Raw genomic sequence first — 72,089 nt, 5'->3', positions numbered from 1 at the left:
TAGTGAATACCACAGGATACAGATTAATTTACAATAGTGAATACCACAGGATGCAGACTAACTTACAATAGTGAATACCACAGGATGCAGACTAACCTACAATAGAGAATACCACAGGATACAGATTAACTTACAATAGTGAATACCACAGGATGCGGACTAACTTACAATAGTGAATACCACAGGATGCAGACTAACCTACAATAGAGAGTACCACAGGATACAGATTAACTTATAATAGTGAATACCACAGGATGCAGACTAACTTACAATAGTGAATACCACAGGATGCAGACTAACCTACAATAGAGAATACCACAAGATACAGACTAACTTAAAATAGTGAATTCCACAGGATGCAGGCTAACTTACAATAGTGAATACCACAGGATGCAGACTAACTTACAATAGTGAATACCACAGGATGCAGACTAATTTACAATAGAGAATACCACAGGATGCAGACTAACTTACAATAGTGAATACCACAGGATGCAGACTAACTTACAATAGAGAATACTACAAGATGCAGACTAACCTACAATAGAGAATACCACAGGATGCAGACTAACTTACAATAGTGAATACAACAGGATGCAGACTAACTTGCAATAGAAATTACCACAGGCTGACATGAGTGCAGCATAACCCTGGTGCTCCACTGCAACAGCCGTTAATCCAGTTCTTCATCCGGGCCATCCTGCTCCCTAGAATGCTTAAACAAACAAAGGGAACACCCCTTCCTTTACCTCTGGGGCTTAAATCTGAAATTTTTTAGTGCCTTTAACAGCCCTGCCGTCCCAGCCATGTTTGACCGCAACAGACGCCTCGTTGGATCCACTGCACCAACCTACCAATCAAGCCACCTAAAAAGGGACAACATCACCCACATAAATCCCTCACTCTGTGAAGGGATCACTGCCTAGACACAAGCGACTCGCTCAGCAATTACCCCCCGGCTGTCCTGGATGTCGGTTGCTACTCCAGGCCGGGGATTGGGCCTAGCACGGACTGAAATGCTCAAAACGCACAACAAAGACCACAACCACCCCTAACTCCTTGCTAACCGAGGTCCATAAGCTCTCTAAAGGAGCATTGACCTCCACATCTACTCCCCAAACATAATGCTAGACCGTGGAATACAGACCAGGACTCAGAAGCTGGTAAGCAACCATTGTTTTTTATGAGGGAAAATATATATAAACTTGATATACCTTGCTATCTGCCACAGTGAGAATCCCACACAGCGCTGCTCCACTAACCAACACTGTGGGGATATACTAATAAACCTTGCTTCAAACCTCATCTCTGCTAGGACAGCGTATTAGAGCCTAAAACCTAGATTCAATACTCTATTCCTTTTTTTAGTCACATCTGTATACTTTCAACTCATCCCCAACTCTAAAATTGGGGTATAGGCCTCTCCACTGCTCCTGAGTACATGCAGCTAACAACCAGTTCTATGTTAAATGTTTGCATATATTATGTATTAATATTGTTTTTGTATTTTACTGTGCCCTATTGTATCAATGCAATGTTTTGTGGTCCCAGGACATACTTGAAAACGAGAGAAATCTCAATGTATCCTTCCTGGTAAAATATTTTATAAATAAAATAAATAAATAAATAAAATAACTTCTAGGCCTCACACAGCTAAGGAATAAATACCTGCAGCTTCTGATAATACTTTTCTGCAATAAATATTTTAGGAAAGCTTTACACCTCTACTTCTTAACCTTATGCAGCAAGCTCATCAGCTCCTTTTTGAAACCTCACTCCCATAAAAACTGACTTTCCTTAAACCCGGGAACTTTCTCTATCTAACCAAATACCCTTCACCACGTTACTATGACGTCCAGAAGGACCTTTATGCAATACAAATTGATAAAACCTTCAATAGGAAAATCCCTCACGATGTTCTCATTCCTACAATGTCCTGACATGGCAGACATCTCTCCTACTAACCATAAACAGAGGGACAAACCCTTAAAGGGACATTAAACCCAAACATTTTCTTTCATGATTCAGACGGAGAATACAATTTTAACAAATATTCCAATTTACTTCTTTTATCTGATTTGCTTCATTCTTTAGATATCCTTTGTTAAAGAAATAACAATGCACATGGGTGAGCCAATCACATGAAGCAAATATGTGTAGCCACCAACCAGAAGCTACAGGGCCTATCTAGATATGCTTTTCAGGAAGGAATATCAAGAAAATAAAGCAAATTAGATAACAGAAGTAAATTAGAAAGTTGTTTAAAATTGTATTCTCTATCTGAATCATGAAAGAAAAAAATTGAGTTTAATGTCCCTTTAACAACCCCCCTGCAGGATCAACAGCCAAGCAGATCCTAAACAGAAGATATTCAGCTCTCGACCACTATCTTACAGAACCTCCCCTCAAAACAGGATATAGCGGACATAATCAGTTCCTCTATTAGAGAAGAATTAGCCTAAATAAAACAAGATATCCACACATTGGGTTTTCAGGTTGAAACCCTGGAAACTAACCAAGATACCATCAAAGAGGATATTCAACAACTAACGGATCAGCTCACTTCCCAACAATAAACCATTCTATCACTCCAGGATATAGTTGAGGACCAAGAGAATCGCAGCAGGCGTAAAAACCTACGTATCAGAGGGGTACCTAAATTAGTGCTGCCTAAGGATTTTCCAGTATACCTCCAAAGTTTGTTTTAACACCTGAAAGACCCCTCATACCCAGAAGAAATACCCTGGGTCAGAGCACACCGGACCTTTAGGCCTAAACTGCCAGAGCCAGCCCCTCCAAGAGACATTGTAATTCGTTTAAAAAACTTTCAGGAGAAGGAAATGCTTTTAAACCAATCCAGAAAGAATCAGCCTGACAGATTTCATGGAAACATTTTACAGTTCTTTCAGGACTTATCTACTAAAACCCTACAGTGAAGGAATGAGTTCTTACCACCTTATTAAGGAATAAGAGAATACCCTACAGGTGGGGCCTCCCGACACACATTTGGATCATCAGAGAAAATACTTGCCTCATCTGCAAGTCACCAAAAGACATTCCTAACTTCTGCTCCACACTTGGACTTGACCCTCCCTCAGAAACCCCTCCAATTCCCCAAATTTCAAACTCTACCCCCAAAATATTTAGCATGCCATCAGAATCATGGCATGCAGTTGCAACAAAGAAGGCCAAACCAACGGATGCCTCACCAAAGTGACACACTACCCCTTCGTCTCACTCAACTTAGAAACATGACCAAATGCATCCCCCCAGAGACATTGTCACTATTTCTGACCTTTGGATGATGTCGGCCCGAGGACGGGCAAGTAAAAACAATGAACAATTCACTGTAAAGTTATTCTCTAGACTAATTGTTATTTGTTTATTCATTTGTAATTGTACTGTAACTGATTGTGTTATTCATGTTTAATATATTCCCTTTCCCCTAACGCCTTTCCCCTCTCCTACCCCTTCCCTTTGCCCTTACCATACATTTCCACTTATCCCCATCCCCCCTCCCTTCGGCCAGGATGTACTACTCAAGTTACTGCCATAATACTTAGATCTAGCCACAAAGGGGCTTACAGCGGTAATACCCTGTACCTACTCTCATCTATGCCCTATAATAGGAAGAGAGTTTTGTGTTTTGTTTTTTTCATTGATTGTTATGGTTACTCAATGTTCAATTGTTTACCTACAGTTATTAATTTAAATGCTCTATGTTAAGCATATTGTTCTTTTCTTCTTCTCTTTTTTTTTCTTGCCTTGCAGGTCTCCATACAACAACACCAATACAATCACTATCATGTAAATTCACACACATTATCAAATAACAATCCTACTAAAACAGAGCCACACACAATTTTAAGTATAGATGTCTGATCCCCCGAACGAAACAATACAAGCACTAACCCTACTATCCCAAAAGGCAAAAGGGCTAAATTCACCCCAGAAAAGATTAAAAGCCCTCCTAGACCTTACTAAGTGAAATTCTGATATAATAGTTTTACAAGAAACACACTTCAAATGCAATAGAGAACCTAAGTAGTATGTAAAACCTTCACCACTCACTATCATAGCTCTAACACCTCTAAGAAGGGAGGTGTGAGCATTCTATTACATAAATCACTCTCTTTTACACTTATCCAACAGACAAAAGACCCTGGTGCAAGGTTTCTAGGCCTAGTTGGTTTACTATATGGTAGACCTATCACCCTCATAAATGTGTCTGCCCCCAACTTCAATCAGACCCCTTTTTCAAAAGCATGTTTAATAGAATCGTGGACATTGCCAAAGGACCCATATTTGTTACGAGAGATTTCAATATCCCCTTCCAACTGTCCAAAGATAGCCCCAACCCAAATATTAATGTCCCCAAAAATCTCAACTTGTATGACACTTGGCGTTTTATTCACCAAGATAAAATAGACTATACTTTTTTCTCTCATCCCAATAAAACATACAGTAGAATAGACTCCTTTCCGACCAATCAGCCCTTGCCCTAGTTAAAAGATGCAACATTTCACCAAAGTCCTGGACCGATCATTTAGCCGTAAAAACTCAAACTACTCTGGTACAATACACCCTCAACACCATATCAATGGAAGCTCGATGACACTTTACTAAGCAACCCAAACACAGTATGAAACTCAACACCACAATCAAGGAATACTTTAGACTAAAATCACACATCCATAGACAACAAATATGCTATATGGGAGGTGCATAAGTGCATACTGAGAGGAGAGCTAATTAAAATCAGAGTTAATTGCCAAAAACTACATAGACAAACATATAAGGATTTATACGACACATTTGCCCACTTAGAATTAGCTCATAAACGATCCCCTATAGATCCTCAAATAACTGATAATCTACAGCGAGCCAAACTCACCTTAGTCAGTTTCCTGCAAATTGAATATCAGGCATTACGATTTAAAGCAAACAGTCGACTAGATTACGAGTTTTGCGTTATGAGTGAAAAAGCCTCATAACGCTGCTTTTTCACTACCGCTGCTATTACGAGTCTTGTAGGTACAGCTGTACCGCACACTTTTTTGGCCGTCATGCAACGTAACTACTGCACTTTTTAAAAAGTCCTTTTTCAATGGGACTTCCATAGCACTGGTATTACGAGTTTGCCTGTCCGGCCAAAAAGTAACCGGTACTGCCATAACTACAAGATCCGTACCGTAAACTGAAAGTCAGTAGTTATGAGTTTTACGCTACAAAGCTGTACCATAAAACTCATAACTAAAGTGTTACAAAGTACACTAACACCCATAAACTACCTATTAACCCCTAAACCGAGTCCCTCCTGCATCGCAAAAACTAAAATAAAATTATTAACCCCTAATCTGCTGCTCCGGACATCGCTGCCACTATAATAAACATATTAACCCCTAAACTGCCGTACACCTGCATCGCAAAGACTCATTAAATATTATTAACCCCTAATCTGCTGCCCCCAATGTCGCCGCCACTATACTAAAGTTATTAACCCCTAAACCTCTGGCCTCCCACATCACTAACACTAAATAAATATATTAACCCCTAACCCTAACACCCCTAACTTTAATATAGTTAAAATAAATCTAAATAAAACCTACTATTAATAACTAAATAATTCCTATTTAAGACTAAATACTTACCTGTAAAATAAACCCTAAGCTAGCTACAATATAACTAATAGTTACATTGTAGCTATCTTAGGTTTTATTTTTATTTTACAGGTAAGTTTGTATTTATTTTAACTAGGTAGAATAGTTAGTAAATAGTTATTAACTATTTACTTGCTACCTAGTTAAAATAAATACAAAGTTACCTGTAAAATAAAACCTAACCTGTCTTACACTAAAACCTAACATTACACTAAAATTAAATAAAATAAATTAACAAAATACATTTATCTAAATTACAGAAAATAATAAACACTAAATTACACAAAATAAAAAAGAAATGATCAAATATTTAAACTAATTACACCTAATCTAATAGCCCTATCAAAATAAAAAAGCCCCCCCAAAATAAAAAAAAACCTAGCCTACACTAAACTGCCAATAGCCCTTAAAAGGGCCTTTTTGCGGGGCATTGCCCCAAAGAAATCAGCTCTTTAACCTGTAATAAAAAAATACAAACAACCCCCCAACAGTAAAACCCACCACCCAAAAAAAGGGCATTTGGATGGGCATTGCCCTTAAAAGGGCATTTAGCTCTTTTACATTGCCCAAAGTCCCTAATCTAAAAATAAAACCCACCCAATAAACCCTTCAATAAACCTAACACTAACCCCCGAAGATCCACATACAGTTTTTGAAGACCGAACATCCATCCTCATCCAGCCTGGAGAAGTCTTCATCCAAGCGGCAAGAAGTCCTCAACGAATCCGGGAGAAGTCTTCATCCAAGCGGCAAGAAGCTGTCCTCCAGGCGGGCAGAAGTCTTCATCAAGACGGCATCTTCGATCTTCATCCTTCAGAAGTCTTCATCAATGATGTCATCCAACATGGCGTCCCTTGAATTCCGATTGGCTGATAAAAAATCAGCCAATAGTATTGAGCTAGCATTCTAATAACTGTTCCAATCAGCCAATAGAATGCAAGCTCAATCCTATTGACTGATTGCATCACCCAATAGGATTTTTTATCCTTTAATTCCGATTGGCTGATAGAATTCTATCAGCCAATCAGAATTCAAGGGACGCCATCTTGGATGATGTCATTTAAAGGAACCTTCATTCTTCAAGAGGAATCGAAAGAAAAGGATGCGCCGCGCTGGATGTCTTGAAGATGGAGCCGCTTCGCGTCGGAAGGATGAAGATAGAAGATGCCGTCTGGATGAAGACTTCTGCCCGCCTGGAGGATGACTTCTTGCTGCTTGGATGAAGACTTCTCCCGGCTTGATGAGGATGGATGTCGGATCTTCAAAAACTGTAAGTGGATCTTCGGGGGTTAGTGTTAGGTTTAATTAAGGGTTTATTGGTGGGGTTTATTTTTAGATTAGGGTTTGGGCACAGAAAAAGAGCTAAATGCTCTTTTAAGGGCAATGCCCATCCAAATGCCCTTTTCAGGGCAATGGGGAGCTTAGGTTTTTTAGATAGGATTTTTTTGGGGGGGTTTGGTTGTGTGGGTGGTGGGTTTACTGTTGGGGGGTGTTTGTATTTATTTTTATATGTAAAAGAGCCGCAAAAGGTCCTTTTAAGGGCTATTGGCAGTTTACTGTAGGATAGGGTTTTTTTTTATTTTGGGGGGGCTTTTTTATTTTGATAGGACTATTAGATTAGGTGTAATTAGTTTAAATATTTGATCATTTCTTTTTTATTTTGTGTAATTTAGTGTTTATTTTTTTTGTAATTTAGATAATTGTATTTACTTAATGTAATTTATTTAATTTTAGTGTAATGTTAGGTGTTAGTTTGAGGCAGGTTAGGTTTTATTTTACAGGTAAATTTGTATTTATTTTAACTAGGTAGTTAGTAAATAGCTAATAACTATTTACTAACTAGTCTACCTAGTTAAAAAAATACAAATTTAGCTGTGAAATAAAAATAAAACCTAAGCTAGATACAATATAACTATTAGTTATATTGTAGCTAGCTTAGGGTTTATTTTATAGGTAAGTATTTAGTCTTAAATAGGAAATATTTAGTTAATGATAGTAATTTTTATTTAGATTTATTTTAATTATATTAAAGTTAGGGGTGTTAGGGTTAGACTTAGGTTTAGGGGTTAATATATTTATTTAGTGTTAGTGATGTGGGAAGCCAGAGGTTTAGGGGTTAATAACTTTATTATATTGGCGGCGGCGACGTTGGGGGTTAATAAATTTATATAGGTGGCAGCGACGTTGGGGGCGGCAGATTAGGGGTTATTAAATTTATGTATGTGGCGGCAACATTGGGGGCGGCAGATTAGGGGTTAATAAGTGTAGGTAGGTGTCTGCGATGTTGGGTGCAGCAGATTAGGGGTTAATAAGTGAAATGTAGGTGTCTGCGATTTCGGGGCAGAAGATTAGGGGTGTTTAGACTTGGGGTTTATGTTAGGGTGTTAGGTGTAAACATCACTTTTCTTTCCCCATAGGAATCAATGGGGCTGTGTTACGGAGCTTTACGCTCCTTTATTGCAGGTGTTAGGCTTTTTTTTAGCCGGCTCTCCCCATTGATGTCTATGAAGAAATCGTGCACAAGCATGTAAAACCAGCTCAAAGCAGCGCTAGTATTTGTGTGCAGTATGGAGCTCAACGCTGCCATATTGCCTGCTAACACCGGGTTTTTGCAAACCTGTAATAGCAGCGCTATTAAAGGTGAGCGGTGGAAATACCAAGCCCCTCATAACGCAAAACTCGTAATCTAGCCGAGTATGTTCTACTATGAAAGCAACAGATCAGGCAAACTTTTAGCAAGAGCACTGAAAAAAAAAGACTAAAGTCACACATATATGAACTCCAACATCCCAATTCCGCATCAACCATTAAAACTAAAAAAGACATACTCCAATCCTTTCATGAATACTATTCAACACTATCCAACATTCAAACAGACACACCAATACATAAATCAATTTCGGACATGACATCCTATATCAACAATACCCAAATTACTAAATTAACACAGGACCAACTCCAAAATCTTAACAATCCATTACCCACCAAGAACTACTAACAGCTATTAAATTCCTGAAGAGTAGGAAAAGCCCACAGGAAAGTATTACCAAACATTTTCTGCACTGCTCTCACCTCACCTTTTAATGATAGAAATCCTTTTCCACAATCTTTGCTAGAAGCACATGTTGTAGTTATCCCTAAACCAGGCAGACCATCCACTACTCCAGCAAATTTTCGTCCAATATCTCTCCTGAAAACAGACATTAAATTGTTCGCAAAAACCTTAGCCAACCACATTAATTCAATTCTACCTACCATTATCCATCTCAACCAGGCAGGTTTTACCCCCATAGAGAAACAAGAGACAACACCATTAAAATCTTGCACCTGATGTAATATGCGAGTAACCGCAAAATCCCCTCCGTGTTCATCTCCATGGACACGGAGAAAGCCTTTGATAGGCTAGACTTTTTTTGAGGTCCATGCTTATAAGATTTGGCTTTGATCATACTTTTATAGGAAAAATTGTCTCCCTTTACAATGGGCCGCAAGCGAAAATTAAGATAAACAATACCCTCTCTAAACCCTTCAATATATCTAACGGCAAAAGACAAGGCTGTCCCCTCTCCCCTATATTATTTGTCCTTGCCATGGAAGTTCTAACCTCCCAGATTAGACACAATACGGCTATTTATGGCTTTAAAATCTCTCACTCCAAATATAAAACTACTCTATACACTAACAACCTCTTCCTTACACTTATGCAACCCATTTCACCAATCCCTCCCCTTATTCACACCTTACACACTTATGGTACCTTCTCTAACTTCAATATTAACATCACAAAGTCAGAACTATTGCCCATAGGACTTAATAATAGTGAACTGAAATTAATGCAAGCTCAAATCCATTTCCAGACACAATTACACTCCATTAAATACTTAGGAATACAAATACCATATATCTAGACATATTACTTGACTCAAATTTCAAAGCCAAATCTATAACTACACACACTCTCCTATGCTATTGAAGCTACAAACCCCTTTCTTGGCTAGGTAGGATCAACGCCATTAAAATGACCCTTCTCCCTAAGCTTTTATACCTCTTCCAAACCCGCCAAATTTCAATCCCACAATCACTAATCCATAATCTCCAAAAATCAATAATTTCATACATATGGCAACACAAACGACCTCACATTGCCACTGCCACATGCTACCACCCTAAAGACCTAGGTGGGTTGGGAATACCCAATCTTATACAATATAGATTAGCCACTTTTTTCACCAGAGTGATAAACTGGTGTAAACACTCAGCCCACAAAGAATGGGTCCTCTTGGAACACCAACTATCCAATACCTACCATCTTGGTAGTAAATGCCGGTTACCTCCCAATAAAAGAAACCTACCAAAACATATCCCGCTAATCATTGCTGAAACCTTCAAATTATGGGATATTCATATTAAGCATTAACACCACGTCACCACAATTCCCTCCCCATTGACTCCCCTTATGGAGAATATAGATTTCCCTCTCCAGCTAAGCACTCAAATGTCCCTATCTCCTCACGTGTCTAACTCAATCCCTTGACATATACTTTTACAAAATGGGAAACCCAAACCTCAAGCAGATATCATTATTGTCCTCGGCAACAAATCTGAAAGTTGGATCCGATATGGCCAGCTTTCAGACTTTCTCACTAAACATCCCAATAGAACCCAGCTTACACATAACCTAACCAATTTTTAACACACATGGTTTTACAATTTTCAGAACAAAAGCCTTCTTTCCCTCACATACCACATACTCCAACAATCTTATACTTCCTCGCTACCTTCATATGTTCAAAAATGGGAAAGGGAAACTGCCGCGAACCTAACTCATAAAGAGTGGTTGTCAATTTTTACCTCCATGACCAAATCCTCATCCTCTATTTACACAATGGAGATGAATACTAAATTTCTATACAGATGGTATTATATACTATCCTGCTTACATGCCATTCTTCCTGCTCTCTCATCAGAGTGCTGGAGAGGATGCTCAACTGAAGGTACCACTACCCACATATGGTGGGCCTGCCCAATCGCACAAACTTTCTGGATGGCTATCAACACTGAAATTGAAAAGGCCCTATCTATTTTGCTTGATCTTGACATTTCCACCTAGATTACGAGTTTTGTCGGTAAGGCTGTGTGGTGCTAATGCAGTTTTCCCTCACCGCTCACCACAGACAACGCTGGTATTACGGGTTTTTAGAAACCCGGCATTAGCCGCAAGAAAGTGAGCGTAGAGCAAAATTTAGCTCCACATCTCACCTCAATACCAGAGCTGCTTACGGTAGCGGTGAGCTGGCAAAACGTGATCCTGTACGATTTCCCCATAGGAATCAATGGGGAGAGCCGGCTGAAAAAAAAACCTAACACCTGCAAAAAAACAGCGTAAAGCTCCTAACACAGCCTCATTGATTCCTATGGGGAAAGAAAATTTATGTCTACACCTAACACCTTAACATGAACCCATAGTCTAAACACCCCTAATATTACACTTATTAACCCCTAATCTGCCCCGACATCGCCGACACCTGCATTATATTATGAACCCCTAATCTGCCGCTCCGGACACCCCCGTCACCTACATTATATGTATTAACCCGTAATCTGCTTCCCCCAATGTCGCAGCCACCTACATTATATATATTAACCCCTAATCTGCCACCCCCAATGTCGCCGCAACCTACCTACACTTATTAACCCCTAATCTGCCGCCCCCAACGTTGCCGCCACTATATTAAAGTTATTAACCCCTAAATCTAAGTCTAACCCTAACACTCCCCTAACTTAAATATAATTTAAATAAATCTAAATAAAAAACTACAATTAAATAAATTATTCCTATTTAAAACTAAATACTTACCTATAAAATAAACCCTAAGCTAGCTACAATATAACTCAAAGTTAAATTGTAGCTAGCTTAGGATTTATTTTTATTTTACAGGCAAGTTTGTATTTATTTTAACTAGGTACAATAGTTATTAAATAGTTATTAACTATTTAATAGCTACCTAGTTAAAATAAAGACAAATTTACCAGTAAAATAAAACCTAAACTATGTTACAATTACACCTAACACTACACTATAATTAAATTAATTCCCTAAACTAACTACAATTAAATACAATTAAATACAATTATCTAAAGTACGGAAAAAAATACTAAATTACAGAAAATAATAAAATAATTACAAGTTTTTTAAACTAATTACACGTAATCTAATCCCACTAATAAAATAAAAAAGCCCCCTAAAATAATAAAAAGCCCTACCCTATACTAAATTACAAATTTAGTATAGGGTATAGGGTATAGGGTTTTGCGGGGCATTGCCCCAAAGTAATCAGCTCTTTTACCTGAAAAAAAAAGTACAATGCCCCTCCAACATTAAAACCCACACACCCAACCCTACTCTAAAACAAAAAAACCCACCCAATACCCCCTTAATAAAACCTAACACTAACCCCTTGAAGATCACCCTACCTTGAGATGTCTTCACCCAGCCAGGCCGAAGTCCTCAACGAAGCCAGGCGAAGTGGTCCACCAGATGGGCAGAAGTCTTCATCCAAGCCAGCCAGAAGAGGTCCTCCAGACAGGCAGCAGTCTTCATCCAGGCGCCATCTTATATCTTCATCCATCCGGCGCGGAGCGGCTCCATCTTCAAGACATCCGACGTGGAGCATCCTCTTCCATCGACGTTCAAATGAAGAATGAAGGTTCCTTTAAATGATGTCATCCAAAATGGCATCCCTTGAATTCCGATTGGCTGATAGAATTCTATCAGCCAATCGGAATTGAGGTAGAAAAAATCCTATTGGCTGATGCAATCAGCCAATAGGATTGAAGTTCAATCCTATTGGCTGATGCAATCAGCCAATAGGATTGAGCTGGCATTCTATTGGCTGAATGGATCAGCCAATAGAATGCAAGCTCAATCCTATTGGCTGATTGCATCAGCCAATAGGATTTTTTTTACCTTAATTCCGATTGGAATTCAAGGGACGCCATCTTGGATGATGTCATTTAAAGGAACCTTCATTCTTCATTTGGACGTCAATGGAAGAGGATGCTCTGCATCAAGGGGTTAGTGTCAGGTTTTATTAAGGGGGTATTGGGTGGGTTTTAGAGTAGGGTTGGGTGTGTGGGTGGTGAGTTTTAATGTTGGGGGGTATTGTACTTTTTTTCAGGTAAAAGAGCTGATTACTTTGGGGCAATACCCACAAAAGGCCCTTTTAAGGGCTATTTGTAATTTAGTATAGGGTAGGGCTTTTTATTATTTTGGGGGGCTTTTTTATTTTATTAGTGGGATTAGATTAGGTGTAATTAGTTTAAAAAACTTGTAATTATGTTATTATTTTCTGTAATTTAGTGGGGGGAGGGGTTCCGTACCTTAGATAATTGTATTTAATGTTATTTAAATGTAGCTAGTTTAGGGAATTTATTTAAATATAGTGTAGTGTTAGGTGTAATTGTAACATAGGTTAGGTTTTTTTTTTTTTAAATAATTTTTTCTTTTTATTTAATTCCAGCAAAATATAACAAAAACCAAATCAACAGATGAAAACAGAAACATAAATTAAGACTTTCTCATATTACCTTTTGCACCACGCAGGGTCAAAACATTTTTTCCTTTTTCTTTTTTTTTTTTTTTTTTTTTTTGAGTCATACAATATTATATTAACAAAAATGACAGAATTCCAGACTAAATAATTTCCTCAAAAATCAATTTCGAAGCTGGATTTTAGATTCTTCCTTCCCCCAGAAAGGGGAAGACGACACAGGTACAAAAGAATAAAGAAACAAATACCATAGTAAAAGCAAGAGAAAGAAGAAGAGAAAAGTAGAAAAAAAGAAGAGGGGAGAGGAGAAAAGAAGAAAAAAAAAAAAAAGGGAACCCCAACCCCCCCATCCCCACCCCCTGACACCCAACCAGCACACCTTTCTCAAAGATCCTCAATCCATGAGTGAGGAAACACATTTAATATTGTCAATTCAGCAAAACTAATTGACTGCAAGTAAGGATAAAGAATCCGCTTTTGGAGTGGTCTTGAATAAGTCAAAATAACTGGGGCCCACTTCCATAAGAAATTCTTAATCCTAATTTCTGACGCATTCTTAAGATGATAAGATTCATAATCTATTTGTTCCTGAATAGCTTTAAATATCACAGTTAGCCCTGGTATATGATTAGCCTTCCAGTTTTTAAGCAGGCAACCTCTAACCAGGAGTATAATAGTGTTAAGACTATTTCTAGAACTATTGCTAAGAGCATCTTGTGAGGAGACTAAGAGCAGGACTTCCTCTAGGGAAAGTCCTATCGATACTTTATATAGTTTATTAAACCAAAAAATTATCTTTAGCCAGAGCTGTCTCACTCTAGGGCAGCTCCAAAACATGTGACCTATATCCGCTGAATTAAAATAACAGCGTGGACATCTACTAGTCCTTATTATATAAAACTTGGATAACCTAAGTGGAGATAGATAGAAATTATTAATCATCTTCATGTGGGATTCCTTTATAGCCATTGATACTTTACACTTATGAAGAGAATCAAAACTCTGTTTTATTTTTTTGTGATCCAATGTGGGGATTAATGAGGACCAGACATTACAGATATTATCCAGATATAGCAAGCTTTGTTTATTCAACATAATGTTGTATAACAGTGAGATTGATTAATCCCCTGCCAACATTTTTTTAATGGAGAGTCTAATATCTGACTATGCAATTGATAGGGGAAACAGCCAGTTTTGTGAGAAAACAAAATGGCGTAATTGAAAATATGCAAACAGGTTCGTCTTGGGCAGCTCATATTTATTAAACAACGATCGATAGGTATGTATTAGCCCGTTTCCGTCTAATAATTGATTCACGAAAATTAGCCCTTTTTGAGCCCATTCTCTAAATACTTCCTGATACATCCCTGGTAAAAAATTAGGATTCCCAATAATCGGTAAAAATTCAGAGATTGTATAATCTATATCCAGGGATTTGCAAAACTTTTGCCAGGCAATGATTATATTTTTAACAGTGGAAAGTACACAGATGTTCTGAGGTAACTTGCGTACCGGGAGATGCAGAATAGCCTTTAAAGAAAATGGCGTAATTAAAAAAGTTTCCAAATCTTCAGAAGAGATAATATCAGTTCCTGCAAGACAATCTACTGCTGTTTTAACCATAGCCACTATATTATATAGTTTGAGATTAGGGAGGGCCAGACCGGCAGATTCAACTTTTTGCATTAATCTATAGAGTGAAATACAGGGTTTTTTATTATTCCAAATAAATCTTGAAAACTGTGTATAGATCTTCTTTAGGTCTTTAATAAGGATAAATAAGGGAAGATTCTGAAGAGGATAAAGACGAGGAAATATGATGGATTTTATTAAGTTAATCTTAGCTGTAATTGAGAGTGGAAATACCGCCCATATCTGAAGATCTCTTTCAATTTTTTGGAATAAAATTTCGAAATTAGCTTTATACCACTGAGTCGGATTTTTGTGTAAAACTAAACCCAGGTACTTAATAGTATCGACCACCTTAAATGGTATACTGGATATAGGAGAAACATTACCTACGCACATTAACTCGCTTTTTTCTAGGTTGATCTTATACCCTGAAAAGGAACTAAAGTCATTAAGAGCTTGTAAAAGGGCCGGTATAGATTGCTGGTAATCAGCTAAGAAAATCAGCACGTCATCAGCATAAAGTAACGTTTTGAGTTTCTGCGGGCCCATCTGGACTCAAGTCAAGATATCTCTACAGAGAATTGCCAAAGGCTCAAGCGCAATATTAAATAACAATGGCGATAAGGGAGAACCCTGTCTGGTGCCTCTCTGCAGAACTATCCCAGGAGACAAATGACCATTAATAAGAAGAAAAGATATTGGTTTTGAATAAAGTTTAGATATAAATTGTACAAAGTTACCTTTAAATCCGAAATTATCTAATGCCCTGAATAGGTACTGCCATACAATTGAGTCAAATGCTTTGACTGCGTCCAAAGATAGAATAGCAACATCTCGAAACAGGGGTTTCTTCCTGTTTTGATCTATATTCCAGGCATAATCTAGGAAATTTATAAGCTTGCAGATATTTTTTGTAGAATTTCTAGCTGCCATAAATCCTGTCTGATCAGGATGAATAATTTTTTGAAGACTCTTTGAAAGTCTAGCAGAGATAATAGTCATCAAAATGTTGTAATCTGAATTGAGCACAGAGATTGGCCTGTATGATGCTGGGTCTTCCGCATTCTTGCCTTTCTTTAATATCAAAGAAATATTAGCTGCAGAGAAAAGACTTGAAATAGTACCCTTAGCCGAGAAATATTGATTAAACAATTTTTCCAAGATTAGCAAGAGGTCTTCACCAAGACATTTATAGAACTCTGCTGGCAGCCCATCTGGCCCTGCCGCTTTATTTGATTTAAGATTATTTATAGCATCTCTTATTTCCTCTATAGAGATGGGAGCATTAATTGACGTTAGATCATCAATATGCATTTGGGGCATCTTAATCTTAGTCCAAAATACTTCTTGATTTAACTCATTTGATTCAATTCTGGAATATAATTGTTGATAGTAGGAGAAAAAAACCTCAGCGATTTCTCTAGATTCAATAAAGCGATCATTACCTGTCCGGATAGCAAGAATCAAATTTTTTTTCTTTCTAATTTTAGTTAACCTAGCAAGATGTTTAGCTGAACAGCCATGGAAGCCTTTAAATTGTAAGCTAATTTTAGCTTCCTCCTCTAGTGTTCTTTTCTTTAAGAATAAGTCTCTTTCCTTCCTATTATCTAAATACTTCTTCCAATTAAGTTCTGTACAATCTGAACAATATTTTCTAAAAGAATTCCTCACTTTATTGGTGATCTGCACTTCCCATGCTATGTTTTTTCTCTTAACTAGACTCATATAAACCTGTATCTCTCCTCTAATCACCGTTTTAAACGCTTCCCAAAATATTTCAGGTTTTCCAAAATAATTCATATTATGTGAACAATATTCCTGCCAAACAGACTTCAATTTATTGATGAATCTAAGATTATCGCAAAGGAACCTTGGAAAAAAGAATCCGGGTATACGAGCCCTGCTTTCAGCTATTGGAAGAGATAGTGCAATAATCGCATGGTCAGATATTATGATTTCTCCAATCTCCACCTCTAATTTATGGCTAGAATTTCAGATATTAAAAAAAAAATCTATTCGGGAAAATGTTCTGTGAACTTTTGACTCGCATGAAAAAGCCTGTATATCTGGGTTCCTGATCCTCCAAATATCTACCAATTTTAACATTTGACAGAATTGTTTCAAGCATTTTGCATTTCTATTATATTGTGTTCTATTTTTCTTAGTTAACCTATCAAGTATCGGACATAGTGTTGCATTAAAATCCCCTCCTAAAATAATAGCTTCTGATATAAAAGGCGTTAGCCGTGCTCCTAGCTCCTCCCAAAACACTCTAGAAAAAACATTAGGTGCATAGATATTACATAAGATAAAATGAAGACTCTTTATTTGAATTTGCATCAAAATAAACCTAGCTGTTGGATCTATTTCTACATTAAGAACCTTATATTCTAAATCTCTATGTAAGAGAATGACTACCCCACACTTTCTAGTACTCCCGGTTGTAGAGATAACTTCCCCCACCCATTTAATTCTTAATTTAGCCGCTTCTTGTTCATTAATATGTGTCTCCTTAAGAAAGACAATATGAGGTTTATTCCTGGCTAACGTTTTGATAATCAATTTACGCTTGCTGGGAGAGGAAATACCCCCTACATTCCATGACAAAAATCTAATAGTCATTAGGCGTCTTTACAGAAAAAACTGTAGCTAATATTATAGAAACAATTGTGTACTGGTACGTGCGCTCAGGGGGGGGGGGGGGAGGAGAGGGGAAGAAGAGAGAGGAGAGAGGGAGAGAGAGAGAGAGAAAGGAAAAAAAAAAGGGGGGGGGGGGACATAGCAAAATCAACCTAACACCGGCATACATATAAAGGATGCTATTCTCTATATAGATTAGATATAGCTTCACTAGCAGCTATTATCAGCAGTTTATTCAGTACCAAGGTACTTCCTAATTTCAGTAACTTCGTTAAACATTAGTTTAGTATCCCCTTCCTCAACTAAGATATGCGCCGGGTATAAGAGATGGGCTTTGATACCTTTTTTAATTAATTGTGTACAGTATGGCGCCATTAATCTCCTTTTAGAGGACGTCTCAGATGAGAAATCTTGAAATAATAAAATTTTGTTATTTCCAAGAACCGGGGGATCACTTTTTTTATAAAATTTTAGCAGTTCTATTTTGTCTTGGAATTTTAAAAATTTGACTATACACAATCTATTTTTTATAGTGCCATCTGGGCCTGATCTCTTAGGGCCGAGCCTATGTGCTCTCTCAATTATAAGCGGTAGCATATGAGAGGGCATCCCTAGTATTTGAGGTAGTGTGTAAGAAAAGAATTTTATTAAATCCTCATATTCAGCATTTTCAGGGAGGCCAACTAACCTAACATTATTACGCCTGGAGCGGTCTTCAAGATCCTCCAGGCGCAACTGCATATTTTTAATTTTTTAATCTTGTTTATGTATTATAGATTCTTGTACATTCATTTGATCCTCTAAGTCAGAGATTCTGGTTTCAGCCTCAAGCAACCTAGTTGCAAACTGTCTGACTTCAGTGGATAATGTAGTTATTTCCATTGATATAGTACCTAGCTCCTTTTTAATAGATTCAAATTGTGGCGAGAATAAGTCAGTTAACTTAGAGAGCAACACTTGATGATCTATTGAGACCCCGGTGGAGTCATTTAGACTATCAGTACTGGAATCAGTTATTCTATTTTTTTTATCTTTAGCTTTCACTGGCATTTTTAGGCGATTTACTTTTCGCCTGAGTGCAAAATGTTAACAAAGAAAGAAAAAAGAGTGATACGTGAAAAAAGAAAACAAAAGAAGAAAAAAGAAAGCATAAAACAAGAGAAGACACAGTTGCGAATAGTGTAAGAAAATAATTTACATATATTCTAACATAGGGAAGCTTGTACTGCTTCAATGTTACTCAGAGGAACCTCAATTTGTGCCCATCCAGGGCGTGAATGTGGTTTTTTTTGTTTTTTTTTGTTTGTTTTTTTTAACGGTGTGGTGAACAACACAAATGGAAGAGCCAGTGATCTCTAAATAAATAAATCTGACCAGATAATTAATATGATACTACAGTATATCTTATATTTACTAGTCTAGAATAACATCCATGTTAACTGAAATACATTCCTCTCTAGGCAAAATACCACAAATTCAATTAAGCTATAGGTAGAATCATAATCTATGGGTCAATAGAAAATTCCTATACATATATATACATTTTAAATGTGTGGTTAGCATATAAGGATCTGGCAGGATAATTTTCAGGATTGGTACAGCCTTAAGTATACCAACACGGTTTTCACCAATCTATGAGCCAGAGATAAGAAACAAAAAAAAGAGGCTAAAACATATCCAGCAATATTTTCCTCTTTAAGCAACCTAGAGAGTACACCCTTCTAAAACAAAGAAATAGAGCAAGATAGAACAAAATAACTTAACAGGGCCTATAAATGTCCCATTGACGCTTTAACAGGGGAAACAGTACCAAGGAATAATTTGCATAATGAGACAATATCTACATTCCCTTCTTTCCCTTTTCCAAATGAGTAAGTCTCAATGTTGTCACACAAATTATATGTAGCAAGTAACTGCGAAGAAAGTTTCACACTGAGCAGATGGGAGAAACAACAGCTACCATTTTTAGATGCTTCTTCGAACTTGGAGCAGGATACAGTTATACCCTAAGGGGCATTATTACCCCACAGCTGCTAGAAGAAACAACAGCTACCCTTCTTAGATGCTTCTTCAAACTTGGAGCAGAATACAGTTATACCCTAGAGTGCATTATAACCCCACAACGGGCATTGTGAAGAGCCCTGTGATACTCAGGGAATAAAAGGTACCTCACCGACAGACACCAGCCTCAGCCACAGTACTACACCTGCTCCGCACTTCTCTTTCTGGTCAGCTCTCCACGCTGTAAAGTGTTGTAGCGGCCAGTGATTCAAAGAGGCAAAGCGCTCTTTCTGTTCTGGCGGAATGCCATTTATCGTTCCTGACCGCAGAATTTTTAAGCAGTTCTTACTTTCTAGACGGCACCGTAGCCCTGCTGCTGCTCCATCAAACACGCCGTTCTCGGCAAATCCTATTGAAAAAAGAGGATACGCAATTGACGTAAGTGGATTTGCGGTATTACAGAGTCTGGCCAAAAAAGTGAGCGGTACACCTAACGCAAGACTTGTAATCTCTTCGTTCTTTTTTTATTTTTAATAAATTATCTCAGGTCCAATGTAAACTAAGGCTAACACTGTTAACCATCATGGTAAACTCTGTGAAAAGACTAATTCCAAAGAATTGGACAACACAAACTCTCCCAACTCTACCCTCCTGGAGAGATGTTACCACCCAATCCCTCCAACTAGAAAAATATCACTATACACAACACAAACGTATCGAGGACTATCATTGTGAGAGACCCCTCTGTCCTGGAACTATGTGGTTCTCCTGGTTAATTAATTTGTGTGGATTCGTATGATTTCCTGTCCGTACTTCCCCATTCATTTATTTTATTTTTAATCTCCCGAACACCACTGAAACTGCCAACCTCCCTACAGATTATGGATTCTGGCATTATGTTTAAGTCACCCTGTGCCCATTATAGGTACAGGGTGTGAATCCAACAGTACTAAAGAGTTTAACTCTCTCCTTGTTCAGTTTTTGAGAAACTGTATTTTCTGATACAGGTTTCCTGGCATCAGCTAATGTTTACTGTAATTAGGTTTAGGTGATACGCTTTCACCTTGTGTGATCCCCTCTAGAGTCCAGACTGCTAGGTGCCATAAAGGAATCCATTGTTTTCTTGTGTTTGATTGTTTAATTGTTTATGTAATGTATTTTTATTGTATCCTGTAAAAGGGCGTTTTTCCTCTAGCCATGGAGATAATTGGATTTCTTCCCAATTATCTCCAGGATAGAGAGGAGGGGTTTACTGGTACCAGGTGGGAGACCTGCTTAAATACCGGGCATGTAGCCCTCAATAAAGATATTCCTGTTTTACCCTCAAGACGGAGCTTGGTCTCGTGTTTGGGGGGAATTGCTACTTTGGATTATTCTTTTGCCTGTTTTAGGAGAGAAAGATTTTGTGTATTTTCCCCGTCGGTGTATTAACTGGGTTCGTGTGTTGCTATTTCCGTATTAAGGGCATCTTTCCTTGATATCTGGGTTATACCATAACAACTGGTGGCAAGCGACGGGATGGTCCTCATCGCCCAGAAGAGCAACTACACATCCAGACCTAATGGGAGTACCGTATGAAAGGCTGAAAAGAGTTACCCTTAAAGGCCTGCTAGAACGGGGCCGACAAGCCAGTAACCTCAGGAAGAGGGAGATTATTACAATACTGACCGAGATGGATGGCGTACCAGGGACCGAAGGAACCAATGGGCTCAGCATATCAGACAGAACCCCCGAAGAAGCAAGCTTTGACCGGGCGGTTAAAATAAGACTGGCACATTATGGCCCAACCCGACTACAGAAATTATCAACCCGGTCATAGCCGCTGTGGACGCCAACCTACTTTGCCAAAGCGGCGCTGCAGCAGCCCAAGTCACAGCAACCCCAGTGGAAAAGAGAAAAGTACATTTTGCAGCTTTTAAAAACTTCATTGAAACAGAAGGAGAGATTGATGGGTACCTTGCGGATTTTGAGAGGCAATGTGCCCTACACAAGGTACCCGCAGAGGACTGGGTCATGATATTATCCGGAAAATTATCCGGCCGGGCCAGCGAGGCTTTTCGGGCCATTTCGGATGAGGAAGTCGGGGATTATAATGCTGTAAAAGAGGCTCTGCTCTATAGGTATACGGTTACACCGGAGACATACAGGAGGCGGTTCAGAGACACTGTTAAACTAGCTGGAGATTCCTACGTCGAGTGGGCATGTATGGTGCACCGCACAGCAGCTCACTGGATGGCGGGGTGCCAAGCCGTACCCGGGAAGAGGTGCTGCAGCTATTCCTGTTGGAACATTGATTCGACAAGTTATCCGCAGAAGTTAGAGAGTGGGTTCGGGACCATAAACCCTCCACACTGCATGAAGCTGCTCGCCTGGCAGATGAGTATACAGATGCCTGCAAACTGGACACTGCTGCCACTAAGACCCCTGCCAGAGTGGAGTACCGACCCACAGTCACCCCAGCAGCTACCGGTTACCAACCCCCGGCGCACCGCTCTACAGCACCACCTCCAGCCATGAACTATCCTCAGCCAGCCTGGTTCAACTCATGAGACTACTTGCAGCCCATTCAGTGCTTTGGATGTAAGCAACTAGGGCACAAAATACCAGAGTGTCCACTAAACACAGCGAACCAAGCACAGTCTTGGAGGAGACCCGCCGGCGGAAACCCACATAACCCCCAGCCTGCTGCCAACTGCGTAGAGGAGGAAGAATGCTGGGGCATCCTACATGAAGCAGACCCCGTGCAAGCTGCCCACCGGGATAACCGACAAAAGCACCGGCAACTGGTTAAAGTGAATGGGAAGGAGGTCAGTGGTCTATGAGATGCTGGTGCTACCATGACCTTGCTCCAAAAGAACTTGGTGTCTGAGAACCAGCATACCAGAGACACTGTGGCTGTGAGCGTAGCAGGGGGCGCTGTGTTCCGCCTACCTGTTGCCCGGGTACATTTGGATTGGGAAGTGGGTGCTAGACATGTGAATGTGGGGGTTATGAAGGATTTACCAGCTGATGTTATCCTTGGAAATAACTTGGCCCCCCTTGTTTCTGCCTACGCTCCGATGAGTCCCGCTGATGCTAACCCTGTGACTACCCGGTCCCAGACCCGTGCCGCCGAGACCGACCCATCTGCTGCTGAGAACCAGGTAAGACTCTCTCCCCCGACTTGTACCCTAGATCAGGCCCCCTTAGGCTGGCATACCCCAGAGACGTACGGGAGGGAAACCCAGGAGGATCCGACCCTTCAGAAGTATAGGGCTAGGGCAAATGCTGAAGAAGAGGGGGTACATGGGGAACTTTATGAGTGGGTGGGGGATAGGCTATATAGAATCCCTAAACCTTCCCAGAAAAGTACTGCCCCTCCACAGAATCGGCAGCTGGTGGTGCCTGCGAAATACTGTCAAGAGATTCTGCGGATTGGGCATGATGTACCATTAGCTGGATATCTAGGGTCCCGCGCACATCTCATCGGTTCACCCAAAATTTCTTCTGGCCCAATTTTAACCGAGATGTGCGGGTAAATTGTCATAGTTGTGGCACCTGTCAACGGGTGGGTAAGCGGGGGGATCACCCAAAAGCTAGGCTTATGTTTATGCCTATCATTGGGGAACACTTTTCCTGCATCGCCGTTGACATTGTGGGTCCACTGGCCAGAGATAGTCCATCAGGTAAGAAGTATATTCTCACCGTGGTGGACTATGCCACTCGTTACCCAGAGGCAGTAGCACTGTCTAATATAGAGGCAGAGACAGTAGCTGATGCCCTTGTTAAGGTTTTTACTAGGGTCGGGTTCCCTAAGGAGATTCTCTCCGATCAGGGGACCCAGTTTACCGCTGTGCTCACCCAGCAGTTGTGGAAGGTGTGCAGCATTAAACTGCTGCTCAGTTCGCCTTATCACCTACAGACTAACGGTCTCTGTGAGCGCTTTAATGGCACCCTCAAGCAGATGCTGAGGAGCTTTACTGACACTTGCAGAGACTGGGAGTGATTCCTGCCTCATCTGTTATTTGCGTACAGAGAGGTGCCCTAGGAATCTACTGGGTTCTCTCCCTTTGAGTTACTCTATGGGAGAAGGGTCCGTGGACCCCTGGATCTCATTAGAGGACACTGGGAGGGAGAGACAGAGCAGGAGGGGACCCCCATAGTACCATATGTCCTGGAACTCCGGGACCACATGGAGAAACTGTCCCTGATGGTAAGGGAGAATCTCCAGGTGGCACAGGGGAGACAGAAGAGGTGGTACGATCGGGGTGCCCGGCAGTGGGTCTTCCAGGTTGGACAGAAAGTTTTGGTGCTCAGGCCTGTGAGGACAAACAAGATGCAAGCATCTTGGCAGGGCCTGTATAAGGTGTTAGCTGAGGTGTGTGATTCTACCTATGTTATAGCCAGCTGTGCAGATGAAAGGATCCAGCGATCCTTTCATGTGAACATGCTGAAGGAGTATCAGAAGAGGCCAGATGATGTCGCTGCAGTGTGTACCCCTGCTGCAGATGACCCAGAGAATTTACCCCTGCCCGACTTACTAGAGAAGGACCCCCAGACTGACCTCACTAGTCTTGGGCAGCTAGGGGACTGGTTAAGCCCTACAGAGAAGGTACAGGCAAGACAGCTTCTGTGGGAGAAGCAGGCAAGATTCTCACAAGAGCCCGGCTACACTACCCTAGATGTACATAAGGTAGAGACCCCTGGACAGAATCCCCTGCGACAGCCCCCCTACCGTATCCCTGAAGCAGTCCGAGAAAGGAATGTGGAAGGAGATACAGGAGATGGCTCGCTGGGAGTCATTGAACACTCCGATAGCCCTTGGGCTTCGCCTGTAGTCCTGGTACCTAAGAAAGATGGGACCACCCAGTTCTGTGTGGACTACAGGCGGCTCAATGAAAGGACCACCACTGATGCCTACCCGATGCCCCGGGTAGACAAATTACTAGACCGTATTGCTAGGGGACGCTATCTGACCACTATAGACCTGTATAAGGGCTATTGGCAGATCCCCCTGGCCGAGGATGCTATCCCCAAGTAAGCATTTGTCACCCCATTTGGCCTGTACCAGTTTAAGGTCATGCCCTTTGGGATGAAGAATGCGCCAGCTACCTTCCAGCGTATGGTGGATAGACTCCTCGATGGCTTCCAGGAATTTGCTTGTGCATACCTGGACGACATTGCGGTCTACAGTGAGTCCTGGGAGGAACACCTCCTTGGGGACTGCAGGGTACTACCGATGTTTTGTCCCAGACTGCAGTACTATCGCCAAGCCCCTGACTGACCTGACTAAGAAGAACCTCCCTAAGCAGGTCCTGTGGTCTCCAGCTTGTGAAGCCACATTTCAGGCACTGAAGCAGGCTCTTGTGAATGCCCCTGTCTTGGTTGCCCCAGTCCCTAACAAACATTTTCTCGTTCATACAGATGCTTCCATGTATGGACTGGGAGCTGTGCTGAGCCAAGCCGGGGAGGATGGAGGAGAGCACCCTGTTGCATATTTAAGCAGAAAGTTGTTACCTAGAGAAGTAAGTTATGCGGTAGTGGAAAAGGAATGTTTAGCCCTGGTCTGGGCACTGAAGAAGTTGAGCCCTTATTTATACGGACAGGAATTCTTTCTCATAACGGACCACAATCCCTTAGTCTGGCTTAACCGGGTCTCAGGAGGTAGATTGTTGCTGTGGAGTTTAGCCCTACAACCCTATAACTTCACCATCAGCTACCGGCCCGGTAAGCAGAACGGGAATGCAGATGGATTGTCCAGGCAAACTGACATTCCTACCACCTCCTAGTCCGGTCATCCCCAAGTTGACCCGCCAAAGGGTCAAGCCAGGTCTGCCGGAGTGTCCCACAAGGAGGGAGCCGTGTGAGAGACCCCTCTGTCCTGGAACTATGTGGCTCTCCTGGTTAATTCGTGTGGATTCGTATGATTTCCTGTCCCTACTTCCCCGTTCGTTTATTCTATTTGTAATCTCCCGAACACAGCTGAAACTGCCAACCTCCCTACGGATTATGGATTCTGGCATTATGTTTAAGTCACCCTGTGCCCATTATAGGTACAGGGTGTGAATCCAACAGTACTAAAGGGATTAACTCTCTACTTATTCAGTTTTTGAGAAACTGTATTTTCTGATACAGGTTTCCTGGCATCAGCTAATGTTTACTGTAATTAGGTTTAGGTGATACGCTTTCACCTTGTGTAATCTCCTCCAGAGTCCAGACTGCTAGGTGCCATAAAGGAATCCATTGTTTTCTTGTGTTTGATTGTTTAATTGTTTATGTAATGTATTTTTATTGTATCCTGTAAAAGGGTGTTTTTGCTCTAGCCATGGAGATAATTGGATTTCTTCCCAATTATCTCCAGGATAGAGAGGAGGGGTTTTGTGGTACCAGGTGGGAGACCTGCTTAAATACCGGGCATGTAGCCCTCAATAAAGATATTCCTGTTTTACCCTCAAGACGGAGCTTGGTCTCGTGTTTGGGGGGAATTGCTACTTTGGATTATTCTTTTGCCTGTTTTAGGAGAGAAAGATTTTGTGTATTTTCCCCGACGGTGTATTAACTGGGTTTGTGTGTTGCTATTCCCGTATTAAGAGCATCTTTCATCTGGTATTAACCCTCGATATCCGGGTTATACCATAACAACCATTCTATTTGCTTTCTCTGGGAAGAATACACAAACCAAGGGAAACAAAACCGACCATTCCACTCCCACACTCCCCTAGATCCCCAATACCTAAAACTGATTTACTTCAAAGCTTACATTTAACAACAAACCTATTCTACCTCACAATGTTTTTTTAATTGTTTTTTTTCACTGCATATCAACAAATGGTTTTCTCATTTGTCAGCAACTTAACCCAACTCTCATGGAACTAAACAAGAAGGTACAAAAAAGAGAGAGCAGAGACTATATGAATATAAAATGAGAATGTTGTAATTTTTCACAGTTATGTAAGAGTGGAGGTCTGTTCGACTTAAAACCCATTGATTACCGTCTGCATTGTAATTTTCTCAATAAAGCATTTAAAAGAAAAAAGAAAAAAAAAAAAGAAATTACCACAGGATACAGACTAACATACAATAGTGAATACCACAAGATGCAGACTAACTTACAATAGAGAATACCACAGGCTACAGACTAACTTACAATAGTAAATACCACAGGATACAGACTAACTTACAATAGAGAATACCACAGGATACAGACTAACTTACAATAGTGAATACACAGGACACAGACTAACTTTCAATAGAGAATACCACAGGATGCAGACTAACTTACAATAGTGAATACCACAGGATACAGACTAACATACAATAGTGAATACCATAGGATGCAGACTAACTTACAATAGAGAATACCACAGGATACAGAATAACTTACAATAGTGAATACCACAGGATGCAGACTAACTTACAATAGAGAATACCACAGGATGCAGACTAACTTACAATAGTGAATACCACAGGATGCAGACTAACTTATAATAGAGAATACCACAGGATGCAGACTAACTTACAATAGTAATTACCACAGGATGCAGATTAACTTACATAAGTGATTACCACAGGATGCAGACTAACTTACAATAGAGAATACCACAGGATACAGACTAACATACAATAGTGAATACCACAGGATACAGACTAACTTACAATAGTGATTACCACAGGATGCAGACTGTAACAACCTAAATACTTGTATTAGTGCATGTACACAATTCAGTAGTTTTAAGCACTAATTACATATACTTGAATCCTCTAAATAAATATGAGGTTTTGTTACACAAGGTTACCCTTGTGCTTTGCTTTATGCCAGGCGTGGATAAGATTGTTCACAGTAAATTAGTTAACAAGAATCTCACTAGGCATATGTTATGATAGTTGCAAACAATTTGACACATTAGTGAATCATTAGATTTCCTCTATGTAAGGAAAAGGTGTTTGAGCAGTTAGTTCAGAGAAAGTCAAAAGCTTAACATCAGTAGTTCTATTATTATTACCGAAGCAAGGCACGATACATAGATATTATCTGACCTGGATACTTGATTGTAGCGAGCCCTGTGCAGACGAGCAGTACTTGTATCAACCAGCGTGAAAGAAAGCTGACAGCATGTGCGGTAGGAACAGGAGCTCTCGTCTTTCCAGCGATGACGTAGGATTCAGAGCGTGTGCGAGTCTCTCAGCTGATTCCTTACAAGTTCGGCAGAGGAAGTGGCGGTAGGAGAATTTCACTACCTGAGAGTAATGGTTAGCTTAGATCAGTCAAACACTATCAGAGCGGTTGTTGGAGAGAATGTGGTTAGCAATCTTGTAACAGCGTAGTCCATTCAAAGAAACTCAATTAACCAGCAATGAAGGCTGGGAGGAGATAACTTAAATAGGCAGGTTCACTTAAAGGGACAGTAGTAATCACAGGTGAAGCATTTAACCCTTACATAGCCCCCTCCATAAAGAACCACAGTGAGGTTCAAGGCCTGGGCCGATCCGGGTTACGTCTATGGTAAAGGGAAACCAACCTTGGAGCCAAAACATTCGAAGCCGGTTCCTATGAATCATCCTCATGACCGAACTCTTCCAATGTACAAGATAGAAGAGAACTCCGCGGCATATGCGAGAATCTAAGATGCTATGCACCTCGTACTGTACATCAGGATCAACATCAAGAGTAGCGTCCACCTGAGCAGAAACAGCGGATGGTGAGACACAAGGCTTGATCAGAGAGACGTGAAACGTCGGGTGGATCTTGAAAGAGGATGGAAGCTGCAAGGTGACGGTGACAAGATTATTGACATGGAGGATGAGGTAGGGCCCAATGTAGAGCTTGCCCAGCTTCCTACAGGGGTATGAAATTCTGAGTTTTTTTGTAGAGAGCCAGACGTATTGACCCACTGAGTATTGGGGGCTAGCCTGATGGCGTAGATTGTAGTATCTCTGCTGGGAAGATTGAGCCTGGAGAATGTTATCACGTATGGTGGCAAACAAGGCCGAGATGTCGTTAATGAGGTCATTAACCTGAGGACAAGGTGTATCAATCCTTGGGAGCAAGGTAAATTGCGGGTGTAATCCATAATTAATGAAGAAAGGAGAGTAACCGGTAGTAGAGCTTTTATTGTTATTATATGCGAATTCAGCAAGGGGTAGGTAGGTAGCCCAAGTGTCCTGTTGCTGTGAGCAAAAACAGCGGAGATACTGCTCAAGCCATTGATTGACCCTCTCAGTCTGCCCGTTCGTCTGAGGATGGTATGCGGTACTAAGTTTTTGGTCGATGTGCAGAGCCTTACATAGATGTTTCCAAAATTTGGATGTGAACTGAGTCCCACGGTCACTGATGAGTGTCCTAAGTATACCATGTAACCGTATGAGGTCTGTTTAGTGATGGCAGCAAATCCAGGTATAAATTTCCTATAGAAGTTAGAAAAACCCAAGAAATGTTGCACATCTTTTTTTGTGTCGGGAGAGATTTCATATCCCAGGAAGGTTATTTCACTAGACTCGAATATACATTTCTCAAGTTTAGTGTAGAGATTGTTTTTTCTTAACCTGGAAAGCACTTCTCTTACGTGTATTTTATGTTGTTCAAGATTCTGGAAAAAGATCAAAATGTCGTCCAAATAGACCACTAGGTACACATCCAAGACATCCCTGAAAAGGTCATTGATTAGACACTGGAATGTTGCTAGAGCATTGCATAAACCGAATGGCATCACCGTATACTCAAACAGACCATATCTGGTCCGAAATGCAGTGAGCCATTCGTCACCAGCTCCATTCGTATGAGATTATAGGCCCCCCTGGAGATCCAATTTAGTGAATACTGAATCACCCCTTAATCTTTCTATCAACTCAGGGATGAGCGGGAGAGGGTATCTGTTGTTTCTAGTACGCCTGTTAAGCTCCATGTAATCGATAATAGGTCTTAACGAGCCATCTTTGTTTGTTACGAAAAATATCCCTGCACCTGCAGGGGATGTACTGGGTCTAATGAACCCCTTCCTGAGATTTTCATCTATATAATTCTTGAGGTGTTCTAACTCAGGCTTTGAAAGGGGGTATACGTGACCGTATGGGATCATAACCCCTGGAAGTAGGTCGATAGGACAATCGTAGGCCCTGTGTGGTGGTAAGCTTTCCGTGTCTTTTTTATTAAAGACATCAGAAAAATCTGAATATTGTGTGGGTAAGGCAGAGTCATCTGTATGTAACAAAACTTGATTACTTGTATCTTTGCTAGTGTTATTGGGAGTGGGGAAGGTAAGGCTAAGGTCGGTCCAGTTTATATGAGGTTTATGTATACATAACCATTTTATTCCAAGTATAATATCAAACATAGGAGATGATATGACATCAAAAGTGAGTGGTTCGGTGAGTTGTGTGCATGAAGTTACCTGGAGAGAAATGGTCTGATGTGTGACAGGACCGTAAGAAAGTAAGGAGCCATCAATGACCTTGACAGAGATCGGATTATGCTTGCACAAAACAGGAATTTTATTTCTTTTCAAAAAATTATGATCAATAAAATTCCTACAAGAACCAGTATCTATAATTGCTTCAGTGGTTATCCTGGAGTGATCCCACTGTAAAAGAAGAAGGATAGTTATGAATGTTTTGACTGTTTTGGTTAGGAAACTTACTGTTGGGCTATATGACCTACCCTTCTTCGTTTTAGAGAGGACAGGACAGTCTTTAACTTTATGAGAGGGACAGGCGCAATACATGCAAAAACTGTGTAACTTCCTCCTGGACTTTTACTGAGGAGTCAAGGGCCCCTTAATAAAACCTATGTCCATAGGTTGAGGAGTCTCCTTTGCTTGATAGGTAGGAGCTGGGAAGTAACTCTTAGAGGAACTAGCCTTTTCAGAACGCCGCTCTCTAAGGCGTCTATCAATGTTAATGGTGAGAGTAAATAAATCTTCCAAAGAGTCAGGGATCCCTGTGCGTGACAGTTTGTCCTTAATCTCTTCAGAAAAGCCTAAACGGACTGTGTCTTGAGAGAGACTTCGTTCCACTCTGAATCTCGGGCAGAAATTTTAAACTGTGTAATATATGTCTCCACTGGGTTCCTCCTTTGGCCCTAGGATCCCCCCTGAGATATGAAATTACAGTAAGCACTCTTACTCTTTCAGAGGGCTAGGTGTCACACTCTGCAAGGGAGCAGGTTCAGGAGTTGGGAGCTGTTGTGCAGAGGTGTCAGGTTCTGGGGTTAAAGTTGTTTTTTGTCTGTGTGAGTCTTTCCTTTTTGGCATAATTAAACAGGTACAAGGTTTTAGGAAATAAAGGTGATGGTTTTATTAATAGGATAATTAGCAATGCAGAGATATGCAAACTAGATAAGGCAAAGTCTATAGGCTGTAGTATCAGGCAAGAACACAGATCTTTGTAATAACAGGCAGGATACTTGCATATGCTGTAAACTGGAACTATATGCTGTAGACTGGAACTCTGTAATAACAGGCAGGATACTTGCATATGCTGTAGACTGGATCTCTGTAGTAACAGGCAGGAATGCAGATCTTTGTAATAACAGACAGGATACTTGCATATGCTGTAGACTGGAACTCTGTAATAACAGGCAGGAATGCAGATCTTTGTAATAACAGGCAGGATACTTGCATATGCTGTAGTCTGGAACTCTGTAATAACAGGCAGGAATGCAGATCTTTGTAATAACAGGCAGGATACTTGCATATGCAGTAGACTGGAACTCTGTAGTAACAGGCAGGAATGCAGATCCTTGTAATAACAGACAGGATACTTGCTTATGCTGTAGACTGGAACTCTGTAGTATCAGGTAACAATCAAGCAAAAGTACCTGAGTCAGTCCTTAGGAAATAGAGAATTAGCCAAGATTAATTGCCTGGAAATCAATCCAAAAACAAAACACAGTGCCAAGGGAATATCCAGAAGAGTAGTCACAAAATGAAGCAGAAATCAGGCACCAGGAAATCCAACAAATCTGTATTTCACTCAGGAAACAGGACCAGAGGGTCTGTCAGAGTATAACACTCAATGTCAAGGCCCAGAACTGAAAACAAACCTCCCAGATATAGCAGGCTGCTGATTATATGATTTGTTTCAGCTGGAAAGCAGGTGGAGCCAGAGAGCCAAAGTTGCAGCAAACAGAAAAACCCAATATTCTTAGCCTGTGATCAAGCCATCTGGTGGCAGAGAGGTAAGACAACAGGCTGGGAAAGAACAGCAGCAGAAGTAGAAACAGGTCCCAGGTTCAATTCCAGGCTGGATCATGACAGTAGGTCCTTGGCTTCATTTCGAAGAGCAGCATGCAGGAATTCCTGAACTCTCTGAAACGTGATCGGTCACCAGAGAACTTCTCTAGGGGGGACACCAAGGGCTCGGGGTGTGTTTCTGCAGCTGTGGGTTTGGGAGCAAGTACCTCCCTTAAATAGGCTTTTAGGGCCTGGTTTTCCACCTGTAATTTGTGGAATGAGTTGGACAATGCATCCATTCTGTCTGACAGAGCTTGCATTTGATTACACAGAGGCTCTTGTTCCATGGTTGCTTAAGTTAGTAGTAACAGGAATTAACTGTGTAAAGCGCAACACTAATTCCTTTCTCTGGCTGGTTAATTCTGTAACAAGCTAAATACTTGTATTAGTGCGTGTACACAATTCAGTAGTTTTAAGCACTAATTACATATACTTGAAGCCAGTCGTGGATAAGATTGTTCACAGTAAATTAGTTAACAAGAATCTCACTAGGCATATGATATGATAGTAGCAAACAATTTGACACATAAGTGAATCATTAGATTTCCTCTATGTAAGGAAAAGGTGTTTGAGCAGTTAGTTCACAGAAAGTCAAAAGCTTAACATCAGTAGTTCTATTATTATTACCGAAGCAAGGCACGATACATAGATATTATCTGACCTGGATACTTGATTGTAGCGAGCCCTGTGCAGGCGAGCAGTACCTGTATCAACCAGCGTGAAAGAAAGCTGACAGCGTGTGCGGTAGGAACAGGAGCTCTCGTCTGCAGCTGATGACGTAGGATTCAGAGCGTGTGTGAGTCTCTCAGCTGATTCCTTACAAGTTCGGCAGAGGAAGTGGCGGTAGGAGAATTTCACTACCTGAGAGTAATGGATAGCTTAGATCGGTCAAACACTATCAGAGCGGTTGTTGGAGAGAATGTGGTTAGCAATCTTGTTAGAGTGCCAAAATCTGATTTGCGCATAACTGAGGACAAACGTGCGAAAACCGGACCTGTGTAAACCAGCTGAAACACAAAAGTAACTATACAAAACTAAAGGGACATGCGCTTATCCGACAAGCAATTAACCCGCCATGCACAACACACGTAAACCAAAAAGCTGACAAGCAAAATACAAACAGAGCACACCAAAAAAAACATAGCTATAGAGTGTTTAAATGTAAATAAATTATACTTACCAATAGATACTTGTCTACGAGCAAACAAGCAGCAGACAGCCAGACTAGTACTAAAACATATCAGCAGATGTTATAGAATAGGAGTATATTGTAGATCCATAAAGTGAGGCAAAAGACAAGCCCCTGTGGCCAATTATGGAAGGTTTAGAAAAATTTCCCATGAGGAGAAACAAGAATCACAAACTACACTCCATATACATCCCTCTGACAAGCAGTATACTCTGAGGGGAAAATGGGCCTCAATATAGAACCCCTCTCGATGAAGAATCAAGTGCACATTTTCATTATTCAACCACCTCTAGCGGAGGCAAAGTAAAGACTAAAGTATGTGTGAGGTGTTTTATAGGGCTCCTGGGGTTTTGGAAAATTTGCCTCCTCCTAGGGGTAAAGAAGAGTAATTCTCAGGAGTAATGGATCGTGGACTCTCACCACCTGTAAGAAAGAAGAGTTTTTAACTGTAACATTAGATCCTCGCATTCACAAAGCACACTTAAATTACCCCTGCCATATTAGATCACATTATAAAACAGTCACCACACAGATAAAAATGCTACCTGCTCGATAAATTATAGTATAAAATTAATATTAAATGATAAGCACTTAAAAATTAGCCAAATTGCTAATCCAAAAAATGTGACCACTATATTGATAATGCCCTTGTTCAAATCCCTTAGATAGACATACACACAGATCTCTATGGTTTTAGAGCATAACAGCTTAATTGCACAAACCTATTAGCATCACTACACACTATAACAAAGGATTGATCAACATAAAGATCCTGTAACATGTAAATGCTAAACCCCTGAAATATCCTTTTTGTTTGACAGTAATTCTGTGCATTTGGTTTTAGGATTATGAAATTGAGGCAGATAACTATCTTCTGTTGTTTTCGAGAGGTAAGGATTTCAATCTTCAGGGGTATTAACAGGAAATGCATTTCAGGATTGTTATCACTGTAAAACACACTGACAATACCGGCCATTAAATGTATGTTCAGATATGATGTGACATTCTAATGCTTATTATCACTTTATGCATCTACAAAAATTCCCATATATTTAAACCCTTTGCTACCGGGAATTTCAAAGAAAAACTTGCCCAAAATACTGGAGAATTTTTAGAATTTTTGCTATCAGTCAATATAAACTTTTTTTTACCTATCAAAACAATATATATATTTTTTTAGAAAACACAAGGTATTGATCTAAGCAAATTTTGGTATATTTCATGCCACCATTTTATTGCCAAATGCGATCATATAAAAAAATTGTTAACTTTTCCACAAAATTTTGGGTTCTCATTAAAATTATTTATGTACCGCTTGTGCAGTCATAACACAAATGGCTGTAAAAGCTTCAGTGGGATACTCTTTGTTTAGATATTCCCTCTTACACCATGCACAGCACCACCACAGCAGATAAAGTCAATGACACTGTCTGTGTCACTGTCAGTATCGGCGATCTGTCTTCATATGTTAAAAGGACCACAATCAGTGCTCCCTTACCATATGAAGGCATATACATTCTGCCCCGGCTCCAGTCTCCGCTATCTAACCTGACAGCGAGGGACCACAGCATGCGCCACAGTGTTTGATGTAGGTGCTATGTCAACACAGTATGCTGGGCAAAGTAATGGGTGATGTAGTAACTACGTCCATTTGGTGCAAGGGCTTAAATGGTGTATATCTATCAATATCTATATATTAATCTATTTATCTATTAGGGATGTCCATTTGTGTTATTCTTTATGAAATGAGTGTTGAATATGGCCACTAGCGGCATTCGGCTCTTTTTTAGAGCCGTATTTCTTCTTGTGAAAGTTCAACACACTAAGATCTGGATTTGCACAGAACTTAGTCTATTTTTCTATAATCTACCTATTTATCTATCATCTATCTATCTATAATCTATGATCGATCTATCCATCTATCTATCTGTCTGTCTGCCTGTTTGTCTGTCTATCTGTCTATCTATCTATCTATCTATCTATCTATAATCTATATAACCATATATATCAATCTATCTATCCATCTATCTATGTCTTTTTAAGCTTTTCTAGACTGTATAGCATTTTTTTACAAAATTAAAGATTGAGTAATATAGAACTGCTGAGATAAAAGGTTAGAGGGCAGAATGAAATATTACATGAGTGAGGGTCTGTACTAGATTATGAAATTTAAAACACTAAGCAGCTCATATTTGTTCCTTGAATAAATATTATTAGAGAAAACCTCACAATAATCTTTACCACATGATATATGCAGCTATGAAGCAGTTAAGGAGTTCCTAGCTTAGCAAAATATGTGTACTGTACATACAAACTGAGTTTAGAATTTAATACTAGAAAAAAAAAAAAGATTTTTGTGCCCTCCTCCTGGGAAGAGTCACAAAAACGTGTGATTAGGTCAGTGAATGATCTCTGTTTCTGGCAGTGTTGCTCTGACACACACACACAGAACAACTGCTCTGAAACCTAGGGGCACAGCACGGACACTGCCAGGATCTATATCTGCACAGCAAGAAACTTAAAAGGTACTTCATTGGTCTTTTTTACTTCAACTGTTAGAGTAGTATAAACAATAAGAATATTCACAAATCAGCAACTTAACTTTAATTTTTTTTTTTGGGGGGGGGGGGGTAATTTCTGTGTTCAAATTCTAATTTTAGTTTTCTAGAATATTATTAACATTAACATAATAATTAGTTTCAATTAGTGTAAATAGTGTTCAGTTTATTTCTTTATTAATACAGTTTAAACAGAATTTATAAATATTTTTTTAGGAGTAGATATGAAAGGTAATGAAAAAGAACTAAAACAGTTCATTAAATGTTAATATGTACTTTTTGTAAGTTATTTACATGAATACTTGCATTTTACAACTACTTTATTTTGAAACTAAAGTGATCATTTATCTATTCAGAAAGGGATCTGGATTTCTTAGAACTATGTGCTTAAAATTTAGGGGGACCTGGTGTTTGCTTCAGTTACATAGATTATTCTTATGTTTCTGGAAGAGATGAATGATTTTTGTTTTACCTGGAGCATCCCAGGAGCAGGGAGACCGTGTCTAAATAGTTTATCTTTGTAGCCCGAACAAATAGTTTGGGTAGTCATCTTGGTGGTGAAATGTATCAGATTAATCCATTCTAATCCATCACAATTTTGTGCAACCCCCCGCCCCTAAAAAAACAGTGTATGACAGCTCAGGTGAAATGTTGCAATCTTTCAAAGTAATTCAAATCCGTAGCAAGAAACTCCAGTTGAACTTTAAAGGGACAGTCTACAATAGAATTTTAATTGTTTAAAAAGATATATAATTCTGATCACATGACTTTTTATTTATTATCTATTTACTTGCATTTTAGCCAATTAGTGCTGTGTTGTGCTGACTTAAATAACTAACGGGTGTGAACACAATGTTATCTTTATTGCCCACATGAACTAGCAGTCTCCTGTTGTGAAAAGCAAATAAAAAAGCATGTGATAAGAGGCTGTCTTTAGTGGCTTAGAAACAGGCAGAAATGTATAGGTTTAAAGGTTATAAAGTATATTAAAGGGACGGTCTATAATATAATTTGTATTGTTTAAAAAGATAGATAATCCCTTTATTACCCATTCCCCAGTTTTGCACAACCAACACTGTTATATTAATATACTTTTTACCTCTGTAATTAACTTGTATCTAAGCATCTTCTGACAGCCCCCTGATCACATGACTTTTTATGTATTATCTATTGACTTGCATTTAGTACTGTGTTGTACTAACTCTTAAATAACTACCCGGGTGTGGACACAGTGTTATCTATATTGCCCACATGAACTATCACTTTCTTGTTGTGAAAAACAATTGAAAAAGCATGTGATAAGAGGCGGCCTTCAATGGCTTAGAAATTAGCATATGAGTCTACCTAGGTTTAGTTTCAACTAAGAATACCAAGAGAAAAAGCAAATTTGATGATAAAAGTAAAATGGAAAGTTGATTAAAATAACAAAGCCTATCTGAATAATAAAAGTTTAATTTTGACTAGACTGTCCCTTTATCATAACTATCTTGGTTGTGCAAAGCTGGGAAAGGGGTAGTAAAAGCGTAATCTATCTTTTTAAACAATAACAATTTTAGTGTAGACTGTCCCTTTAAAGGAAGACTTTTGAGTGAGTTTTTGCAGGGATTTTTATTCCAATAATATAAAAATAAACTGTTTTAACCACTTTTTGTGCAAAAATATTTTTAACATCTATAAATAGTGATCTGTCATGTGAATGAAAGTTTTCCATCACGTTACACAAAATGTACACTGTTAATACAAAAGTAAGATGACAGCTAATTAATTGCAAATTTATTATTTTGGTCTTATGTGTTTGAATGCAGTTTATTTGTTGTTTTTTTACTTTGATATCATTGCATATCCCTTTAAGAAAATGTATCATTATTTTTTTTTTTTTTTTAAAAAACCTCCAAATGCTTCAATATTCATAAATAACATTGCAAGCACCTTTAATCTGGTGGGATTCTAGCTATATTTTTAACTTTTTAAATCATCAGAAAACATTTTAATTAAATGGACACGATACTCAAAAATGTTTTTTTTTACTGCCTAAAATAGTATGTTTCAATATGCAGTACCATGCTTTGTTAATTGAAAAATAGAAGTTCTATTACTATAATGTGTTGCATCTATCAGCCAATGAGCAGCAGAGTCTCAGGACTCATTGGTACAAATCATGCTGTTTCTACTAGTTTCACACTAAATTTAAACAGCTTTTTCATGCCAAAAATATGTTTAACCACTACTCTTTAATAAACATGAAAGAAATATTTTAAATAGTACGTCCTGTCAACATGAAAACTAAACATACATAAAACATGAATATTGAAAAAACAATGTTCAAGCAGTAACATTATGCCATTCAAAACAAGCCACATGGATTTATAAGAGGTCAAAAATCCTATGAAAAGCTATTGGAAATATTTTTTCTGATTAATTGGAATAATGGTATCAGATTTGCCTATATGCAAGGTGTATAGGGGGTGTTATCAGACCACAAGCACATTTTAAAAGCTTGTGATATCACTTTCTAACTGGCCATATATATGATATACAGGAATATCACACCATCAAAGCTTGTGATATGTGGATTATCAAAGGGTTTTCTAAAGGTTTATAATTGCTTTGAATTTAAACATCCCTTTGAAAAGTTATAGCAGGCAAATAGTTTAGGAATGGTTCCAGCTTTTAGCTAAAGTAAGAAAGTTTCTAGCAACAATAATGCATTTTCCCAGTTTTCATTTATTTAATATGGGATTTTTTTGTGTGTATTTTATGCTTGATTTTGCAATCAAACACGTTCAATTTCTTGGCTAGAACCAGCTAGAAACATAAATATTTATTGGAAAGTTTTGAAGTTGTTGATTTGTAAAACTCCTGCATTCCCATGTGAGCCTACATTGGGAGTGGTGCACCTTCCTTTCAAATAGACTTTGTAGTATGTAATACAGTGGTCTGTTCATTCATAATTTATCCCTTCCTCTCCTACTCACTGTGTCAAACTTTGCAAAAATACTGCATTGCTGTTTACATTAGTTTGAGTTATGTATCTTTTTATCATGTTTAGAAGCCAATGGTAAAGATCTATGTTTAATATTTTCTTTGAATAAATTATATACCGTAGTGATTGGCAACTTCCAAGCACATGCGGTCCACAGATCAATATTTTACAAGATAGAGTAGAATATTCATTTATGAACTAACAATATATATATATATATATATATATATATATATATATATATATATATATATATATATATATATATATATTATGTTTACTAAAAATGTATAATAGCACAGGGTCATATTTAGGTAAGGCCCACTACTAGTACTTATATATGGCTTGCATTTATATTATTAAAGGGACATAATACTCATATGCTAAATCACTTGAAACTGATGCAGTATAACTGTAAAAAGCTGACAGGAAAATATCACCTGAGTATCTCTATGTAAAAAAGGGAGATATTTTACCTCACAATCTCCTCAGCTCATCAGAGTAAGTTCTGTGTAAAAAGTTATACTTCAGCTGCTGCTCAGCTGCAGGTAAAAAAATAAATAAATGAAGAAATGAACAGCAGCCAATCAGCATCAGCAGTGCGGAGGTGATTAACTATTTTACTGTGATCTCATGAGATTTCACTTACCTCTCATGAGATTTCATTGTAAACTTCCTTAAGCTGAATAGGGAAATAAGATGAGTGTGCACAAAAGCTCGCTCCTTCCGCTGTCCCAGGACAGACATACTGATTTGCTGCTTAGAAGTCCTTTACAATGGGATGTGGCTAATGAGAAACTTTTGAGGTAAAATATCTTTCTTTTTTACATAGAGATGTTCAGTAGATATTTTCTAGTCAGCTTTTTACAGCTATACTGCATCACTTTCAAGTGTTTAAACATGTGGGTATTATGGCCCTTCAAATGGCCATTACATACAGTAGAATTGCATAATGAAAAGGTGCATAATAAAAAAAAGAATTCAATAGCACTTACTCTAAATTTTAAAGGTGCAATAGTTTTTTTTAGAACAAATTTTAACATTTTCTTTAATTTGCTGCCCTCCCTGTATCATGTGACAGCCATCAGCCAATCACAGACTCTTAACATATACACTGTGAACTCTTGTACATGTTCAGTAGTAGCTGGTGCCTCAAAAAGCGTACATATAAAAATAATGTGCACAATTTGATAATGTAATTAAACTGAAAAGTCTCTTAAAACTACATGTTCTATCTAAATCATGAAAGTTTAATATTGACTTAAGTGTCCATTTAAAGAATCACTTGTGAATGTTTAAAGTATCACTTAATAACCTATAATCATATTAACACATCTACTTAAATGCAAGATAATTGCAATGTGTTCTAAATACCAGGAAACGTTCTCACGCTAGCGCTAAACAGATTAGAAATAAAGATCTGATTATAGTTCAATGTTTTGTTTTGTTTTGTTTTTTGTTTTTTTTACAGAATTAGATTCTTGTAGATCTCATATAATCTACTGAGGCAATAATGTTTTATCTAAAATCCACACAAAATATGATGTTTGTGTGGGTTGTAAAAATTCATGTAAAGAAGAAGAAATTGAGGTTATTTATTCAAGGAACATGAAACCCAACAATTTTCTTTCATGAGTCAGACAGAGCATACAATATATTTTTTTTCCAATTTACCTCTGATATCAAATTTACTTCGCTCTCATGTTATTCTTTGTTGAAGAAATATCTAAATAGGTAGTGGGCACATCTGAAGCACTACATGATAGGAAATAGTGCTGCCATCTAGTGTTCTAACTAATGTATAACATTCTTGCTGCAGACACGTGCACACTCCTAATCTTACCTTCCTGCGTTTTTTAACAAAGGATACTAATAAAATTAGGAAAAAATATGATAATAGAAGTATATTAGAAGGTGGTTTAAAACTGCATGCTCTATCTGAATCATGAAAGAAAACATTTGGGTTTTATATCCCTTTCAGTTTTCATTAGGAAGAGTCACACCCACTGAATCTTTCTAAAAGGGAGGGGGAAATGATCGTAACCCAAACATGTTTGTTGTAAAGTCAGCAGGGCCGGACTGGGAAATAAGACTGGCCCTGGAAATGTTTGAAGAGCAGCCCCAGGTCCCGCCCCACCTTGCCTAGGGCCACTTTTCTGCCACCAGAGGCCCCTACACCATTATCAAGAGCAGCCTTGAAGAAATGTGCTACACATGTGCACAAGGCTCGCTCCAAGACCTCCCTGACCAAGGATGTGGCCATACGGCAACAGCCCCCCCAGCTCGCCAGGAAAAGTCGCGATATCCTGGTGGGCCAATCCCGCACTGAAAGTCAGAAGTTCTAATAAACATGAGCAATAAATAATGCAAAATTATAAGCTGAAATATGTATGGCTTTAATTATATGTGTTTAAAGAGACAGTAAACAACATTTTATATGGAAAATAAAGTGATATGAAACTAAAGAACAGTAAGGCACATAAGATACAGGTATCCTGTGAAGTGCAAAAATGTAAATACATAAATAAAATTGAAACTAAGAGCTGGTGGTTTAGCAAGCTGTTTGCTTCCATCATAAAATGGTCTTTACTTGTTGCTTAAGTGAAAAACAACACACCCAGTGCTGGAGTGCGCACAGCCTGAGGTCTGAGCCGATAGTCTGTAGCCTTTACATCTGTATTTGTTTAGCATTTAGTGAGCATATTTGGATGAAGTTGAAATGGACTTTTTTTAAAGGGACAGTCTAGTCAAAATTAAAGGGACATGAAACCCAAAATATCTCTTTCATGATTTAGGAAGAAAATACAATGTTAAACAACTTTCCAGTTTACTTCTATTATCAAATTTGTTTCATTCTCTTGGTATCATTTGTTTAAGGAGCAGCAATGCACTACTGGTTTCTAACTGAACACATGGGTGAGCCAAAGACAATCAGTATATATATGTAGCCACCAATCAGCAGCTAGAACCTAGATTCTTTGCTGCTCCTGAGCTTACCTAGATAAACCTTTCAGCAAAGGATAACAAGAGAAGGAAGCTAATTAAATAATAAAAGTAAATGGGAAAGTTGTTTAAAATTGTATGCTCTGTCTAAATCATAAATGTCTAATTATGACTTTACTGTCTCTTTAAACTTTCATGCTTCAGATAGGACATACCATTTAAAAATTTGCTTTATTTTCTTGGTGTTCTTTGTTGAAAGCTAAACATAGGTAGGCTCATATGCTAATTTCTAAGCCCTTGAACGCCACCTCTTATCTCAGTCCATTTTGACAGGTTTTTTTTACAGCTAGACAGTGCTAGTTCACGTTTGCCATATAGATTACCCAGTGCTCACTCCCATGGAGAAACCTAGGAGTCAGCATTGACTGGCTTAATTGCATGTCTGTCAAAAGAACTAAAATAATGGGGTATTCAGGGCTGGATTGGCCTACCAGGATACCAGGAGATTTCCCGGTGGGCTGCAGCAGCTGGGGCTGGAAAGCTACAATTTAAAGGGCTAACTAATGGATGCAACTGGGTTGTAGGGGGCCTATATAACATCAATCTGACATTTTTATTTAATACAAAGTAATATAATTTAATTCTGAAAAAAATATTGGGGAAGGAGTGTCCCAGTAATCCCCTTTGAGAAAAATGGGGCATGTGCATTCTACCGACTCAACAGAAAATAGGGCTGGTCTTTATATTTTTCCAGGGCTGCTTTTTATTCCCAGTCCGGCCCTGGGGGTATTACAGACCCCTGAGCTGATTGTGAACTCTTCTAACCAGGAACATCCTCTTCCTGTATTATTGTTATACAGTATATTATTATTATTATTATTATTATTACTATTATTAATTTGTCCCTATAAAATAACATCAATGCATTGTGTATTAGCAGCATTGTTTTAAAACACTAATGAGAATGTAGAAGAGCCTGGTCATTCATATGCATTGTGGTATATGTTTTTGGAGAGTCTATAATAATAACCAATAAACATCCTACAAAATACGGGAGCTTTTAAAAGTGTTCGTTTTCTCTGCTCCTCGCTCTCTGAGTGAGTAACCATCAGCCTTTACAACATACGGGATCCATTACATAGACATAATGATAGATCTGCAGTTACTGAGCGTTGGGCACAAGCCAAATTCACCATTTATATAAAAGAAACAATCCATTGAGCTTAAAATGTGACACATGACATTTTCCTGTCTTAATCAAAGTCTCAGACAATGCACAATTACTGGGGATCTTCCTCAGGTCAGTGGCTTGAAGTCTTTAGTTTTTTGTCTTTTGTTAGTAATTGTTTCCTGAATCAGTTGGGAAAACATAGCAGGATATGGTGGCTCTGCTGTTGCTTTAAAAACAGAATCACGCAGGCTTGTGATACAGATGGCACTAACATAAATATAAGAAACTAAATCATCACAGTATATAGGCTGTATGGTTCACATATGCTGTCAGTCTTTCTATGGGTTATATTAGGAACAAAAACAGTGAATTACATCTACTGTTCTACTAGTAAGGTCTGTACATATGGTACTAATATAAAACTGCTCTGACACAACTTTTCAGGAATGCTAATTTGTTACATCTGAGGGTGTTGTAAATCATTACGTGCCATCAATGCCTGATTGTTCCAAGGTTATCATGGGTACTTTTATTTTTTTTGTTTTTGTGGATGAATATTTTTTATTTAAAATGCTAAAACACTGTTATTTGTCTGTAATATCTACCTGTTTATATCTCTTACTCAGCCTGTAATTTTATTTTCTATCTATCTATCTATCTATCTATCTATCTATCTGTCTGTCTGTCTGTCTGTCTATCTATCATCTATCTATCATCTATCTATCTATCTATCTATCTATCTATCATCTAATATCTAATTGTCTATCTATCTATCTATCTATCTATCTATCATCTAATATCTAATTGTCTGTCTATCTATCTATCATCCAATATCTAATTGCCTGTCTATCTATCTATCTATCTATCATCTAATATCTAATTGTCTGTCTGTCTGTCTATCTATCTATCTAATCAGCTTTATACAGCCTCACACAGGGACATAAATACATGGGTCTAAGAGGTCTCAATTTAGATGGGGCACACACATCTAGGGGCCCCTTCTGTCTCTTGGTTGTGCATGTTGGGGGCTGTGGATGTCTGGGGTGCTTTGTGTGTGTACATGTTTGGGGCTGTGGATATCTGGGGATCTTTGTGTGTGTGCATGTTGGGGGCTGTATATGTCTGGGGTACTTTATGTGCATGTGGGGGGCTGTGGATGTCTGGGGTGCTTTGTGTGTGCATGTGGGGGGCTGTGGATGTCTGGGGTGCTTTGTGTGTGTGTGTACATGTTCGGGGCTGTGGATTTCTGGGGTGCTTTGTGTGTGTGCATGTGGGGGGCTGAGGATGTCTTGGGTGCTTTGTGTGTGTGCATGTGGGGGGCTGTGGATATCTGGGGTGCTTTGTGTGTGTGTGTTTGTGTGTGTGCATGTTCGAGGCTGTGGATGTCTAGGGTGCTTTGTGTGTGTGCATGTTGGGGCTGTGGATATCTTGGGTGCTTTGTGTGTGTGCATGTTGGGGGCTGTGGATGTCTGGGGTGCTTTGTGTGTGTGCATGTGGGGGCTGTGGATGTCTAGGGTGCTTTGTGTGTGTGCATGTGGGGGGCTGTGGATATCTGGGGTGCTTTGTGTGTGTGTGTGTGTGCATGTTCGGGGCTGTGCATGTCTAGGGTGCTTTGTGTGTGTGTGCATGTGGGGGGCTGTGGATATATGGGGTGCTTTGTGTGTGTGTGCATGTTCAGGGCTGTGGATGTCTAGGGTGCTTTGTGTGTGTGCATGTTGGGGCTGTGGATGTCTGGGGTGCTTTGTGTGTGTGAATGTTGGGGGTTGTGGATGTCTGGGGTGCTTTGTGTGTGTGCATGTGGGGGGCTGTGGATGTCTAGGGTGCTTTGTGTGTGTGCATGTTGGGGGCTGTTTATGTCTGGGGTGCTTTGTGTGTGTGTATGTGGGGGGCTGTGGATGTCTGTGTGTTTTACCCTGTGAAAGTGCTGTATGTGCAGTGCTAATTGCTCAGTGCATGTTAGTGTGAGTGACAGAGGCTGATGAGCAATAAGCCCTTATTTAAATCTTATACTTCATGAATCAAAGTCCCCTTTATTTGTTTCAATAGTAAATCCTAGGTTTTGTAAAATGCTAGGATTTACTTTCACTTTAAGCAACAAAAGGGAAGGGGGGGGTGGACTGCTGTCTGTTTGTCTGTCTATCTATCAATCATCTATCTATCATATATATATAGTATCTATCTATCTATCATATATCTATTTATTATCTATCTATTTATTATCTATCTATTTATTATCTATTTAATTTCTATTTATCTATCTGTATTTTTAACATAGCCTCCATTAATAAATCCCCATACAATTTAGGTAGAGGGCTCAAAAAGAGGCACAGTTTCCTATGGAAACTGAATTTTTAAATGTAGCATTTCAGTATATTCTAATAATATTTAATATTAAGGATATTGTGTTCCCTGAGTTGCATTGGAACCAGCATTGCTCTCTTGCTTGTAAGTTTTATTTAATACTGAAGTTGTACATTAGCACTTACAGACTGATAGTGCACTTGCATTAAAATTTGTAGGAAACAGAGAATCACTAATAGTGATAATTGCAAATTCAGAAAGTACTTAGAAACTACTGTCCTGTTGCCAAGGGATTTGTTTTTGCATTTTGAAGCCGTGTAAGGCTTTTATTTATACAAATTATAAGTTACTGGATTGGTGAATCATTATGCTGATTTTGTAAACACTTCCATTAATGGTCTGCATAGCTAAACATAATCAGGAAAGAATTAGAGAATTTATGTGAATCAATATATGCGGGAAACATCCAAATGTATGAAGGAAAGAAAAACTAAAGAAAATCTAATTAAAAGAGGCAATGTTCTTTAGCTTATAGGTTAGGGAACTCGGGTATAATGTACCAAATGAGAACTTTACCAGAGGCCAACAGTGACTCTTAAAGGAACAGTTTACCCAAAAAAGCTTTCCTTTAATTTGTTCGCAATAATTTATTTTGCCTGCTAGAGTGTACTAAATTGCTTACACATAGCTCATTAGCCTTTATATTGGCATTTGAAATATCTGATTTAGCCTGTAGTATCCCTACCTATACTTAAGTTTCTATACCTAGGTATAGGCTATTGACAAACTATGTAATGTAATCACAGGCAGCAAATTAAATTACACTCACAGTTGGAGGTGGAAGAGATAAAGCTCTAAAATGTTAATTTTAGTCTATTTTGATGGGCTATAGTTTCAAAGAGAAATTCAGCTATTACTTTTGCAAAAAGAAGCATAAATGAGCAATTTCTCACACTGCAGCTGGTATAAGAAGTCATGGGGAACACATTCAGGGGGAAACTATTTTACGGTGAACTGGCCCATTAAGCAGTTGTCACTGTGTATTTAGTTTTTGTGTTGAATACTTTACTCACAACAATTTTACATTTGCCTTATTTATATCTCACAGTTACAGTCATGTGGAGGTGTTTTCCCCAAAAAGACACACGTCATGGCTGGAGAATAGTTTTGGAATGGACTATGATGAATATAAACTTATGAGCATGAACCCAAGAGAGATATTGTTTAACAACATCTTTTTTCTATCTTGTATCCAAAAACGTTATGGAGATGGCATCATATATAAGTAATTTATAGATAGATCACCTCTTTGCCCTATAGCCCTTTTTGGCTAATTTATTTCTCCCAGAACCAGCTCAGATCCTTATGGTGTCTGGAATACAAATATTGTTTTGTCCTTGCTAAGGAAGCCTTGTGTTGCGAAATAAGGGTTTCTGGGGGATTCATCTTGGCAGCTCATTTTGTAACAGTATCAGATCTTGGTTCTGTTAACTCTATGTACTCCACTAGCTGTCTCCTCCTACCTCTTTCTGTGTCTTGGTTCCTTTCACAACCACTTTCCATTCCCCTCTTCAGGACTTTTCTTGTGTGGTACCTATACTATGTCTGTCAGATTCCCCACAGCCTATTTACATTCTCTATCAAACCCTTCCTGTCCAGAAAAACACACAACTTAAAGTTATTACATAAAGTCTACAACATATTCAAGCGAAAAACTTAATGTTTTAACAAGTTTGGACCTACAATAAGCATTCACTCCAAGAACCTGTAAGAGTATAAACTTTCTAGGGAACAGGATATTTGATCCGTATGTCTCCCTATCCCTTTTTTTCTTTTTATCTCTTTGTAATTCCTATACCATCATGCAAAATGTGTTGGTTTGTTAGGACAAATATTATAACTGTAATAATAACAACCAGAGATTTTGGTTAAATGGGAGGATGATATTGGGCAGAGGCAATTGCCCTAATTTCAGCTTTTTTAGCTCTATCTCAACAATTTTTTAACTTAAGCTCTGGACAACCTGCATTCTTCGGAAGCGAGTCATTGTATTGATGGTAGGGGACAGTGTTGGCGCTATGTAGGCAATTTCAGACTAATCAAGTTAGTACTGCCCATAACTGGATAATGTCTGGACAGGTCCATCAGTAGTGGTAGGACATTTGAGCCTGGCCACAATCCTACCAGCACTTCATATCCTCCCATCTTATATAAATAAAATGGCAGACATCATATACCATTTAACCAACTTTTTTTAAAAATATAGTTTGTCTATTGACATGTCATTGATGTAGAGGGCAAAGATATCTCTAAGACAAAACAATCTTTAAGATCTAAAATCTTCCTTAAAGGGACATGAAACACAACATTTTTCTATCATGATTCAGAATATACAATTTTAAACAGCTTTCCAATTTACTTCTTTTACTCCACTGTCTTGCTTCTGTTTGTATCCTTTGTTTAAAAGCATAATTAGGTAGTGTCAGGAGCAGCAATGCACTACTTGGAGCTAGCTGCTGATTGGTGTCTGCACATAAATGCCTCTTGTCATTTGCTCACTACATGTGTTCGGCAAGCTCCCAGTAATGCATCACAGGTCCTTCAATAAAGGATACTAAGAGAATGAAGCAACTTTCATAATAGAAGTAAAATGGAAAGTTATTAAAAATTGTATCTGAATCATGAAAGAAAATATTTGGGTTTTACATCCCTTCAAGTCTTCCTCTTATAATATAGCTTATATTAGACAACTTTACGCACAATCTGGGCAAATCGGGTATTTTCACATCCTCCATAAAAGTGAAGGTATCTGCTCCAAGTCTTCAAATCTAACTGTGATGCACAGGTTGTAAAAACCAAAACAAATCCTAACACTATGTTATAATGGACTAAAAATAAATTTGTTGTGCTTAAAAAGACAGTCTAGTCCAAAACAAACTTTCATTATTCAGATAGAGAATGTAATTTTAAACAATTTCCCAATTTACTTCTTTCACCAATTTTTCTTTGTTCTCTTGGTATTCTTAGTTGAAAGCTAAATCTAGGAGGTTCATATGCTAATTTCTAAGCCCTTGAAGGCCGCCTCTTAGCTCAGGGCATTTTGACAGTTTTTGACCACTAGAGGGTGTTAGTTCATGTGTTTCATATAAATAACTGTGCTCATGCACGTGGAGTTACCTAGGAGCCTGCACTGATTGGCTAAAATGCAAGTCTGTCAAAAGAACTAAAATAAGGGGTAGTTTGTAGAGGTTTAGATACAAGGTAATCACAGAGGTAAAACATATATTATTTTAAATGTGGGGGTTATGCAAAACTAGGGAATGGGTAATAAAGGGATTATCTATCTTTTAAAACAATAAATAGGGATAGGAAAGTCAAAATTAAACTTGTATGATTCAGATAGAGCATGTCATTTTAAGACACTTTTAAATTCACTTCTATTTTCAAATGTGTTTCGTTCTCTTAGTATCCCTTGTTAAAAAATGAATACGCACATATCCTACACTAGTGGGAGCTGCTGCTAATTGGTGCCTGCACACATTTGTCTCTTGTGATTGGCTAAATAGATATTTTCAGCTTCCTGTCAGTAGTGCAATGCTGTCCCTTCAGCAATGAATAACAAGAGAATGAAGAAAATTTGATAATAGAATTAAATTGGAAAGTTGTTTAAATTTGTATGTTCTATCAGAATCATAAAAGACAATTTTGGGGTTTACTATCCCTTTAAACATAGAGGAATCTATATCTGGAAACATTGTCTCTGTGTAGATAAATAGTTTCTGGTTTATCCCTTGAGGAAAAAGTTTATTTTGCTAAAACAGAGTTGGTTTGATGCATTTAACCATTAATTACCAAAGGTGTTTGTAGTAATTAGAATGTCAACTTAGACTATTATCTACCACCATTCTATTCTTAGAAGTAACATGCATCCATTTATAAATAGTTGATGGAGTCATTTGTGTATTCTCTCATATTTTCCAAAAGGAACTCTCAGCATGAACTGTGTAATTTACCTTTGGCATAAAGCTAGTATGTTGGTTTAAGGCTGTGAAAAGCAGAAACGATTATGACAAGGTTTACATAACAAAGCACTTGATTATCATTCAATAAGAAACTTGCACTCATTGTAGGGATAAAACAACTCTGCAAGAAATGTGTTGAGTATTTTTGTATTCTGGAGACTCAGTATAATAATGTTAAACCCAAATTATTATTATTTTTTTTATTTTTGCAATGTTGAAAATAATTGTTCATTAAAAATCAGTTCTAAAGCATACAAACAGCTACCACAAAATCATAAAAAAATAAAGAAAATAAAAATGCACTATATACTATATCGGTCTAGAATAGCATTAATTTATTGTATACAATAATTCAGTAGCAGGGATTCTGTTACCATGGTGATTTTTTATTATTATTAAAACATTTTATCTATATTGCTTCAATGACTGACTGTATATTAGGAAGAAACCTTCACATTTGGTTTTTGTTTTTGCTTTCTCTGGGGTTCCTGCTGTTAGCCTCAAACTTTTAACTACATCTTTCCTGGATTTCCTCACATTTTATTAATTTCAATTTTCCAAACTATAAACCACTACAAATTAGAACAAGAAATAGCACATTAAAAACTCTAAACTCATTTCAAAATGCAGACTTTTTTAAGCCAAAAACTTTTACCCTGTTCTACACTCCTTAGGAGAGCACATGTGACATTGAGGAAAAAAACAACTTATAGGTCCATTAAAGGAACAGTCTATACCAGAAGTTTTATTGTTTAAAAGTTAGATAATCCCTTTTATTACCCATTCCCCAGTTCTGCATAACCAACACAGTTATATTAATACACTTTTTACCTCTGTGATTACCTTGTATTTAAGCCTCTGCATACTGCCCCCTTATTTCAGTTCTTTTGACAGACTTGCATTTTAGCCAACCGGTGCTGACTCCTAGGTAGCTCCACAAGCGTGAACACATGTTAACTATATGGCACACATGAGCTTACGCCCTCTAGTTGTGAAAAAATGTCAAAATTCATTCAGATAAGAGGCGGACTTTAAGGGCTAAGAAATGTGCATATTAGCTTCCTAGGTTTACCTTTCAACTAAGAATACCAAGAGAACAAAGCAAAATTGATGATAAAAGTAAATTGGAGGGCGTGTCCAAGCAGCGTACCTAACAGGACACACTCACTGCAAGCTCTGAAAGAATCTTCTGCAATCCGCCAATTTAAGAGAATTTAAAAGCTAATCTAATTATATAACCCAATAAATAACAGTCACTGGGGTCTGACATCAGAGCTACAGTTCGGAAGATTCAGACCTAAGGCGGCGGCCTTCCCCGGCTCTACGGTGTTTTCAGTGCCGGCAGCAGGTGTCTGCCTTACTGACTCTCTCAGCAACCACACACAAAGACGTATAAAGCCTCTATTCTTTGGATTAATACTACCGCATTTAATAAATTGAAAGTATAGCCATACACAGGAACTGACAATACGCGGCTAAGATGGCCGCTACAGGAGAAGCAGGAGCTCAAGATAACTTTCAAGATCACTGGCATAAACTTGAAATACTCTGCTAGCAACTCATCGCAAAAGCTCCATTCGATTTACTAATGCAGCGCCTTACATCTACAATCGAGGACAACACTATGGTGATCTCCCAACGCACGCACCACAAACAAGAGGAGCCCTCAGAAAACGCTTTACCTCACGAGCCGCAAAAGGCTGTGCTGACCCCGGAGGTAACAAACAGCCCATACGCAGCAACTTCAAGGAAGAAGAGCCTGACAAAAGTAGAGACTCTGGACTTTTCTGGTATATTAAGTGGGCTGCAGTGGATTAGGGGTCATTACTTGTTTGCTGTGGTTGTGTGGGGGTTTGGGGGGGCCCCCGGGGGTCCACAGCAGCAGGACATTTACTTTCCACACTTTTAACCCCACATGACATCCACAAACTCTGCAATCAAACACCGGAGGCCTCCCACGCTATACAGCATTACCCTCAAACTACGGATGATAACTCTACTATCTATATGCCCAGAAACTCAAGCGTTTCAGACAGGACATTCACACATCGGCATACAAAGTCATGGGGCTAAAAATGAAACTAGAACACTAACATCTTGGTCTCCTGTGGTGTACAGCTATTCATTATAGTAGCAGAACATTTCTTAACCAGCTGAATTGTTAATTATACGTTTTTTCTCTTTAAATCTAGCATGTATGTGGATGCTGGTGCATATGTTATGATTCTGAGTTTTAATATATAGTTCACAGTATTTAAATATGTACACGAATTGATCTTACAAACAATAAGAAATAATCTCCAATGCTAAAAAGACAGTTTATTAACAGCATGCACTCAACATTGTCATTGGCCGGTATTGTTCCACACTGATTGCACTAAGTGTTAAAATGCAGTTCTCTTTAGAGTGCAGTTTTTGCACAGTTACCTATAGATTTTCAACATCATAAGAGATCAAATAGCACTGTAGACTTCTTGGTAAGCAACTCAATTTGATGGTAATATTTAATATTGCTGGTTATGTACATGATGTTAGGTCAACTTGCATTTAGTTTTAAACCAGCTATGTGTTTAATTTGCACAATATAACCCTGTAAAACCGCAAAATTCCATAAGCTTTTAATATGACACTATAATGATAACACAGCTTTCACTGACACCTAGCTATAGACCCTGGCATTGCAAGTATTGCTATGGTGCTAGTATTATCCTCTCTGTTTGGTCGTTTTGGATGGGGGTGAGTGGGGGGGGCCCTGGTGAAGTACTCTAAACAACACAAGCACACCCTAGGACATGATACTAATGCCCACAATGTTGTGGGCTTAATGATTGCCACACTGGAAAATATGCACAAACAGGAGAATAGCTATTCCTACCCATTAAACACTCTTACGGAATATCTGTCACGTATATATAGAGCAAACACGGTTGTTATTATTAATCTCCATAGATGGAGGTGAAATCTTTGAAACAATATTCTTTTTGATACTTTTGGTGTTGTGTAATTCCATATACAGGGTACATCAGGGTCGGCTCCAGAACGAATAAAATGGGGGGGGCATTTTTTTTCACGAGGGGGCACGCATTCACAAAGCATGTATGAGAGTTAAAATAAGAGCAGGCCTACATATTCTGCAGGAAAGTGTAGTTTCTGGCTGGCTTATCCCCCACTATTAAACTTTGGAGAATATGTGCTAAATCACTAGGTAAAATAAGGAAGTCTAAATCCTATGCAGTGCACTAAAACAGAGAGATTAAACTTGAGACCCCCAGTGCAATAGCTCCTTAAAAACAATTCACCCTTTAATTACCATGATCCAAAATCCTTAAACTCATTCTCAAATCTCAATCATGTCCCCTAAACAGCCATGCACCCCAACCCCCCCCAATGCAATTAACCCCTTTGTTTGCAATAGCAGTGCGGATATTAGGTTTTCAGGTACTGGTAAATTTGTAGATTAGATTTAGCTATACCTGTTTCACAATAACTAACGGATATCAGGCTACTTAATACAACCTATGTACTGTGAACCTATAAGAATATGATTGTATCATATAAATATAAGTCTATAAATGGCTACCGGCTTCTATCGACGCCTCAAAAGTGCACTGTGATCTTAGCCCCGGCCCCCAGCATGCAGCATTACTTAACAATTATTTTTTTAGTTATTATTTTTAAAGCGTATGATCATATTAATATTTTTTGAGGGGGCACAGCATTCCATTTGGGTGGGCATTGTTTTTTTTTCTTTTATTCCAGAACGACATTTAAAGTTTAGGTTTGTGCCTTTCTTTTTTTATTTCATTTTATTTCATAAATACCCCTATATCTCTTTTATATAACTATTACAAGGACCCAAACGTGTTCCATTGTTTAAAAAAAAGGGGATAAAACTGAGAATAATCAGAGAAGATGTACAATCTTGTTTTTCATTTTGTTTAATGCCTATGCTATTGCTGAATGTATATCTATATGAGAATTATATCTGTAATACGCAATTTCTCAATACAAATATATATATATAAAAAAAGTAAATTGGAAAGTTGTTTAAAATGACATGCCCTATTTGAATCATGAAAGTTTGTTTTTTACTAAACTGTCCCTTTAAATACAGGAGAAATGCATACTTAACAAATACATAATAAAACAACAATGCAATAACACTTACTCTGAATTTTAAATGGCAAATTAATTATTTTTTTTCTTGCAAATTTCAAAATTTGCAGGTCACCTGTATCATGTGACAGCCATTAGCCAATCACAGACCCATATATGAATACATTGTGAACTCTTGCACATGCTCAAAAAGTGTGCATATAAAAAGACTATACACAATTTAATAAATACATTGGAAAGTCTCTTAAAACTGTATAGTCTATCTGAGTCATGAAAGTTTAATTTTTACTTTAAAGAGACAGTAAACACCTTGAGATTTGTATATAAAATGTTTAGTTGTGCATAATGACACAACTTTGCAATATAATGTCATTATTTATTTTGCTCCCTTTTCATGTAATTTAGCTGTGAAAATTGAGCAATTTCTAATTCTCAGAACATAAAAAGTACCCTGCTGACGTCTCTAGAGTAACTGTGATTGGCTTTAACTGATAACAATTGCAAAGCAGAGTACTTCATATTACTTTTATGACTGTGACTAGCCTTGCTCTCTGCAGACTAAAGCACATATTGGATCCTCCAAATAAAGCAAATGTGAAAAAGAACTGCAGTAAAAAGGATGATAATTTGTATAAAAAACATTAACACTTGGTGGATATGATATTCTACAGCAGCAAAACAAATATGTCTTGTAGTTAAAAGTTATTTACTGTCACTTTAATGTCCATTTAATTCCATTGGCACCATGGATGTGTATTCTACTTAAAGCAGTGACTGCTGGTGATGTCACATGATGACACTATGCATGTGTGAAGAAAAATGCACGTCCCTGAGGCCTATAGGGGCATACTCTTTTTTGTTTCTCGCAGACGAAAGCATATTCTCAGGATCCACAGCACAGAGCTTAAAGGGACAGTCAACACCAGAATTGTTGTTGTTTAAAAAGATAGATAGTCCCTTTATTACCCATTTCCTAGTTTTGCTTAACCAACACAGTTATAATAATACACATTTTACCTCTGTGATTACCGTGTATCTGTGCCTCTGCAAACTACCCCCTGATTTCAATTCTTTTGACAGACATTTTAGCCAATCAGTGTTGACTCCTAGGTAACTTCACCTGCATGACCTCAATGTTATCTATATCACGGGTCGCCAACCTTTCGGACCTCAGGGATCACTAAACTCACAATTTTGAATCCCATGGACCACTAACATGATTTTTTTTTTTTAAAAGGTACAAACCTATAAAATGTATGTATTTGTATATACAGTATATATATATATATATATATATATATATATATACTATATATATATATATATATATATATATATATATACATACATATATACATACATGCATACACACACACACATACTGTACATAACTAGTATAACCAAAGCTAAGTTTACATTATGTATATATTTACACATTTTTAAGAATAATTTTTTGGAATTAACTAACTGAATGACAGAACTGAGAGAATACTTCCAAATGACAGATGAAGGGTGAGTGACAACTTTTGAACTGGAAACAGAGAGGCAGAAAGTGGAAAAAAAAGAATTCTGTTTAAAAGGGACCACAAGACTTCCAAGTTACCTCCCCAGCTAGGAATTATTGAAAACTACTTATGATCATGGACAGACATTGGAGGCATAAATTAAGTTTATATCAGAAAGCTCTTAATATGGATGTGAGCTAACGATGACTGATGTTACTGGCAATTAATATAATACTATTCTAATACTATAATACTGGTGGGATATGGCTGAGCTGCTGGATGGCAATTACTGGAATTCAGGTGGAATAGCTTTGTGCGCAGGAAAATTATTAGAATGAAAAATAATTCATTTTTATTTAAAAAAAAAAAAAAAAGAAGATGGAGGGGAGGAATACAAACTTGATGTAAATCCATCTGAAGAAATTAGGAAAACTTCTACAAAGAGACAGGTAAAGAGAAGAAAATAAATGAAATATGAGAAAAAAATTTTTTCTTTTTTTTTATATACTTTAATTCCACTATTTCACGCCAAGACTATACCAACCTCTGCTGGCTTTAGAAAGGAAGCATCTTCCTCTAAACAGTGCGCCGGACGGGAGGAGTTAAAAATACAATCTAGCTACGCAAGTTTCGCAGTACTACGCAACGTGCATAGGGAGTTTGTAATTTAACTCCTTCTCCGTCGGTTTTCACTGATGTCCAGCCAGGCACTGTAGGGAGTTGCAGCGCAATGGGGGTGACACTATCAGAGGAGATTCATTTCTGCTTAATGGTGTCAAGGACCACCAACATCTTCTTGTGGACCACCAGTGGTCCATGCACCACTGGTTGGCGACCGCTGATCTATATGACACACATAAACTAACACCCTCTAGTGGTGAAAAACTGTCAAATGGCATTCAGATTAGAGGAGGCGTTCAAGGTCTAATAAATTAGCATATGAGCCTACCTAGCTTTAGCGTTCAACTAAGTATACCAAGAGAACAAAGCAAAATTGATTATAAAAGTAAATTGGAAAGGTGTTTAAAATTACATGCCCTATTTGAATCATGAAATTTTATTTTGGACTTGACTGTCCCTTTAAGTTTTTTACATAAAAAATGAAAAAGAGGCATTTTTAAAAAGTTAAACAGTACTGCAGTATTTGTTTTGTATTACCTGGCCCCTGCTAAGAGAGACAAGCCTCTACTAGCATTTGTAAGAGCTTGTGTGCAAATAACCAATTGTAAAAAGACAACTGCTCATTCTTGGATGAGTGTGCATGGTCTCGTGTTTACATATTCTGTGGTACCAGCTCCTACAGAGCATGTTCGAAAGTTCGAGAGCTCATTTACATATATGTCTGTGATTGGCTGAGAGCCGCCCATCATAAAGGGAACAGAGAAATGGAAGGAAACTTTGAGATTTGTTAGAAAAAAAAATCTACTGTTTGTTTGAAATTCAAAGTAAATGTTATTGCATTGTCTCGTTAATATGCATTGGTTGATTATGTAATTTTACTGTATTTAATGGTCCTATAAACATGTAACTTGATAATTTTTCTTCTCTTTTTGTATTATAACGAACCTATAATTAAAACTCATATTTTTTATTTTACCATAGAAAGTGAGTTTTGACCGGAATAAATACACCACTCAGTTCTTGTTAAAAGCAATTTTAAAAAAGTATCAAATCATAAAACGTACTTAAAGGGCCATAATACCCAATTGTTGAAACACTTGAAAGTGATGCAGTATAGCTGTAAAAAGCTGACTAGAAAATATCACTTGAACATCTCTATGTAAAAAAGAAAGATATTTTACCTCAAAAGTTTCTCAGTAGCCACATCCCATTGTAAAGGACTTCTAAGCAGCAAATCAGTATGTCTGTCCCAGGACAGCTAAGGGGTTGAGCCTCGTGCACTCTCATGTTATTTCCCTATTTAGTTTAAGGAAGTTTACTATGAAATCTCATGAGATCACAGAAAAAAGTTCATGACCTCAGCACTGTTGATGCTGATTGGCTGCTGTTCATTTCTTCATATTTTTTTTTACCTGCAGCTGAGCAACAACTGAGTATAACTTTTTACACAGGACTTACTCTGCTGAGCTGAGGAGATTGTGAGGTAAAATATCTTCCTTTTTTACATAGAGATGCTCAGGTGATATTTTCCTGTCAGCTTTTTACAGTTATACTGATCAGTTTCAAGTGATTTAGCATATGACTATTATGTCCCTTTAACTGATTTCATGTGTCCTGTCTCATCATCTGTTGCAAAATCCCAGAGGAACAGATTTATTTATTCCATTTTTGGCAAAAGTTTTTGCTTATCCAAAACTTTTTAGCTCAGTGTTTTAGTCTGTGGCATCTCTTTTTTTTGGAACTTGTTTATAAAGCTGACATTTTCCTCTAGTACTTTACAGTCTTCAATATTAAAGAACAAACCATTGTTCCAATACTTCATTTTAATTTTTAACTGTGTCTCACTGAGCCCTCTCAGCAGTAACAAATTCAACAAATCAATACTAGCATAGAATTCCAGCAACTGAGCCTTTCCAACAAAGGATACCAAGAGAACAAATCACATTAGATGATAGAAGTAAATTAGAAAGTTGTTTAAAATTATACTTTCTATCTGAATAATAAAGGAAACGTTTTGAGTCCCTTTAAAGTGATGGTAAACTCTCCCGTTTTTAAAATCATAGGGTAATCAGTTGTAATGAAGATGTGCTATAACTTACTTTTAAATAAAGATATGAAATATCTTTATTAAAAACTGTGTGACCTGCCCTGCTCTCCTGCAATTGGGAGCATGAGAATAGGGGGCAATCATAGAGCAGTAGATACTGAATTGCTGCCTGCAAACATAAGTGGATAGGTTCCCTGCCTAGGAACATTGTCCAATATATAACCGATAGCAGTATTAGGTTCCAATAAAAGGTATGTTGCATGACCCTGTCATTATATAACAATGCTCTTTTTATTGGAACCTAGAGCTGTTATCTGTGATATATAGGCTTGAAGGTTTGACAATGACCAACTATATCATGTACTGAGCAGGAGGTGCTGTACTTTCTATAAAGTTTAGGGACCTTGTCCAGCCACATAAATGTAATTGTAATAAATGCAAGTGTAAAAGAATGGAAATACCTGCAGTTTAGGTTTCTGCCCTTACAGTCTTTAATTATGTTCAAATACTATTTTTATTACCATTGAAAAACTAGAAATATATTGTAATATTTGCAAATATACATTTTTACAACTTTGTTTATTTGCTAGCTTAGATTCACTATGAAATATATATAAAATAGTGGTTTTTAAAGGTAGGTTATAAGTGAAGGCTTAGCTAAGAATCGGAAGACTCAACAAGATATCATATTGCGCAACATAGACACTCATTGTGTACATACATCATTGCATTTTTCCCAGTATCAGTGGGGGTGGGATCTTGCAATATCATACTGGGCAACCTGCATTGCTGCTGTCTCATCATCCTACAACTGAATTATAAGTTGGAATTTTGGAAACAGAGTAATAAAGTGAAACATCCTCCCACACTGAAGTTTACTCACTCTTTATTCATATCTGTGTAGTTGAGAAGAGACCATCATAAATCATGTAGTAATCATGCATTCCATGAGAAATGAAAGTTTAAGGATGATAAATGTTCTGCCTAGTCTAATACCAAGCTAAAATTGCAAAAACATACAAAGGCTGTTAAACATTTCCATCATGTAAATTTAATCATGTATATATATATATATATATATATATATATATATATATATATATATATATATATATATATACATACATATGTCTGCTCTTTGACAAGTGCCTAGTTCACAACATTTAACAAGTGTTTTAGTTTAAATTTATTTTTTACAACTATAGACCAGGAATGCAGCAAGGCATCATGTACCACAATTAAACAACCCTGCATCATTGATTTTTAATAAAATAAATATAAAAACATTCGTAGATCCTATGAGTGGGAAGGCATCATACTATAGAACTACCCCATATAATCTATTTACTGCCCTATCAGTTGGTCTTGGACAAAATATGTCCCAGATTTAACCCTTTTTACTTTTTATGCTCTCCTTTGCTAAACTGTTTACATGTGAGTTGAACTGAGTGACAATTTAGTTCATATGTGAATTTTGTCTTCCTGTTTATTAGACGCAGGGTGTGCTTTATATGTCACTACACTACATAAAGGAATAGGAGGAAACAAGTAAAGTTTGTATAAAATATATAAAAGTATTTTTGTAACAAAAAAATGGTTAACGCTCATAAAAGTTTGGTGGTTCGGTCACCTTTACTCATGTTCTAAGCACATTACTGTTTAATAAGTTGTCTAATCTTTCCTGTTTTAGTAATACATTTATTTTCTCCTTTCTATTGTTAACAGGTTCATAATGGCAGAATATAACTGGAATTCTAGCAATCCATACAGTTTGGTAGAAGATGGAAGATCTATAAATGAAACAAACTCATGGACAACATTTATTAACAGCACTTACAGCAATACTTCTGAAGAACTTAGATGTCCATTTCCTGAAGGCTGGGACTGGATAAGTGCCTACCAACCAATTTTCATGTGGGTATTATTTGTGTTAGGGTTTATAGAAAACATCATTGTCCTCACAGTTTTCCTGCTTCATAAAAATCGCTGTACAGTAGCTGAAATCTACCTTGGAAATATGGCAGCTGCAGACTTGTTGTTAATCTGTGGCTTACCTTTCTGGGCAATAAACGTTTCCAATAACTTTCATTGGCCGTTTGGTAGTTTCCTTTGCATTGCTATCAATACTATTATACTAGTTAACCTAAATTCTAGCGTTTACTTTTTGATGATGGTTAGTATTGACCGATACTTGGCTTTGGTGAAAACCATGTCTTTTGGGCGAATGAGAAGAGCAGGTTATGCCAAGCTGATTTGCATGGTAATTTGGATATTTGCCGTGCTCGTTAGCTTGCCCAAATCATCATTCAGAGTCCTTACACCCATTGAACAGTTAAACGTCACTGCTTGTATCCTTCAACCGCCATCGGACGATTGGTTCATTGCAACAAATATAATGATAAACACCATTGGATTTCTTCTTCCTGTGGTCGTCATTTCATTTTGTACTTTTAAAATCATTGAAGTTTTAAGCAATAACACAATGCAACAGTTTAAGGAAGTCAAAACGGAAAAAAAGGCCACAATGCTAGTGTTGGCTGTTCTTCTTGTTTTCATTATCTGTTGGCTGCCCTATCATATTGTTACATTTGTTGATACTTTGGTACTTTTTAAAGTTGTGAAGGGTTGTGGAATTTCAGACTTTCTCCAAATCGGTTCCCAGATTTCAAGCTACTGTGGCTACAGCAACAGCTGTATTAACCCACTCCTATATGTCATGGTTGGAAATCATTTCAGGAAGAAGACAAAGGAAGTTTACAAGCAATTTAAAACAAGGGGACAAAAAAAAAACTCAATTTATCAGATAGATTATTCTGGAGACACTGTCCGAACTTCCATTTCAATGGGACCACAGAAAATCCGAATATGATTTTAAGGACTATAATGTAACGCTTGACGTGTGATGTGAAAGGTTTCATCCCTTTGTGTGAACTGAATATGTCTTCTATATATTTATAAGCTAACTTAAATTATTTACCATTAATATTGTAAATGATGTAAAATTGTGGCGTTTTGTTTTATCTCACACATTCCTGATGCACTGATGCTAAACTAGTAGGAAACATTTATTAATTTGATTCTACTGATTTTCTATTCATGTAAAGAGAAATATTTAAAGAATTATTCAAGAGATAAGTTCAAAACGCAAAAAAGCCTCGTTTATCATGATTTCGATACAATTAAGTTAAAAAAACAAAAACAAATTTAAAGCTACATTATACAGCCAAGGTGCACTTAGTAAGTCCAGAATGTATATACAAACATCTGTTAAAACATCTGGAAACTATCTAAAGGTTTTCTAATAAAATTGCCTTGTAATGTGAGATTTTCCCTATCACTCTTACTATATTCTGAAATAGACCCCATACAGAGAAAAAATACAGCTTATGATTTTTACTAAAATAACGGTAAAAAAAAAAAAGGGGAAAGTGTATTGTAAAATTAAATATCTGGATTTGCTCTTTGAAACCACAACCCATCAAAATAGGCTGTTTGCAGAGAGATTAGATATCCTTATCCTAACTCTTGAATGCTTCCCTTTCTTATCTCTGTCTCTATACATTACGTAGAAAGAACAATAAAAATGAACATTTTACAACTTTATCTCTCTCACACCCCACTGGGAGTGTAATTTCTTCCGCTGGTTGTGTTTCCATAGCTTTTCTATAGCCTACAATTAAATATAGAAACTTTCAGTATAGGTAGGGATACCACGGGCAAAATCATCTATTTAAAAAGGTGATATACAAGTAAATAAGCTATTTGTAAACAATGTAGTACATTCCAGCAGGTAAAATGGATCCTTGGGAACAAATACAAGGGCAGAAACATTTAGGGTATAAACTGCATTATATTATATCACTGGTTTTCAAGCCTGCCCTCAGGCCTCCCTAACAGGCCAGATGTTGAGGATACCTGAACTGGAGCACAGGTGAAATAATCAGCAGCTTAGTAAACATTGTTATTTTGCCTCCTCTCATCCAAGGTAATCCTGAAAATCTGTCCTGTTGGGAAAGCCTGAGGACAGGTTTGAAAATCATTGCATTATATCTTAAAATCAGGAAATAAAAAAAAAACATTAGCTTGGAAATATATGAAGCTGCTTTTCTCCTAAAATTAGCCACAAAACACAAGGTGTTATCTGTGTGTGTAAACAAATTAAATAACGATATATATTTTTAAAGCTGGTTTATTTTTCAATGCTTGAGTAAAAAACAAAATCTGTTTTTTTAGTACAATATGGTAACTGCTTCTTTGTGCATTGCAGATGGAGAGATCTAAGGTCTATTATAGTTAAAGAATGACGTGCTCCAATTAGTTAAATATGTGTTTAACCTCTTTGCGAAGGTTAAAACATGGAGGTACAAGGCCACTAGTTCTAATTTTATACACTCTAACAAATCTGAGCATGTAATTTTTCAACTATAATGACCCTTTCATTTTCTTTCTTTTTATCAGCAAATTATATTGATGTTGTTGGTTGTTGTTTTTTTTAATTTACTGTGTACAAAATTCCAATAGAATAAAAAATAGCTAATATAATTCTAAACATATATATTTATTTATTTTTTGTTTTTCTTTTCTAAAGTGATAGTAAATCCAAGCATTTCAAAAACGCTAGGATTTACCAGCACTAAAAAGGAAGGCACATTTATTTAATTATTATTATCGGTTATTTGTAGAGCGCCAACAGATTCATCAGTTTAAAAAAAACTGTGTAAAAGGTACTTTTATTTTGCGGAGGCTTCACTGCGAAACGGAGCGCCTCCGGCCACACACAGCACAGCTCATTTTTTTCAATGGCGTAATGTTTCTACCTTTTAGCCGTATGGCTAGCAAGGCTATTGGCTAAGAGGTGGAAACATCACCTTATTGAAAAAAATTAGCTGAGCCGTGTGCGACCAGAGGCGCTCAGTTTAGCAGTGAAGTCACGGAAAAATAAAGGTACCTTTTACATCGATTTTTTTTAAACTCATGAATGAAGGTCGCCTTCATTTACCATCTACGATTTACCATCACTTTACGATACCATTTCCAGAACAGGCCAATTTCACACAAAACTAATGCTAGTTTTATATATGATTTAGTGTTGTTTTTTCTTCGGTAAGTATACAATCATTTAATTGAATAGCAAAAAGTTGTATGGTGCTTTAAAATAAAAAAAATAAAAAATATTTTGTAAAACAAGCTGACAATGGAATTACTACATGAAAATGGAAATCGAACACCACAAATGCTAGATAGAATGATGCATTCAAAGGAAAGATTAGTCTGAGAATATCATGTTGATGTATTTTTGTAAGTTTCTTTAGTTGATTAAATATTTACAAAATAAGTGTAAAGTTTCAGTGTCTATAAAACAATGGGAGCTGCCATGTTGTAACTTAGGTTACCTTCTCTGCTGTGGCCAATTAGGGACAGTTATAAATAGGTCACTAGAGTGTGCAGCCAATGGCTATGTGTAATATAACAGTGTTCTGAACTTCCATTTCTAAAAGGGAACTGAAATGCTCACAATTTCAGAATAGAATTACAGGAAAAGGGAACAAAATAAATAATGAAAGTATATTGTAGATTTTTTTTATATACAATTTATCATTTTATACTACCATCTCAAAGTTTATAATGTCCCTTTAACAGCAAAAAGGAATAACCTAAATAGTTACTAAAATGTTGCAGGAATAGAACTAAACTCATTTTATTTGTCGGACAATAAAATGAATATATAAATCATTAAAGCACAATTCATGGAAAGAAAAGTTAATCATAAGCTTTAAAAATCACTTTGCTTACAGTTTGATTCACTTTGTGTGTAAGAAAACTATGCATTTTTCTACATTATTATACACAACTATAATATCTTATAGACAAACTACAAATGATGCAAAAGACAACTATAAGCATATAGAATTATGTTGTCAAATAATTTAACTGCATGGAATATGGGATAAATAGATCTTTTCTTTTTACATTGGAAAACAGTTTCTCTCATGTTAGGTTGATATGCTGTTTTCTTCTGCTAATGGGTGTGGGTGATCCTGCCTAATTGCAGCTAAGTCTGGAAACACTTTGAAAATTAAAATACGTGTAGGTCAGAGGTTTGGCACAAGGAACAGTTAAGTGTCTATTGTTGTTTTTTTTTGTATTATTTCTTTATGAAATCTGTTTTAACCATTGCAAAGTGCTCACTAAATGTGTTTGCTGTACAATGTATTTCTTCTCATAGTATCTACCTCTTGGCATAAATAATATCCTAGTCTTTCTGTGTTCTATGGCTTATTAAAAAGGTTGTCTACCTCTCTGAGCTTATTCACTGTATATAAAAGGTGTCAATGTCTCAGCACTAGTCTTAAAGGGACATGAACCCCAACATTTTTCTTTCATGATTCAGACAGAGAATACAATTTAAAACAACTTTCCAATTTACGTATATAATTTAATTTGCTTCCTTCTCTTGTCATCCTTTGCTGAAAGCTGTATCTAGCAGCGCTGCGGAATATGATGGGGCATAATAAATAAAGTATAATAATAATAAAAATAAGGTCAGGAGCAGCAGATAACCTAGGTTCTAGATGCTGATTGGTGGTTCCATATATATATATATATATATATATATATTGATTGTGATTGGCTCACCCATGAGTTAAGTTAGAAACCATTAGTGCATTGCTGCTCCGTCAACAAATGATATACCAAGAGAATGAAACAGATTAGATATAGAAGTAAATTAGAAAGTTATTTAAAATTGTATTCTCTATCTGAATCATGAAAGAAAAAAAATGGGTTTCATGTCCCTTTAAGTTTAATTTAAACTTTGCAAAAATAAAATATATGTGTTCTAATATTTCATATTCAGTTACACATGCAAATCTGAAGATTTTTGAGTTTGTTTCAACACATTCAGTAGCAGACTAAATTTATTTCAAGAGTCTTATTTAAAGGGACAGAAAATATTTAGAGATTTTTATATAAAATGTTCAGTTATGTTCACTGAACAATTTTGCAATATATTTTCATTAATTATTTTGTGCCCTTTTTATGTAATGTAGCTCCATTTATTTTTAGGATTTCCTAATTCTGGGAACTTGAAGTGCACCCTGCTAACTTTCAAGGCTAAACCTACTACATATATTTCCCTTATGATCTTTAACTGATAACACATGCAAAATGTTTTACTTGATACTAATATTTTGACCAGGTTTACGCTTGTCTGCAAACTAAAGCCCAGATTGGCTCTGGATAATTTGTTTTAAAAACATTTCGATTTGACTGATATTTTATTTTATAGCAACACAAAAAGATGTCTTCTAATTACAAAGTGTTCACTGTTGCCTTTATCTGTTGTATCTCACAACAAGGAGCCCATCAAAATGTATTCTGTTAATAATTTTGGTTTAAAAATCCTGCAATGGCATAATTTAACTTTTTTTTCATTGTATCAAATGCTATTGAAATGGATAGGCACTCGGTTTTATTATCTGTAATATAAATCATCAAAATAAAAACTTTGATAATTTATATTTGTATGAGTAGTTTTTTCTAGTGAAACTTTGCATATTATAGTAAAGTTTTGTTAATTTTTGTACCCATTTAAAGCAATATTAGCGTTAAAGCACAATGGTAAATTATATTTATGTATTTATATTTTATTAGGTCCATATGCACAGGGCAGCAATCAACAGTGGCAAAAATGCTTCATATGTAAATTAACAAAGTTTAGACACATTCCCTTTCTTTTTCATCACATTAGTGATAAACTAGGTAAACTATTTTTAATACAAGTTAACACTTTTTCTTTGGTTTATGCTAAGATGAAATTTCTATCAGCTCAATATATAAAAAAAATCAAAAAACGAATGACCCTTTCTCTAGCATTTTAAACAAACATATAAATACAGTCAAATTGTCCAAGTTATTTTGATATATATCTGACCATTAGGGATGAGCATTTAGAACTTTTAGAACATTTATTTCATAACGAATTTAAATGTCATTTAAAATTATATTTTGTTTGGGGAAGCAAATGATCCATTTAAAGGGACATTCTAAAATGACATGGTCCGATTAATTAATTCTCCATTGTTTACTATCGCCTAGATTTAGAGTTGGGCGGTAGCCGTGAAAACCAGCGTTAGAGGCTCCTAATGCTGGTTTTTACTGCCCTCTGGTATTTGGAGTCAGTCAGGAAAGGGTCTAACGCTCACTTTCCAGCCGCGACTTTTCCATACCGCAGATCCCCTTACGTCATTTGCGTATCCTATCTTTTCAATGGGATCTTTCTAACGCCGGTATTTAGAGTCGTGGCTGAAGTGAGCGTTAGAAATCTGACGACAAAACTCCAGCCGCAGAAAAAAGTCAGTAGTTAAGAGCTTTCTGGGCTAACGCCGGTTTATAAATCTCTTAACTACTGTGCTCTAAAGTACACTAACACCCATAAACTACCTATGTACCCCTAAACCGAGGTCCCCCCACATCGCCGTCACTCTATTAAAAATTTTTAACCCCAAATCTGCCGTCCGCACGCCGCCGCAAGCTACATTATACTTATGTACCCCTAATCTGCTGCCCTTAACACCGCCGACCCCTATATTATATTTATTAACCCCTAATCTGCCCCCCTCAACGTCGCCTCCACCTGCCTACACTTATTAACCCCTAATCTGCCGAAGGGACCGCGCCGCTATTATAATAAAGTTATTAACCCCTAATCCGCCCCACTCCCGCCTCAATAACCCTATAATAAATAGTATTAACCCATAATCTGCCATCCCTAACATCGCCGACACCTAATTTAAAGCATTAACCCCTAATCTGCCGACCGGAGCTCACCGCTATTCTAATAAATTTTTTAACCCCTAAAGCTAATTCTAACCCTAACACCCCCTAACTTAAATATAATTTAAATCTAACGAAATAAATTAACTATTATTAAATAAATTATTCCTATTTAAAGCTAAATACTTACCTGTAAAATAAACCCTAATATAGCTACAATATAAATTATAATTATATAGTAGCTATTTTAGGATTTATATTTATTTTACAGGTAACTTTGTAATTATTTTAACCAGGTACAATAGCTATTAAATAGTTAATAACTATTTAATAGTTACCTAGTTAAAATAATTACAAAATTACCTGTAAAATAAATCCTAACCTAAGTTACAATTAAACCTAACACTACACTATCAATAAATTAATTAAATAAAATACCTCCAATTACCTACAATTAAACCTAACACTACACTATCAATAAATTAATTAAATACAATACCTACAAATAAATACATTTAAATAAACTAGCTAAAGTACAAAAAATAAAAAAGAACTAAGTTACAAAAAATAAAAAATATTTACAAACATAAGAAAAATCTTACAACAATTTTAAACTAATTACACCTACTATAAGCCCTCTAATAAAATAACAAAGCCCCCCAAAATAAAAAAAATGCCCTACCCTATTCTAAATTAAAAAAGTTCAAAGCTCTTTTACCTTACCAGCCCTTAAAAGGACCTTTTGTGGGGCATGCCCCAAAGAATTCAGCTCTTTTGCCTGTAAAAAAAACACATACAATACCCCCCCCCCCAACATTAAAACCCACCACCCACATACCCCTAATCTAACCCAAACCCCCTTAAATAAAGCCCCTGAAGATCTTCCTACCTTATCTTCACCTCGCCGGGTATCACACCGATCCGTCCTGGCTCTGAAATCTTCATCCAAGCCCAAGCGGGGGCTGGCGATCCATAATCCGGCGGCTGAAGAGATCCAGAAGAGGCTCCAAAGTCTTCATCCTATCCGGGAAGAAGAGGCGATCCGGACCAGCAACCATCTTGATCCAAGCGGCATCTTCTATCTTCATCCGATGAGGAACGGCTCCATCGTGAAGACCTCCAGCGCGGATCAATCTTCTTCTTCCGACGTCCAACTGAAGAATGAAGGTTCCTTTAAGGGACGTCATCCAAGATGGCGTCCCTCGAATTCCGATTGGCCAATCGGAATTAAGGTAGGAAAATTCTGATTGGCTGATGGAATCAGCCAATCAGAGTCAAGTTCAATCCGATTGGCTGATCCGATCAGCCAATCAGAATGAGCTTGCATTCTATTGGCTGATCGGAACAGGTTAGGATTTATTTTACAGGTAATTTTGTAATTATTTTAACTAGGTAACTATTAAATAGTTATTAACTATTTAATAGCTATTGTACCTGATTAAAATAATTACAAAGTTACCTGTAAAATAAATACAAATCCTAAAATAGCTACAATATAATTATTATTTATATTGTAGCTATATTAGGGTTTATTTTTCAGGTAAGTATTTAGATTTAAATAGGAATAATTTATTTAATAATAGTTAATTTATTTCGTTAGATTTAAATTATATTTAAGTTAGGGGGGTGTTAGGGTTAGAATTAGCTTTAGGGGTTAAAAAATTTATTAGAATAGCGGTGAGCTCCGATCGGCAGATTAGGGGTTAATACTTGAAGTTAGGTGTCGGCGATGTTAGGGAGGGCAGATTAGGGGTTAATACTATTTATTATAGGGTTATTGAGGCGGGAGTGAGGCGGATTAGGGGTTAATAACTTTATTATAGTAGTGGTGCGGTCCGCTTGGCAGATTAGGGGTTAATAAGTGTAGGCAGGTGGAGGCGACGTTGAGGGGGGCAGATTAGGGGTTAATAAATATAATATAGGGGTCGGCGGTGTTAGGGGCAGCAGATTAGGGGTACATAGCTATAATGTAGCTTGCCGTGGTGTACGGAGCGGCAGATTAAGGGTTAATAATAATATGCAGGTGTCAGCGATAGCGGGGTCGGCAGATTAGGGGTTAATAAGTGTAAGGTTAGGGGTGTTTAGACTCGGGGTACATGTTAGGGTGTTAGGTGCAGACTTAGGAAGTGTTTCCGCATAGCAAACAATGGGGCTGCGTTAGGAGCTGAACGCCGCTTTTTTGCAGGTGTTAGGTTTTTTTTCAGCTCAAACAGCCCCATTGTTTTCTATGGGGGAATCGTGCACGAGCACGTTTTTGAAGCTGGCCGCGTCCGTAAGCACCGCTGGTATTGAGAGTTGCAGTGGCGTTAAATTATGCTCTACACTCCTTTTTTGGAGCCTAACGCAGCCATTCTGTGAACTCTAAATATCAGCGGTATTTAAAAGGTGCGGCCAGAAAAAAGCACGCATAGCTAACGCAACCCCTTTGGCCGCAAAACTCTAAATCTAGGCGTATGTGTTTATATTCTGCAAATGGGTTAAACAGGTCTGATTTCTAACTCTATCAAAAACATAATTTATACTTACCTGATAAATTAATTTATTTCACAGTGGTGAGAGTCCACGATCCATTACTTATGGGAATTACCCTTCTCTACCACTAGGAGGAGGCAAAGAGTCCTAAACCACAAGAGCTCTATAAAACTCCTCCCACCTCACACATACCTCAGTCTAACGTATGGCCAAGCAAGTAAGTTATGAAAAAGAAATACAAGCCATAAAAGGAGCACCAGAAAAACACAATGGTGGGGTCTCATGGAATCTCACCACCGTGAAAGAAATTAATTTATCAGGTAGGTATAAATTATGTTTTCTTTCCACGTTCATTACTCATGGAAAATTAACTTTCTCTGACCATACTCTAAAAGAAACAACAAAAAACTATTGGTATGAGATAATGCTAAATGTAAAGATAGAGCCTGTACCAAGATATTGCCCAGATTAGGAACCACTGAAACACCCTAAGCTAATATTACCAATAACAGAGACCTCCCAGAACTTTGTAAAAAGTCTGGTAGTGGAAGCCAGACCATGGAACATGAGACAAAAAAACTCTCCCCTGGGAGGCCTTGATCTGAAACTTATTCTGTAATTTAGAGAAATAATGTTCAGAACCAGAGGATTTTCAACAGAATGAAACCAAGTCCCCTGATAAAGACAAAATCTGCCCTCTACCAGAAGAGCTGGATCAGGGCCCCACCTTCATTCATACTTGGTAGAGGAAACAGGCTTCATAGGCTGATTAGACCTGTTCCAATTAAGGTTTGTCTTTCAGGAACAAAGGAACAAAAATATTTAGAATCTCTAGAACTACCCTTAGACTTCTAATTCTGAGGAAGAAAAACTCCTTTCCCCCAGTCATCATTGAAAAAATATTGTCCAAACAATTACCTACCCCTTAAAAGGAAAAGACAGAAGTGTGGATTTAGAAACCTAGGGCGAGATTACATATGCAGCACAGGCTTCAGTGTAACTGCTGAAACCCGCGTCGCCCGTAATTTCCCCTTGCACATTGGAGAATCACATATACGGCGCAGGCAGTTCATAAAGTGCCATAAGTCGGATAAACTAGCGATGTCCAGAAATGTGCGTAAATACACATTTCTGGAGTCGCCAGTGACTTACGGAATATTAGAAACTGCCGGTGCCTAAGAAAAAAGAAAAATCTCCCGTAAAAACACGCCTCCCAAAAATAAACCCGAGACGTCAAAACCCCTATATCGGAACTAACAATAAATGAATTAACCCCTAAATCTGCCAACCCCAACATTGCAAACTACCTAATAAATGTATTAACCCCTAATCCGCCATTCACCCACATCGCAATCTACCTAATAAAAGTTTTAACCCCTAATGCGCCAACTCCCCACAACACAAAGAACCTATTAAAATTATTAACCCCAATCCGCTATTAACCCACATCGCAACAAACCTTATAAATCTATTAACCCCTAATCCGCAAAAACCCCACTAAGCAAATAACTAATTAAATTACTAAAGCCCCCTAAACATCCCCTAAATTAAGCCCAATTACCTAAATTAAAAAATACTAAGCTACAATTAAAATAAAAAAGCTAACATTACTTAAAAATAAAAAACTAATCTAAGATTACAAAGAATAAAAAAGTCTAACATTACATAAAATAATAAACCAAATTATCAAAAATTAAAAAATTAAACCTAATCCCTATGAAAATAAAAAAGCCCCCCCAAAATAAAAACACCCCCTAATCTAATACTAGGGCATTGCCCTAAGTTAAACAGCTCGTTTACCTTAAAAAATACTAAGTCCCCCCTAACAGTAAAACCCCCCACCCACCAAAATCCCCCAAAATAAAAAAAATAGCACTAAAAAAAATCCTAAACTACCCATTGCCCCAAAAAGGGCATTCAGCTCTTTTTCTGCCCTTAAAAGGGTATTCAGCTCTTTTAAGAGTGCCCAATAAATCCCTAGGGGCCCATTTATCAAGCCAGAAATACCGGTTATGAAGCCGCGGTCTCGCCTGCTCTGAGCAGGCGGACAGACATCACCGTAATTCAAGACTGCTGCTCCATAACCTGTCCACCTGCTCTGAGCAGGCGGACAGACATCACCGCAATTCAACCCGATCGAGTACGATCGGGTTGATTGACACTCCCTGCTGGCGGCCGATTGGCCGCGAATCTGCAGGGGGCGGCGTTGTACCAGCAGCTCACAAGAGCTGCTGGTGCAATGCTGAATACGGAGAGCGTATTGCTCTCCGCCTTCAGCGAGGTCTGTCAGACCTGATCCGCACTGTCGGATCAGATCCGACAGACCTTTGTTAAATAGGGGCCCAAATCTAAAAAAAAAAAAAATAAATACATTTAAAAAAAGCCTAGGAAGTGGTCCCTGCTTGGAAGAAGATGTTGGCCGCTTGGAAGAAGACTTCACCGCCTGGAACAGGACCTTCTCCTCCGGACTTCAGGAATGGTGAGTACCTATTTGGGGGTTAGACTTAGGCTTTTTTTTATTTTTATTTTTTTTTTATTTTTATTTTTTTTTATTTTTTTTAGATTAGGGATTTATTGGGCACTCGTAAAAGAGCTGAATGCCATTTTAAGGGCAGTAAAAGAGCTGAATGCACTTTTAAGGGCAGTAAAAGAGCTGAATGCACTTTTAAGGGCAGTAAAAGAGCTGAATGCACTTTTAAGGGCAATGCCCATACAAATGCTCCTTTAGGAGCAATGGGTAGTTTAGGATTTTTTAGTGTTAGATAAAAGAGCTGTTTAACTTAGGGCAATGCCCTACAAAAGGCCCTGTTAAGGGCTATTGGTAGTTTAGTATTAGATTAGGGGGTGTTTTTGTTTAGGGGGGCTTTTCATTTTCATAGGGATTAGGTTGATTTTTTTATTAAAAAAATGATAAGCTTTTTTATTTTTATTTAGTATTTTTTAATTTAGGTAATTGGGGTTAATTTAGTGGGTGTTAGGGTGCATAGTAATTTATTTCGTTATTTGCATTGTGGGGTTTTGGCGGATTAGGGGTTAATAGTTTTATAAGGTTTGTTGCGATGTGGGTTAATGGTGAATTAGGGATTAATAGTTTTCGTTTAAATGATTTTTTATTGAGGTTTGACTTCATTATATGAGTGAACATTTAACAGACATGAGAAGTCAAGATGTAATATTCAAAACAGTGATACAACCAAATAATGAGAGATAGTACCGAGTTATTATGAGTCATGCTGTTGTGCAATAGTTTGGAAACCTTGCTTTAAAGGGACACTGTACCCAAAAAATTTCTTTCGTGATTCAGATTGAGCATGAAATTTTAAGCAACTTTCTAATTTACTCCTATTATCAAATTTTCTTCATTCTCTTAGTATCTTTATTTGAAATGCAAGAATGTAAGTTTAGATGCCGGCCCATTTTTGGTGAACAACCTGGGTTGTCCTTGCTGATTGGTGGATAAATTCATCCACCAATAAAAAAGTGCTGTCCAGAGTACTGAAACCAAAAAAAGCTTAGATGCCTTCTTTTTCAAATAATGATAGCAAGAGAACGAAGAAAAAATGATAATAGGAGTAAATTAGAAAGTTGCTTGAAAAATTTGGGTTCAGTGTCCCTTTAAGTATATATATATATATTTGGGCGTGAAGGTAGCTATTATAATGGCTGCTTCTAGGCCAGCTGATATAGGATAGATACA

General features: G+C 37.6%; 1 protein-coding gene across 1 annotated transcript; it reads left to right on the top strand.

Annotated features, from left to right (window-relative positions):
- The first annotated feature begins 35,308 nt into the window (after positions 1-35,308).
- Positions 35,309-64,661, top strand: BDKRB2 (bradykinin receptor B2). Its single transcript, XM_053697500.1, has 2 exons — positions 35,309-35,403; positions 58,871-64,661. Exon 2 carries the CDS (start codon positions 58,878-58,880, stop codon positions 60,012-60,014), a length of 1,137 nt encoding a protein of 378 aa, XP_053553475.1. The 5' UTR covers positions 35,309-35,403; positions 58,871-58,877; the 3' UTR covers positions 60,015-64,661.
- Positions 64,662-72,089: the final 7,428 nt, after the last annotated feature.

The sequence above is a fragment of the Bombina bombina genome, chromosome 1 (genome assembly GCF_027579735.1).
Source record: "Bombina bombina isolate aBomBom1 chromosome 1, aBomBom1.pri, whole genome shotgun sequence".
Classification (NCBI taxonomy): Eukaryota; Metazoa; Chordata; class Amphibia; order Anura; family Bombinatoridae; genus Bombina; species Bombina bombina.
Note: the sequence above shows the minus strand (reverse complement) of the source record. Positions and strands in the feature narration are given on the sequence as shown.

Coding starts and splice junctions, on each gene's coding strand:
- BDKRB2 (XM_053697500.1), top strand. CDS start 58,878: ATGGCAGAATATAACTGGAATTCTAGCAATCCATACAGTTTGGTAGAA.